We start from the raw sequence: 72,089 nt of genomic DNA on the forward strand, positions 1-72,089 counted from the left end.
GAACCTATGTAACACATGGAGTGAATGTGTCCTCAGAGGAATTGGGTTCAAATTCCACTCTGATGTTTACTATCTGTGATCTTAGACATCACAACTTCTTATGCCTTAGTTTCTCTGTCTGTAAAACAAGAGGGTAGACTTGGAAATCTTGTCCAGCTCTAAAATTATGGTCATAGAGAGTAAGCAGAACAAGGACAACAAAATCAATGACTTTGGCAAACCACTGCAGTATCTTTGCCAAGAAATTCCATGTTTCAGAGTTGGGGACAACCCAGCAACAACAATGGATGACTTTGTCTTTTTGGTCTGGGTCTTTGGCATGGAATACTACTGATGTGGTATATTGCTCTATTCACCAGGGCAGATATGCAATTATTCTACAATTTGAGGTCTTAAAGAAAGCTGCCTGGGGTGCTGGGGTAAGTGACTCAGCTGGGTCCACACAGAAAGCATGAGGCTTAAACCCAGGTCTTTGCCACTGAGAAGCCAACTCAATCCAATATGGCTCCTACCCAAGGGTGACAATATTCAGTCAATGCTAATGAGAGGTGAGGCACCAGGGGACAGAAAGACAAAAATGAAACAAGCCCTGCCCTCAAGGAGTTTATATTCTCATTGGAGATACAGAAGACATACAAAATGACCACCAGGTAGTTTGAGGATGGAAAGGGATGAGAAGAGATTCCATATAGGAGAAAGTGTTTGAGCCGAGTCTTAAAGGAAACCCAGGATTCAAGAGGCAGAGGTGGAATAGCCAGGGCAACGACTTGGAGATGGGAATGAGGCATAGTGTGAGAAGACTAGCAAGTACTATACGTGTTGGGATACAGTGAGAGGAGGGGAGTAAAGGAATAAAGCAAACAAAAAGAATGTTAAAAGGGAGCCAGTTGTTGAGGAATTATAATGACCCATTTGGGTCCTGGAGAAGAGATGAGAAAACGTGCCTTCCTCTTTTCAGTAGAAAAAGCAGGAGGCTGCAGAGGCAGATGTGACCCTGGGCAAGTCACTGAACCTTGAGCCAGAAAAGAACATGGCAGACCACTCCAGTATCTTTGCCAAGAAAACCTCAAACAAGATCACAAGGAACTGGACCCAACTGAAAAACGACTGACCAACCAAAGCAGGTTCAGAATGTTGTATATACACTATCGGAAACAGTAACCACCCAAGGAAGGGTTTGTGTACTAGGTGTGTACGTGTACATGTTGTGATGGGCATAAGAAGGAAAGATGCAGGAAAAAAAAAAGGAAGGATGCAGTGTGGGATATCCAGAAATTGCTCAAGGCAGTACGGGACAGTCCAGTGAGTGCTGGCTTTGGAATGAGAAAGCCCGGGTCAGGGGTAGCACCATTCTATTCCTTCTTACCAATGTGGCATGGACTTCACTTACGCACTCTATAGGGTCCTTCCATCCATTGCCAAGTGAGGCGGTTTGACTCGATGGCCCCCAAATGGCCTTGAACGTCCCTTCCAGATTTAAATTCATGATCCCATGATGTCAAAGCCAAAGCCGCACAGGAAAATCTATTTTTATGAAGAGATAGAATTGGGAAGCAAAACGAAGGCATGGAAATACTGAAAGAAGAGCAAAAGCATCCCGCTTTCGCAAGCTGTGTTGCCCATTAATGGTGCTCTTTTCAGCTGAAAATCTCTCCATGATGGAAATCAGAGCTAATGGCACCCAAACAAATTCAGCCTGGCCAACTCACTCCATTCAAAAATATTTTCTGGGCAGACAAGACTGGCTTCAAAGGAAGCAACACGAGAATGTTTCCCACACAGACAGGGCACGAGCCCTGCATCCAAATGAGGAGGCAACACCACCTTGGGAGCCTCCAATCTGCTCCCTTGCAATGAGCATGCAGGGACAGGCTCCACGCAGGACATTGGGGCATGCAAACAAACCCAGGCTAGCAGCTGAGGGCCAAGAGAAGTCAGCTCTTCTAGAAAGTGTTTTATATGGGAAATGCCTCAAAGATGATTGGCTGCAGCGTTATGCCTTTTAAAGAGTTACACACAGACCTTGTGAAGGCTGGCGTTTATGGTCTCTGCTCAGCACTTATTATAAGCGTTTATAATGTATATGGTGGGAAGGGGCAGTTGATTCTAAAGGGCTTAGTGGATTAAGCTGAGGACCTAGTCAGGAAGAGATGGGTTCAAATCTTGCCATAGACATTAGTTAGGTGACTTTGATCTCTTAACCCTCTTTAAACCCGTTTTTTCTCCCCACCCCACTTCCTTATCTGTTGGGTGGGGTTAGAAATGGAGGGGGCCTTGGGAATTTCAAAGTTTATCCTCTCTTACCACTTATTAAAAAATATATGGCCGTGGATGTCAATCATTTAAAATGTGGCTTTATTGAGGGAAAGACAGAGACAGAGAGAGAGAGAGAGACAGAGAGAGAGAGAGAGAGAGAGACAGACAGAGAGAGAGAGAGACAGAGAGAGAGAGAGACAGAGAGAGAGAGAGAGAGAGAGAGACAGACAGAGAGAGAGAGAGAGAGACAGAGAGAGAGAGAGACAGAGAGAGAGAGAGAGAGAGACAGAGAGAGACAGAGAGAGACAGAGAGAGACAGAGAGAGAGAGACAGACAGAGACAGACAGAGAAAGAGAAAGAGGGAGAGAGAGAGACAGAGACAGAGACAGAGACAGAGACAGAGACAGAGACAGAGACAGAGACAGAGACAGAGACAGAGAAAGAGACAGACAGAGAGACAGAGATATGGGGGGAGGGCGGATAATTGTCTCAGTTGAAGACCCAAGACAGATGCCCCAAGGGATTACAAAGGAAATAATGCGGGGCACTGCCTGAAGCTGTGACCCAAGACAAATGTCTGACTATTCACAGAAAAATCCCCATTTTATAGGAGAAACTTGATGTAATCAAGTCTCCTAGAAGGAAAGACAAAGTGTAGAAGAGGTTTAAGTTGGCTTTACAATGAATGCATTCAAGCTTATTAACATCTTCAAGAAATTGGAGAGTAATTTCACAATAGATACATCAGCAAAGCAATATTTTATAGGGAGTTGGAGACAGATACAAAGGGGGACCTGGGGCTGAGGGAGGATCATTCAAGCCCTTGGGCTGGACCTCCAGTGAGAAGCTTCACTAGTCCAAATACAGGAGTCTCCTAGGACAAAGGATACTCCAGACTGGTGCTTAAGATTTGGTCTGAGGGGGCAGCTGGGTAGCTCAGTGGATGGAGAACCAGGCCTAGAGATGGGAGGTCCTGGGTTCAAATGTGGCCTCAGACACTTCCCAGCTGTGTGACCCTGGGCAAGTCACTTGACCCCATTGCCTAGCCCTTACCACTGACTCCTGCCTGGGGCAATTTTTGTAAGGAGGCCGCCAATCTTTAGACATCGACAACTTTTAATAACTTGAGAATAACACACTAATTTCTCACTTCATACATCTGTAAAATGGGGATGGTGAGCACCTACCGTAGAATTTCTTAAAAGAATCCAGATTTCGGATGCAACCCAGTTCTGAGGTTTGTCATTCATTCTGCAAGTCATTCTCTCAGGTCCCTTCCCTCATTTCCCAGACTGCACTAGACAAACTGCCACTAGAGAGGCCATGGCTCCCGCCCCCTCTGGGTAGTCTGCCCCTGGGTCCTTTAGGGTGGCCAGGACCCGGGCCTCAGGGGTCTACCTAACACCACAGTACACAGGCCTCCTTTCCAGTCTTTCCCCAAAAGAATGTCACCTCCTTGAGAGCAGGGACTGCCTTGTTTGCATTTGTGACCCCAGCACTTAGCATGGTGCCTAGTACATAGAAAGCACTTAATAAGAGCTTTTTTGCTTTTTCAGCTTGTGAAAATAAGGGCATTGGATAAGATGACCTCCAAAATCTCTTCTAGCTCTCAGGCCCATGGATGACCTGGTTTTGAATTAAGATTCTGCCACTTACTACTTTGGACAAACCATTTAATCACTTTGGGACTCAGTTTTCCCATTTGTAAAATGAATGTGCTGAACTAGTTCAGTGGTTTCAAACACAAATAGAAATGGAAGGGGGGAGCTAGGTGGCTCAGTGGACAGAGCCAGACCTAGAGATGGGAGGCCCTGGGTTCAAATCGAAATTCAGACACTTCTTAGCTGTGTGCCCCTGGGCAAGTCACTTAGCCTAGCCTTTAACACTTTTCTGCCTGGAACCAATGCATAGTATTGATTCTAAGACAGAAGGTAAGGGTTGGGTTTGTTTTTTTAAAGAAAAATAGACACTATTAAACCATACAGTCATATCCCTGCTGGTTGTATCCTGACTCAGAACACCACACATGTTTAGATACTCCTTTATTGAGTAATACATCAACACATTAAAATCAGGGAGGAATGATTTTAATCTGGTTCCAGCCACCCTCAGGAATGCTAGAGGCCAGCTGACCAAAACCTCTGGGTTAGATGACTGCCAGGGTCCCAGGACTCGAGCCTAGGAGTTTCCAGAGATAAAATAAATAAATAGCACTTCACACATTGCATTCTTTATCAACCTCGTGTCAAGCAAATCTATTGGCACCATTTTCCAACAGAAGTGCTCCTATCGTGTCTCTGGGTCACCTTTTGATAATTCTCACAATAGACCCACCTTTTTATTATTATATCTGTTATGGTGATCTTTGACTTCAATGTTACTATTGTAATTGTTTTGGGGTGTCCCGAACCATGTCCATACAAGATGGCGGACTTAATCAATAAATGTCATATGTCCCGACTGCTCTACCAACCTGCCCTTCCATCCTCTCTAATCCCTGAGATGCAATATTGAAATGAAGCCCTAACTGTGACCCTGGGCAAGTCACTTCACCCCCATTGCCTGGGAACAAATACACAGTATTGATTCTAAGATGGAAGGGAAGGGTTTAAAAAAAAAAAAGAATCAATGAGCTCAAACCTTTTCTCACTGGATCCTCACAACCAACCCAGGAGGCAGATACTATTATTATTTCCATTTTACAACTGAAGAAACTGAAACAGACAGAAGTTAAGTGACTTGTCCAGGGCCCCACAGCCAGAGTCTGAGGCCAGATTTGAACTTGGGTCTTTCAGACTCTCATCTCAGCCCTCTATCTACTCCAGCATCTAGAAATCTTCAGGTGAATCTAAATTTGCAAAATACCATGAGAATAGATAGCTAGAAGGAACCTTAAAGATCTAATTCAACCCCCTCATTTTGCAGATAAAAAAAAGGAAGACCCAAGTATGCTAAAAGCCTTCCCCATGGCCAGAGGTGGAAGCATCAGAAGCAAGATCTGGACCCAAGTTCCCTCACTCGCGTTGGTACTCTCCCTACAGCATCACATCGCCATATTATTAACCAGTATTAAACGTTTCTTTTGCCCTTCAGTCTCCAAATCATGACCAAAAAAAGGCAGGTGAGGGTCAAATTATTTTTATTAAATTGTGACACAAAACGCCTGTTATAATTTCAAGCCTTTTCTAAAATGAGGACAGAGCACTAAGTGAAAAGAAGCCAGTAATAGCAGTTACATCTTAAGCATCTTTCAGGTTGTATATTAAGCAGTGATCAAAGGAAACCAAATGACCCCTTCCCCGCCCGCCCCCCCAAATTAAAGAACAGTATTAATTTCACAATTCACATTTGGTTGGTTTTAGTCCTAACACCTTTTGTCATCTGTGCAATCCCCAAACACGAGAGATTTCTCAAACGGGGAGTAAGCATGAAGCCCCCAAGTCTCCAGGCAACATTTATGGCAAAACATAGAGGACAAGATACACTTTCCCACTGTTTAGATTGAACTCTTCAGATTGCACTAGAGAAAGAACAAAGGAGCTCACTATGCCGCCACATCAATGGTTCTTTCCAATCCTACCTGGAATCTCACTGAAATTCTGTTCTCCAGCTCAAAAGCATCTCATTGCTAGAGTCAGGGCTTAGACCTAGAAGCAACATCGGGAATGCTTTGGGTTCTGGGGCATACATTCACTGACACCGCTTTTGGGAAAGGGTAAAACTAGGGGCACATGGTACGCTGTCTACCATACTCTGACCTAGTCTGGATAAGGCATTACGAAGCAGATGTAGCAGACACAGATCCAACGGCCACGATGCATCGGGGGGAGGGGTGGTACCCCTCTTTACACAAAGGTAAACATCAGCAAACGCAGAATCATCGTTTCATTCTTGCAAAATGGCACCCTGAGTCACAGAAACAGAGAAGACTCGTGTGTTTTAAAGCAATAAGATGACAAATGACCTCCCAAATTACAATGGGATTTTTATCCTTAGGAGAACCTAAAATAAATAAGGTGTTTCCCATCCAGATTCAGTGAACAACCATAAGCTGGGTTCCAGATGGGATTTGTTCTCAGATGGTACCATCCATCACGATACTTGAGGCTTTGTGATTTTGTTTTCTATAAAAATACATCATATAAAGAATAAATATACACGCAGTGAGATACATTGATTTTCACTAGTGAAGGAGTCACTAACGCACACTTACAGAGAAAGAGGAAGGAAGAGAGTAAGAGGGCTATTTGGAATGCAAAATAAGAACATCTTTGAAAAGGCAACTGTTGACACTATGGCTTCTAGCACTTAGAGAAAGGAGGAATGAATATGGTGGCCAGTGGCTTCTTCCCCTACAGAGGGTTCAAAGTACCTTTTTTTGGTCCAGACCTGTGAAGTCACTAGTATAGCCTAGGATCACACAGCCAGTATGTTTCAGAGATTGACTTGAACCCAGGCTGAGTCTTGGGTTGTGTTATCTATGATAACATGCTGCCTACTGTGGTAAGACTCTGGTTGTTATCTATGATTACATCTTGCCCCTCTGAAGTAACTATATTAATCTTTCAAGGCTTAAAAAAAAGTTTCTAAAAACAATTTTGCAATAAATAATAAAATTCCAATAAGTAAAACACATTTTCTCATCATCTTTTTTTGTGGGCAGTGATCAGTGGCTTTGAAACCGAGTCAAGGAGTACACATTAGGGATTTCTAAGATTGAATTCTGGCTCTGTTTCTCCCTCACTCACTAAGCCCTGGGCCAAATCAGTCAGGCTTTGCCCACCAAGTTGACATAAATAATAAAATACAGGGATGTGCCATGGAACTCATTAATGTCTGAAAAGCCCTAGAGAAATGCTCTATGTATCATTAATAAGACTCATGACTTGGAATACAGCGTGAACAACACTCAATTATCCACCCTAACCTCTGCCAAAGGAGTTTTGACAATGACAGTTCTTGGTCAATCCAAACACTCTACTGAAGTCAATGGTGTCCATCTTCCAACGGCCCAGACTTCAAACAGCTGAAACTTGTTCAACTAAAAGGGTCAGTGTTTCACCTCATCTCTCTATTCTCTTTTGTTCTCAGACAGAAAAAAATTTCAAGGCAGCAAAGCACCCTACAGAAGGGTAACAAATGAGAGAAATAAAAATGGATTGGATGAAGCTCAGAATTGGATAATCAACCCTAAATGGCCAAGAGATGGGCAGGACCCTAAGTTAATTCCCAAAGGTCAGTTTAAAAAAAAATCCGAATAAATGAATTCTTATTTTTTATTTTTAAGTTATAGGAAACCTGACAGCATTCTTAAAATGATCACAACCAAGGAACGTCTTGATTTGGTGGGAATTTGTCTCCCTAAATCCCAGACACAAAGCAAAAGCTTGAAAAATTACAGTGCAAAAGAGGATTCATTAACTTCTTACTCATTGAGGTGACATAGAACCTTTAAAAAAAAATGCTAACACTTTAAAGGTAAAAGTAGGTTCACAATATGGGCTTACACCTTGAAAGTTGACAAATAAGAACCGAAAATGAAATGGCGGGGCAAGGAGCAGCTAGGTGGCTCAGAAGGTAGAACCTGGGCTAGAGATGGGAGGTCCTGGGTTCAAATTTGACCCCAGACACTTCCTAGTTGTGTGATCCTGTCACATAACCCCTACTGCCTAGTCCTACCACTCTTCTGCCATAGAACCAATACAAAATATTGATTATAAGACAGAAATTTTTTTTAAAAAAGGAAGAAATTATCCCTGATCCCAAATTATATTTAAAGATGAATGAAAAACATGTAAGATAAAAGGGGAAAGGGGATGGCTATCATGGTCACTGTGGGAAAACTGGGTTAATTGTCAGGAGTCACTTTGTCTGGTCCATCTGTAGTGAAGACTATTTATTATGGGTCAAACTAAGATCGTGTACAATGGTAATGTTGACATAAAGGATTACACAAACCTACTTAGCTCCAGGTTGTCGATCTCTGAATCAGAACTGAAACCAGCCCAGGACTGGCACAGGCTTCATCAGGTTCTTTCTTGAGGTTTGTGAGCACCTGCTAAAGGCACTTGTAGTCTGGGCTTAAAGCAAGCTTCTTGAACCCACTACTACCACCAAGGGGAGGTGGGGATGGGGGCAAAGGCACACACAGAGTGGTGGTGAGAGACAGAGCCTGGAAGCTGGGAAGGTCAGGGTGCAGAATGCTGCCTCTGACACATTTCTTGGTGACGACTGCTAAAACTACAAAGCTGAAGAGAAGGGTCCACTTCCTTGGCAGGGGGAGTTTCTTCACCTAGATTCTCTATCTCAATGAAATCACCGATTCAACCCACACCCCTAGCCTACATGGCAGAGGGGACTCCTCGATGAGCCTCAAAAATGAGGAGAAAGGGTCCATCTAGGGGCCATTAGCAATAACAGTTAACTCTGCATCTGGGAACTGGAGAAGAAGAAATTCAACATCAAAATGAATAGCCTGTGCCATTTGGAGGAGGGGTTAGGGAATCCCAAACCCTCTGATTTCATCTGTGTATGGAACCTTTGGTGTGGAAACAAACTCTGCTAATTCAGACTGATGATTTGTAATCCTAAAGATTTGTTTAGGCCAAAAAGGCCCCCTAAGTCTTTGGTACAAGGGCACAAAGCCAAAACAAGCAGAAATAGAACTTGAATCAAGGTTCTTTTGACATCAAGGCCAGCCCTCTATTTACCCTACCATGTTGCCTTTCAATGATCACTTTTTAAACAGATATTTTTATTATCTGTAAACTTCAGGAAGAAAGATTAGGCTATTTTTAAAATAATAATTTTAAGCATAAACAAATTTAAGCACTCAGTCATTTTTCAATTTCCATGTGCAAGTTTCCACTAAACTTATGCTAATCAGTATAACAACACTAATTAACCAGTTTATACCCATGAAACCAGTAATATTAATAGAGTTGCACTGTCTTGGCCAAAGTCCTCCAACCTGGCCTCTCAAATGTTACTTTCAGATGTCCAACGTTAAAATCTAAGGAAGTAAATGACTAAAATTCCCCGGCTACTCATCTAAGAATAGGCATAAATCTAGGAAAATAAGGGATACTTTGATGTGCCTTCCAGGAAATAAACTGGCAGCAGTGCTGCCCGCTTTACAGAAGCCTCTTCAGGGCTATGTATCCATGTGTGCAGTCTTCTATGTTCATTTAAGCAGATTTGAAGCCCCCAGGCTTGAATTTAAGCTCGCTGGGGCAGGGATTTTTTTTTCTTTGTATCCCCAGAGTTTAGCACAGTGCCTGGAACTTTAGTAAATGCTTGTTGACTGATCTATGGGAAGGTTCCATGGCATAGAAAGACCTGAAAACGTTAGCTATTTAACTTGCACAGGGTAGAAATGAGTTGCAATACCCATAACTCTTCCCTGTGGCCACTCTCCAAAAATCTTATATAGCTTTATGCTAAAATTAAAAGGAAAAACCAAAAATGAAACTAGTTTTCTTAAGTAAACAATATATATACATACATATATATATATATATATATATTAAAAATACAGGATTAAAAAAAAAACTTTAAACTTGAAGCTTCTGCCTAAGTACCAATTCTAAGTCAGAAGAATGGCAAGGGTGAGGCAATCAGGATTTAGTGACTTGCCCAGAGTCACACAACTAGGTAGAATCTGAGGCCAGACTTGAGCCCAGTCCTCCCAGTTCCAAGCCTAGTGTTCTATCTCCTGTGCTACCTAGCTGCCCCAAACAGCACAGGATTCAGAAAGCTTCCTGGCACCTCACAGACTCCACTGAAACCAGAAAGGACAAGGAAATGAAGCAGCATGGACCTGTGAAAAATGGACGTTACACCTGTTGGATATAGCACATGATAGCTAAAAGAAGGACATACTCAAGTTACTGCCTGTCTTTGTGAGAAAAGACCACATTATATCACAGATGTGATTTTCTTTCTATTTTAAAAACTTCAATGATTGAGCCGTTTAAACAGGCCAGTTCCTTTGACAACTGGAAGATCTTTGCAGCTTAGCAAGAAACAGTAGCAGAGATGCTAAAATATATCTTGAGGCCAATATTTGAACAAGGATTTTTTTTTTTGCTCAAAATGGTTTTCCATTCTTTCAGATGACCCTTGAAATCTACTGACTTCCTTTGAATAAACCAGGGATCTTTAACCTTTTTTGTTGGCATGGACACCTTTGGCTGTCTGGTGAAACCTTTCTAAAACTAATGGTTTTGCTTTAAATGCATAATATAAACTACAAAGGATTACAAGGAAACCAACTGTATGGAAATAGAATTATCAAAATATTTTTGTTCAGAAAACAAGTTCACAGACTCCAGGCTGAGGATAGCTCAAACTAAACATTTCCAGGACTTTAGGCCCACAATGTTTCTTCCAAAGAACACATAAGTGAGCACTGTGCTCACTATACATGCACACATACACACTTCCCACAAATACTAATATGAGTCTGGGGGGCACCAGGACTGAAAGAGGAAGGGAAGGAGGAAGGACGGATGGACTAGCAAACCTCTCATCCCATTGCTCAAAGCACCACCAGGAATCTGTTTGACTTGAGGGAATGTAGTCCCTGGAAAGGAGGGGCACAAGCATGAGAATTTACAACTATTGTGCAGACTTGTATTAATTCCAAGATATGCTACCTAGTAACTTTTGTCGTTCTGCTTTTAGAATATCATGCATGTGTAATTCATTGCAAAAACAGACTCCTAACTGGAATCTGTCTTTGGGATTCTTCCAATGGGCATGGAATGGAACCACTATGAATGATAATGAGCAATGCTTGGCAGAAAGACTCTAGAGTCTGAAAGAGTAAGACTGAATTGTTACAGGCAAGAACATGCCCAAACTACTGGTTCTTCTTTAGTGCACAGAAATTATAGCTGGGAAGAAATTATAGGTAGCAAAAGGTAATGCCTTCATCCAACTCTCTTCTTAAAAGTTTTTTTCAAAACAAGGCAGAAGAGGGACCAATGAACCACATTTCCATGCTCCTAACAGGCATTAATACCACTGGGAATGCACATTCCTTAAACCTTCTAGGCTCACCCTTTCATTTATAGATGAGAAAAACAGGTCCAGAGGGAAGGTTGCTTGCTTAAAGTCACACAAGTAGAAAGAAAACCATAAGTAAATGATAAGTAAGTATATTTCCAGTGTGTAGAGCAGCTGGAAGGTTAGAGGCAAAAAACTTGATTCTATTTTATTTCCAAGTGCTTAACTAAATAAAAGTGCAATCCAACTTCTGTAAAATAAAATCAGCATCCAGCATTTTTTCCCACAGTGCTCTGAAATCAACTAGGCAAGTTCTCTCTGGGAGCTAACATATAAAACTAAATAAACATCCTTACAATAAACGATAGAACTAAGATTCACAGAATTAAATGGCTAGCACAAGAATATTACAGACAGACAGTCAGATAGATCTTTAGCAGCAAAGGAAAAAACTTACTGGTCATTGGGAAAGACCCAAAACAACCCTCAATTTCTCATTTTTGAGACAAATCTATAAAGCTGATTTTTCTTAAAACAAAGGGGCTGAGAGATAGACTTCTAAGAAGTCACAAAATTGATCACCCTCCTGTCTCTAGAAAAAAAACTCTCTCTTGATGCCTCTACCATTTTTCATAGAAAGTAGGCCCATTGGATATCATCTAATTGTCCCCAAGTTCAAGTATAAAAATGAAGAAACTACAGTACTCTGAAATTGATCTCATATTCTACCTGAAGGTAAATGGAGAAGGATGAGACATTTTTTAAGAAAAGCTGAGGGGCATATTTAATCAAATGACCAACAAAAGATGAGAATTAGCAAAATGATGCAATCTAAGCTCAGAGAAATAGTCACTTAAGGGAACTTTTAGCCATGGCCCTTTTTATTTTAAAAGGAGAAAAAGGTTAGAAAAAAAGCAGTAAAGGTACAGTCTTTCTGAGAAATGAAGTAAATGTTTTTATCAACACCAAGAAGCACTACATCAGTTACCCAAGCACCTATAGAAGAGCAGGAGAAGGCGGGAGCAGGGCAGTCAGAGGGGAAAGAGGAGTTGCAAAGAGATACCTAATTCAATGACCTTACATGCATAATATTCTAGAATGATTGTGGTCATTCCAGAGAAAATAAAGTATAAAAAGCCAAATGCTGTGTACTTCAAATGCAGAAATGGTAAAAACTAAAATACATTTTTTTCCTGCTTTATTTACAGAACAAAACATAGCTGGTACCCTTCAGAACACTGAGAAGGTCCAGCATAGCAAATATAGTGGGTAAGCATGAAATCATTCATAACATCCATGAAGCAGTCCAAATCTTATGGCCAGAAACTCCCACATAAGTGCATATTATTACACAACATAATACAATCCTTGGATTGAAAACTGGCCAAGATTTTGCCCATTTTCTGAAATAATCATTCATACACACATACACACTACCATTTTTATAAAAGCTCAGAGGTTAAAGTTGTATAGACTTATGACATTCACAGCATAGCTGAGAACTACATAAAATCAAGCTGATTAAAATTGAAAAGTGTCTATCTATGAAGCAGATGGTAGTGGTAAAGAAATGGAAGGCAGGCAGAGATCAGAAACTAGAAATGAAACTTGGCCAAAAGGAGGGTGTATTCAATATGTTGGGGTTCAATGAAATTCACACAATGGAAGACCGTTGTAATTCTATGAAGAAATCACATTATAATAGGAATTAAAGTGTCAGGAAAGACTCTGAAGCCATTTGTACCAATCATCCTACTCATACGGCACCAAGATGGTAGCCCATATAAAGGCATGGAGAACTGAAACCTATACTTCCCTGCAACTCGTTACTTTCCAAAGCTACTCTCCCATATGGTAAGGCCACATGCCTTCTGCAGATTAGCCAAATAAAACTAACCTGAAAACCCATCATGACCCAAAAAGTTCATTCTTTTTAAATCAGATTTTAATGCCTCTAGGTACCATTAGGTTTACACATATCTACAGAGAAGCAGAGGCATGTTAGAAATGGCCACAAAGCAGGACAGGTTGACAGAAGGCAAAAGAAGCAGGCAAGACAAACTGCTTTATCTGAAAACTACAATCAGAGCAATGAGCATCACTATAAGTATCCCAGATTCTCCATCTCGTTCCTGTACCGCTGCTCGGACACCTTGCTCTTGTGTTGTTTACTTTCTAAATGCTGCCGAAATTCCATCTCTTCACCAGCCCCAGCATTACACATGGAGCAGTAAAACTGGCCACTGGGGGTGACACACATGGCAAGGTCACGGGGAATCCACTGTCGAGATCGGGGATTGAAGTAAGGCCCTGTAGAAGCAGACACAAAGAGATAAAGGGTAACACAAATGAGAGAGTTGGGCAAGGTTTCAGAAGTACACAGTCAATAAATAAAGACACAAGTCATATGTTTCTAAGTTTAACTTTAAACTAGACAAAATGTGTAGCGAATTATAATAGCTATCGTTCATAGAGTGTAAAAAAGGGAGTATGATGCAAAGGAAATACATATTTCCTTTAATCCTCACAACCACCTGCTGAAATTAAGGAAATTTAGATTAGGAGAGGTGAAATGGTTTATCCAGAGTCACACAGCCATTGAAGATCTTGGGCAAGATTTGAATTCAGGTGTCTTCTAGACTCCAAGCCTAGCACTTTATTCCCTACACCACCTAGTTGATAAAAAAAAAAAAGAACTCAGTGATTCCATGCCTCGCTGTTGTATAAAGGTGACCTCAGTCTACTGATGTCAGTGAAGAACAAGTTCCTTTTGGTCCTATGGAGCTACCAACGCTTCAAGTATGGTCCTAGTCAAGTTTCTCCTGCCCAAGGGTCAATCTAGCCTCTGAATGATGAAGTGTCTGGCCATGGTGATCCAGGAAGCAAATATCCTACATTTTAATTGCTCTATAAACATGAGCTCTCTGCCATTTGCAAAGTATATCCTTGACAATAATCCCTGAGTCATGGATTCACAGGAGGTAGTATGAGTATTAATATCCCTTTTTTCCAGCCAACTGAACAAAATTAGAGGTAGGTTATAGTCACACAATTATTCAATCAGAAAAATCAGAACTCAAAACTCAAGTCTCCTGACTCCAAGTCTGGAGCTCACACCATGACACCAAACTTGGTCCTTGCACAGGACAGAAATATTCAACCTCCTTTTTAAAAGGCTACACTTCATCCAGTACCCAAATGTCTAAACTGTTTTGGGACACTAAAAAAAAAAAAAGCATACACAAAAAAGCATAAGATGCCAGGAAAAATACTAGAGAACTAAGCAAGCACCCCTTTCAAGATCCAAGTCACAGAAAGTTCCTTTTAATTCTTGTAAGATCTTCTCCATCTCCCCTGCAAAATAAATGCTTCACATTAATATGAAAAATGCCTAATGACCTGAATTTCTGAACAGATGGGCTCTGGGGGTCATGAATTTCTTCTTCCTGATTAAGCAAACCCATAAGCAAGATCAGGTGATAAACTATACAACACAGAAGATAGAGTCTCTCATCAAAAAAATAGATGGTAGCAAAGAGCCTTCCAGATGGTAAAAATGATTTTGCAATGCAGGGAGCCCAGACTTACAAGAGAGCTGACAGGCACCCCAAAGAAGGGGCAGGTCAAAGAGGGAGATGAGCACAGCTCTTAGCATCACCAGCTGCTTACCATGACTTTCAGAAGCACTTTCCTGTAACAAAAAAACAGCAAGTTGCCAAGTCAAACCAATCACCCGGTTCCTAAGATGGGAGCTACAGCCTACCCAAATATCTGCTCCTCTCTATACTCCCTCAGAGGAATCAAACCTTGAAATGTTAAAGTTCGATTCTACCATCTTAGATTTAACCGGCGGGTCTTATCTTCACAAACCACCAGACCAAGGATTGGCTTATCTCATCTTTTTTCCAAAAAGTCCACACACTATCTTCTTCATCAGAATGAGGATAAGAACTAGATATGCAATTCCATCAATGAGAGTTCCAGAGAAACACTGAGAGTGCAAGGGGCTTGCCCAGGTATTACCTGTCCAGGCCAGGACTTATTGAGTAATTTTATAGATGAAGAAATTGAGACTGGGTTGGGCTTCACGCCTTATGCAGTTACAAAATCCTAAGTATCAGAGGCAAGACTTATAGGTTCATAGATCATAGGATCACAGATTTCGAGCTGAGAGACCTTAAAGGTCCCCAAGTCCAACACTTTCATTTTACAGAGGCTGAGAGATATTAAATGACTTGCCCAGGGTCACACAGCTAATAAATGTCGGAGGCAAGCTTCTAACTCCCATGTCCAACACTAACCACTTTGAACATGGGCCTTCCTGGCTTCCAAACTAGATGTCTATCCATTGCACAACATTGACTCTTTTCCTTCTTCATCCCTTAATTTTTTTTCACCTCCTTCCTAATCACTGTCTTCACTCTTCATAGTCTTTGTAGACACCCTCATTGGAAATCAAGAGCAGTGAGAAATCACTATAAAGCAACGTAACTGAATTCTAAGCCTACCTTAGATTCAAATGTCTTGGTTCAAATCTGACCTCAGACACTTCCTGATCGTCTGCCTTAGAAATAATACTTAGAATTGATTCTAAGACAAAAGGTAAGGGTTTAAAAAAAAAAAAAGTCCCACTTCCCTTCATTTGATAGAAAATTGTTCCTGAGACAAAAAGTGACTGATTCCTCCGCTCATTACCTCTATTTCCTCACTTCCCACTCACTTCTCAAATCAATGCAATCAAAACAGCTCTCTCCTAGGTTCATGATTTCCATAAATATCTAACCTAATTCTATTTTTCCATATCACACAGCCTGGAATTATACCTCTAATTATGCCTCCTACGGTGCAGAAAGAGGAGCTCAGATCATAAAACTAGACTCAAAAAATTAAACCACAACTGAAGAAATGTAAGAACCATCTTTGTTCCAGAGGACCCTAACTGGTTTTTAATGACTCTGTGGTACTAGGAACCACTGATCCTATGTCCCCATCGAGAAGTTCAAGAGGGACTTGCATTCAAGAGGTAAGAATCTGAGAATAAGAAGTAATCCTGAGCAGGTTACAAAATACAGTATACTTCTCCGTTTTCTGTGGGGAGGTGGGAGATAATGGGGAAAGAAGTGGTGCATAGAGGCAGGTTTAGCTCTTCATAAATCAGTTTTGTTTCATTGTTTTTACTTTGTAACAAGAACATATGCTGGTGAGGAGAGAAGAATATATCAGAATATGGTCATAGAGTTTAAGAAGAAAATAAAACCCTAATCCTGAAAGAGGCAAGTTCAACCTATTTGTATAGCTAAACTCAAACCATCTCATTGGCAAATATTAGAGGAAATCGACAAAGAAACTGATAAGGAAACCACAAATGTGAACAGTTAAAATATAATGAAAGGAATCAGAATCCTAAAAAGCAAACCACATTCTACTTCTCACCCAAGCTTGAATCAAAGGTTCCAATTTCCTTCAGGAACTTTTTGGTCCCAAAGTAATTTCATTAGCATAAAAAGCATGAGTAACTTGAGAGCAGGGACTGGGTTTTGAGTAGATAAAAGGAAATATGTGTCAAGTGCTCTATGAACCTTAAATCATATGAATTCTAGCTATTACTATAGATAATAACTTACAATAGTAAATATTATTATTATTTTACTTACTTTTTTATCACTAGTGCATAAGATAGAGCCTGAAACATAGTAGACATTTAATAAATGCTTACTGACTTATAATTTCCAGTCAATATAGCTTAGACAGCTGCCTAGGTTCTGAAAAGTGAACTGAATGGCCAATTTTCTCAATATCACTCTCTATCTCATATGTATGTATATATATATATATATCCCCTTTTTAGACTGGCTTTGTTATTCACAATGAAATCTATTTGTGGAACAAGCTATTTATAGAAAACAATTTATTCAGAAATTATAGCATTTACAATATCTTCCAAAATACAGTCTACTAGAAAGTTATAAAAGAAATGAATACAGTAAGAAATTAATCTTAACTGTCATTAAATATTTACTTTCTCACACACACACACACACACACCTACAAAATGCCACACAATTATTTTGCTTGGCCTTGGAATGTACTATACACACACATATATACATATACATGCTCACATACACAAATATGGCATGGGATGAGGAAAAAATGTTTTCAGATGATTTCTCTACTCTGGCTATAGGCAAAGGAGGAGAAGACTTCTGAAGTACCTGTGTTATTCTGAAGAGCATATGCATTCCTCCTATTCTGCATCATTTTATATTCATTCCCTTCTTTCCGGGTCCTCCGTTGACTCACCTCTGATGAATCCCTGAAGAAGAAAAATGGGGAAAGGGAAGAGAAAGATGGGAGGAGAAGGCCACAAAAAGCAATGCATCGGTTTATAAAGCACAGCCAACACAAGGACAGTCTCAGAGAAAGGAGAATACCTACAAGGACAGGTTGTTTTGGGCCTCCACAAGTCGTGTCCTCTTGGCATGATTCTTCCCTTTATAGTGAGCCTGGGCCACAGCTAGAGAACTAAATGAAGCATCACAGAGCTTACAGTAATCATTCTCTGTGGCCCTGATCACTCTGCTTCCCGGCTTAGAGACATCCACCTGACAACAGAAAAGTCACAGGGAAAATGGCGTTATCTCATATAGATATCTCCCAAGGATGCTGGGTTCTTTGACCCCTCTCTCAAAGGCCCTTCTTAGTGCTAAAAAACAATCCCCATAAATACAACATCATAGATTTAGTGCTGAGAGAAACATTTATTTTACAGATTTATTTTATATAGCTTTTTATTTATTTATATTATTGTATTTATTTTATAATGTTTTATTATAATTTTATATTTATTTATATATTCACATATAAATATATAAGCATATTTATATAATAAATGTAATATTCTAATTTTACATATCTTTATTTTACAGATGATGATTTGGGGGTCAAGAGGGGTAACATGACCTAACGATCACACAGGTGAAGAAGAAACATGGCACAGTAGAAAAAGGGTTATATTTTAGAGGTAGGAAGACCTGGGTTCAAATCCCCACCTCCCTCACACACACCTGTATGACCCTAGGGCAAGCCATTTAATCTCTCTAGACCTCAGCTCCTCATCTCTAAAATGAAGGGTCTAATCTAGATGGTATCTGATGTCCCTTACATTAGTAGATCTATGATCTTAAATCCTAAGTGGCAAAGCCTCTTGATTTGAAACCAGATTCCCCCAAGTGCAAATGTAGCTCCCTTCCCATACTACCTAAGAATAAAGAGTTTTTAAAATCCCTATTTGTCTTCTATGGAGCCATCCAGAATTCTCTATTCCTATCTTGGAAAATTTGGAGAAGCAAGACAGTTTAACATAAGCTACTTTATATAAGACAAAAGGAAGAGGCAGCTAGGTGTCTCAGTGAATAGAATGCTAAGGCCTGAAGAAGGGAGGTCCTGGGCTCAAATCACAGACTTCCTAGCTGTAGGACCCTGGACAAGTCATTTAATTCCAAATGCCAAGCCCTTAACTCTTTTGCTTTGGAACCAATATTTAGTATAGCTTTTAAGACAGAAGGTAAGGTTTAAAAAGAAATAAGAATCTTTTATTCTCACCACTATGAGGTCTTGGCTCTTTAAGGAAAGAAGATAATTTTCACATCATGCTTTTGTGTCACAACAACCCTTCACCTACATTTAAAAAATGTGAATAGTTGGTTACTCTCCTCACTATGGAAATATGAAAAGAGCTGAAATTATGGTGGAGTAAAAATTGAAGTCAGATATCAGCCATAGCTTTGAAAAATTTGAAAATAAGGCTCAAGGAACCTTACCAGGAAAAAAATGAAATAAATTTCCTCCCAGAAATACTTGAGGGTTAGTTAGGAGTAAACAACCATGAAGGTAGAATAAGTGAGATCTTACCCTAAGCTTTCACCACCCATGAAGTGCCAGAGCTGCAGTGCCCTCTACCAATGAGGGTCAGTAACATAACTATAACTCATCATCTTACAAACTTACCTGGGGACACGGAAGGGTGAAATAACTGCTCTAGGGCCACACAGCAATAGGTAATAAAGCCAGGACTTGAAGTCACTCCAAAGATGGCCCCTCTATCCACAACATCATGTTGTCTCTCACAATTAGTGACTCATCAACAAATATTTTCTAAATGCCTACTACATGCAACCCCATAATCCAAACCCCACAGAGGTAATTACTGCCAAAAAGAAAAACCTCATATAGACCAAAATATCATAGCAGAAATATTTGTGGTAGCAAAGAGCTGCAAATAAAGTGGATGCCCAACAACTAGAGGGAAAGCTAAACCAACTGTGGTCCATGAATATCTCCAAATCTTACTGGCTATAAGAAACAACAAAACTGATGAACACAAGGAAGTCTGAAAAAATACATGAACTGATGAAAAGTGAAATAAAGTGGGTAGAGAATGAAGAAAATTTTAAACACACACACATATATACACAACGACTTCAAAAATATAAATGAAAGGAACACCAAAATCATGAGACCATACTGATGGAGCCCCTACAAATGTTATGTAATCTCAGCTGGGTTCTCACTTTGGCAAGTCAATACTTTTTCACTTTCTTGAACAATTCATTATCCCACTCACCATACTGGCTCTTCCAAACATTTTCCTCCCTCCTCAAACCTCCTTTGGTTCTCCCCTGCCCTACCCTCTCATATGAGAACAATGGCTTGAATTTCACTGAAAAGACTGAGGCCAGGCTGACAGCTGCCTCTTCTGCCCTTCCCTCCAGCTCACATCACTGCAATATCTCCTGCCAACTCTCTCCTCCTGTACCCTGCTCACATGAAGAGATCATCCTTCTCTTTTCCAAGGCAAATCCCAATCCATGCATAAGAGATGCCATTGCATGCTGTTTTCTCTTTTAGATTGTCTCCTTTATCACTCCCATTTGTCTCTCATTTGGCATCATCCTCTGTCTATGGGCTGCTTCCAAATTGCCGTCAAAAATGTCCAGGTCTCTCACGCCCTCAAAAAACCCTGGCTGTTATCCTTGTTCTTGCCCCCATTTTAGCTAAACTCTCTAAGAAGGCCATCCATGCCTCCACATCCTTTCTTCTCACTTTTAGCTCATTGGAGGCTGGCTTCTGCTCTCATCCTTCCACTGAAACTGCTCTCTCCAAAATCTTTTATGGTCTTTTAGTTGCCAGTTCCAATGGGTCTTTCACCATCCTCATCCTTCATCTCTGCAACCTCTGACACTGTTGATCTATTGAATTCTCTCTGAATCCTCTCTCTTCTCTAGGTACTTTTGCCACTATCTTTCCTGGTTCCCCTCCTGCCCCTCTGATTCTTCTTTCTCCATCTCCTTTGCTGGTTCTTCATCAAGGTCAGTCCCACTAACCATGGGGGTCCCACAAGGCTCTATCCTGGGCCTGCTTCTCTCCTCCCACTATATTTTTTTAATGGTGATCTCATCAGCTATTTCAACTATCATCTCTATGCATGTGCGTCCTAATTCTATTTATCCACACTATTCTCTCTACCAACCTTTAGTCTCTCATCTCCAACTGTCTACTGGACAACTCAAACTGGCTATCTGATAGATGGTAAATTCTGACAAATCCAAAATTCAACTCATTATCTTCTCTATTCCACCCCTCCCCTCCTCTAACTCTCCTATTACTATGTAGGGTAACATCCTCCTCCCAATCTCCCAGGCTCCAAACTCTTGATTCTAAAGTTATAATACAGTCTAATTTTTTTTAAACCCTTACCTTCTGCCTTAAAACGGACTCACAAGTATCAGTTCCAAGAGTTGGGCAATTGGATTTAAGTGATTTACCCAGGATCACATAGCATGGAGGTAATCTGAGGCCCAATTTGAACCCAGAACCTCCCATCTCCAGGCCTGGCTCTATATCCTCTGAGCCATCTAGCTGTCCCAGACAGTCTAATACTTTAGTTAATAAATGGAAGGCTCCTTATTCAAAAGACCTGGGTTCAATTCTCAGCTTTTCCAGTGATGTCAGTGATATGTATATATGCATACATCTCTTATTCCTCTGGGCCTCCATTTCCTCATCTGTAAAATGAGGAAGTTGGACAAGATGGCCCAGAGGATCTCTTTCAGCTCCAAATCCATTATTATGAATGAGTAGAAAAATAAATGAGCCAGTCAGATAATAAGAATGAAAATCCACCAATGTCCATCCTGAATGTCTCCTCAAGGAGAATATGGTTGGGGGAAGAAGACAATCTCCAGACACGGACAAGAAATCCACAGGATTCAAAGGGGCAGGGGGCAGGGAAGTTACATTGTTGAGTGGAGTACCCAAATCAATGTCATGTGGATTCATCATGATAGCATCTAATAGGAAGGACTGGAGAGAAAGGGAGGGGAATTTAGATGAGGAGACAGATGAGATGGCTGTAGTATGCACAGAGCAAATTAGCCATGGCAGTCAGGAGAGTTACCCCAGTCCTGCTTTTCCACTTGGAGCTATAGGATATTGGCCAAGTGACTTGAACATTTCAGCCTAAATTTCCTCCAATAAAATGGAAATACCCATTAAACAGACCTCAAGGTGGGGTACCCATCTCTATACTGTATTTAGGAAGCACTTAACTATTTCTCTCATTCGTCCAGAGGCTGGGTGTAGCAGTGAGGATACAAAAGGGGTTATTGATACATTTCTGGAAAACTGATGAGCCTCGGAACTGACTGCCAATGGGAGACATCAAATATGGCCCTGAGGTTTCAAACCTAGGTGACTTGGAGAATGACATTACAATTAACCTAAAGTCAGGAAGAATAGTTTGGGCTTGGGAGGGAGGTAGAGGGCAGTAAGGATGATAGAACCGATTAGAAGAATCTTAAACTCTACCGAGACTCTTCTGTACCATAATTATATCATTTTTCCATTTGAGAAGAACTATCCAAAGTCATAAGCAACTCCATTCATACCTATCCAACGTTCTTCAACCGTGTTTGATGAATGTCAACTAATGGTCACTTAGTATAAAGACATGTTCTCACACAATCTGAGAGTTAAAGGGATCCTCAGCTGCCTCTAGTCCAATCCCAAAGAGATATCAACTAGACCAAGTGGCAAGTGGTCAAGTCTCTATCCTGTGTAAGCTGAGCAACATGCAAATGTTCTAACATTCTGGATGAAGCCACAGCATACCTGGGTAATCCCTAAAGAAGAAATCACACAACTCAACCAGCCAACCTCTAAAAGGTTCTCTCTTGACTCATGATTCTGCATTGTATTTCCCATATTTCCTATGAAACTTAGCCTTTTTTTTTTCCACAAAAACTCATGAGGCTATTTGGTTTGGGGGGTACTATTTCTTTTAGGGAGCCAAGGAAAGGAAAACATTGTAGGTGGCTAGTATTATTACTACTCTATGGCCTACAAACTGAAATGGAAACAAATAGAGTTTACCACCCCCTCACCCCCCAAAAAAAGAACAGGAAGCTCCATGGATGCAGGAGCTATTTCACTCAGTCTTATACCCTAGATCATGATGTAGTTCCTGGCACAAAGGAAGCATTTAATAAAAGCCTGCTGATCAATTGACTGATGGATATTTTATCCAACAGTCTAAATGATGAGTAAGGCAGATGAAGGAACAGATTCCTTCTGTCTTGTTCAAGTTTCAAATTTATAACCTAAAGATATCTAAATTTTGGGGCAGAAGTGAAATTGGATTTTGGTTCAAGTTTTTCACTTTGATACTGGAGTCCATAAAGAGCTTAAATTAGACTTCCTACTAGGTAGCCCAGAAGAGGGACTATTTGTGATGGAATGAAGTCCTCTGATTGCACATTCAGCAACAGCCTAAAAACCACTCCTTCCTCTCAGTTGGGCAGACTAGATTCATTTAGCCTAGGAAGTAGAAGTGCAGAGAGAAAAAGACTCCATTAACTATGTTTTTATCACATCTAGGCCACACTCAATGTAAAATCACTATTACTAAGGCTAATAGAATTTCATGTCCATCAAAGTCTGACCCCTAAATGACTAGGGAGTGACAGGACCACATTTCAGGAACATTAGGCCACCAGTCTGGGAAAGTCTGGACAGCTCTTATTCCTGAATATTCATTTGTCTTCTAGTTCCCATTTGCCATGAAGCGTCTGACAGGACTGTCCTCATTGACTAAGACAAGAAGATTTTGTTTCTAAGAAAAGTGAGAACTTTCTGACCAACATCTCTTCCCACCTTACCTGGGGGGGAGCTGGCACAACAGGAGGGGGTACAGGCTCCACTATATTGCTCATTCTGGTAGAGGCTGGACAGGTACTCGCCGCATAGTAATTCCGGAGTTTCTTACTATGATTTTTACCCTAGAAATAAAGTGTCAAAAGTCATTGTCACCAGGAAAGTTTTCAATCATGTGAGTTTTTTCTTTTTTTAACCTTTACCCTCTGTCCTAGAATCAATACTGTGCATTGGCTCTAAGGCAGAAGAACAGTAAGGGTTAGGGAATGGACTAGTCACAGTTAGAAAGTATATGAGGCTGGATTTGAACCTAGAACCTCTATCCAGTCCCTAGGACCAGCTCTCAATCCACTCAGCCACCTAGCTGCTCCCATGAGTCTATTTCAAAAAACAAACACTTTTCAATCTACTAAGGAGACATAATTTATATGAACATAAGATAACAAGATAAGTAACAAGTATAAAATATATCTACAAAAATATACCAAGTAATTTCATTCAGGAAAGATAAGAGTATTATATAACAAGAGGAAGGAACTTGAGAAATCTCATTCTATATTTTATTTATATTTTTAAATGAACTTTTTTTCCTCACATCACTATGATTTCCTCCAGGATCTTTCCACTCCTCTCCCAGAGAACTATCCCATATCACAAAATTTTTTTTTTCCAAGAAAATAAAAGGGGAAGAGAATCAACATAATTGAGTAATACATGGGGAAAGACTGAAAATATATGCAATGTACAAGACTTATGCAGAGGAATGGTTGGAAAAAAATCTTCCCATATCTGTTCCTTTGCACCATGTTTGTTCTTTTAAATTTTGAGACAGTGACTTTTGTATTTTTTGTCGTTGTTCATTTCTAAGTATTTTATGTATTTAAAACCACTGTTCTGAAATGGGGCCACCAGGCTGATTGCCAAAAGGGGCCTCTGACATGTTTTTTTTGGTTACTTCCAAGTCATGTCTCACTCTGTGACCCCATTTGGGGATTTTCTTGGCAGAGATATCAGAACTATTAGCCATTTCTTTTTCCAGCTCATTTTACAAATGAGGAAACTGAGAGAAGCATGGGTAAGTAACTTGCCCAGGGTCACACGGCTACTGTCAGAGGCCATCTAATCTAACCTCCCTTCTCATTTTACAGATGAGGAAATTGAAGCCCAGCAATGTTAAATAATTTGCCCAAGAACACACAAGAGGTGGGATTTGTTCCTAGGTCTTCATATTCCAGACTGACTGCTCCTGACCCCATGCCATGCTATTATCAGGCCAGAAAATCAAAAGTAATTTTTATTTGGCCAGAGTGTAAAGGCATCCAACTTCTTGACTGTGTTTTGCTTATGCTACTACCCAAATGTGTCAGTGCTCCTCTAATAATGCACCAATGTTAACTAAGGCAAGGATACAAAGAAATGTTGAGTAGGAGGGAGAAATCAGAGATTGCCTTTGTTTTTTCATGTTTCAGAAGTGACAAAACAAGGGAAGCACAGGGTTCCCCCCAACGTGCATATTTAAATTACTGAAATCTAAGAATGACTAAGAGGTTTCGTTTCAAGAGTTCACACTGGATTGAAAATCTGGATAGCAAGATGAAGGAGTCCACTATTATCAGGACTTAAGCAGTACTATATGTCCTTTTATACTTGAGGATATATTTCAATGAGCTATTTCATATTTTTAATTCTTAAATTATTTTAAATGTAATAGTTAATAATACCTATAAAATTTTATTCCTCTCAAGTAGTGTACATAATGAAGATGCTAGATTTGAGAGTTAGGAGAGACCTAAGTTCAAATCCCACCATGACATTTCATTTATCCATTCCACAAGCATTTATTAAATTCTTACTGTGTACCAGGCACTCTGTTACATGCTAGAGAGACAAAAAACAAAAGAAAAAGTCCCAACCCTCAAGGAATTGATTTGCTCTAAGACTTAACCAGCTGTGTGACCCTGAGCAAATTGCTTAACATCTCTAAGCCTGCTTCCTCATCAGTAAAACAGGAGTGATGATGCCTGGAATTATCTACTCCACTCCCCATAAGAGGCAGTATAGGGACAGAGGGCTGGCCTTGGAGTCAGGAAGACTCTCTCACACTCACTGATTGTGTATGTGCCTTCCACAAGTCCCAGCAAGTATCCCTTTAAGACTAAGTTAGAGATTCATCATAGATTAGCTCTGACAAGGGTTTATACACCAGGAGCTCCCTCCTAACAATGAAATCAGAAGGAGAGATTTTTTTCCCCATGCCTCACAGCAATGTTATCAAGCCTTCAAGCTATTAGCAACAGGAGCAAGAGAGCTTACACAACATTTCTGAGTTCTTGACTTAGCCAGCAAATCTCTGGACTCCAAGAATGTGTCCTCCTCACTGTACAATGATCTTATATCAGCTCACATTTCTAGTGTCTTAAGGTTTCCAAAGCACTTCTACAACCACCTAGTAAAGGATGGAACCTCAGAATTTCTCTCCTTCTCCACCACCCTTCCCCTTTCTCACCCAAACCAATCTATCAGCAAGCATGAACACACCTACACCAAGCATTACTGTGTTAGACTCTGGGAATACAAAGACAGAGAAAATAGTCCTTGCCCTCAAAGAGCTTCCATTCTTTTGAATTGGGAACCAGACAGGGAGCTGCTCTGAATAGCCAAAGGTCACATAGTGGGTGCTAGAGGTGGAATTCAAACTCAAGTTCTCTGAAAGACCAATAGGAGCATTCAGTGATCCAAACTTTGATTTTAGTCATTCAATAACTTAGATTGTAATTAGCTTATAATATTAGATATTCCTTCAAAAGTTGCCTATTTTTCTCCCTGAATATTCACTTTCCTTTTCATCCTTCCCTTGAATATCAGATAACAGAAATGGTAAATTCTTACCTAATTACCAAACATCATAAATACTCATCTAGATATTCTAGAACCAGATGTGAAATAGAAATTGAAGGAATCCATTGATCACCTCCTGAAATAGATCCAAAAAGGAGAATTCCCAGAAATATTATAGCCAAATTCCAGAACTCCCAGGTCAAGGAGAAAACATTGCATCAGTCAAAAAGAAACAATTCAAATGTCATGGAGCTCCAGTGAGGATAACACAAGATTTAAGCAGCTTCTACATTAAAGGATAAGAAGGCCTGGAATATGATATTCCAGAGGACAAAAAAAAGCTAGGACTTCAAAGAAGAATCACTTACCCAGTGAAACTGAGCATAATCCTTCAGGGGAAAAAACTGGTATTCAATGAAAGAGAGGACTTTCAAACATTCCTGATGAAAAGACCAGAGCTACATGGAAAATCTGACTCTCAAATATAAGACTCAAGAGAGCCTAAAAAGGTAAACAGGAAAGAGAAATCAAGACACTCAATGAAGTTAAACTGTATGTACTTCCCTATATGGGGAAATGATTCTTCTGACTTCAAAGAACTTTACTGTTATTAGAGCAGCTAGAAGGAGTATTCATAGGCAGAGAACAAGGGTATAAGTTGAATATGATGGAACAATATTTTAAAAAATGAAATTTAAGGCATGAGAAAGAGGAATGCTTGGAGAGGACATAAAAGTTGGCATGAAAAAGATTTTACAATGGAGGGGATGAGGGGAGGAAATGGGGAGAGGAGGGTGTGAACCTTACTCTCATCTGAATTGGTTCAAGGAAGGAAAATCAATTGGGAATAGAAAGTTATCTTACCTTAAAGGATAGAAGGCTGGGAAGGGGATAAAGAGAATAGGGGTGGTGCTGATAGAAAAGAGAGTGAATTGGGGGAGGTGGTGGTCAAAACTAATCAAGGAGAAACAGGAGAGTAATGCATAGCTAGCATAATGGTGCAAAATTTTTTACAGCTCTCTCTAATAAAGGCCTCATTTCTCAAATACATGGAGAAATGAGCCAAATATATAAGAATACAAGTCATTCGCCAATTGATATGAACAGGCAGTTCTCACACAAAATAATTAAAGTTCTCTAGAGTCATGCAAAAAAAAATGCTCTAAATCACTTAGAGAAATGCAAATTAAAATAATTCTGAGGTATCATTTCACACCTATCAGAATGGCTATGACAGAAAAGGAAAATGACCAAACCATTGGGGAAGTTGTGAAAGAATTCAACCATTCTGGAAAGAATTGAACCTCTGCCCAAAGAGCTAAAAAGCAATACAGATCCTTTGACCCAGCACTACCATAACTCAGTTTGTAGCCCAAAGAGGTAAAAAACAAAAAGAAGAAAGACCTATGTGGGCAAAAATATTTAAGCAGCTCTTTTTGTGGAGGGGTAAAGGACTGGAAAGTGAGAGGATACCCATCAACTGGGGAATGGCTGAGTAAATTATAGTATATGATTGTAATGGAATACTATTGTGTTGAAGGAAATGACAAGCTGGAGGAGGTCAGAAAAATCGGGAAAGATTTACAGGAACTGAAGTCAAGTGAAATAAGCAGAACCAGGAGAACACTGTACACAGTGACTGGAATACCATACAATGAACAACTGTGAATAACTTGGGTATTCTCAATAATACAATGATCCAAGGCTTTCCCAAAGGACTCATAATTAAAAAAAAAAAGTCATCTGCTTCCAGAGAAAAAAAATTGATAGAATCTAAGTCCAAATGAAAGAACACTTTTTTCACTTTCATTTTAATTTTTTCTATTTGAGTTGCCTTCCACAAAAGGATTAATATGGGAAAATGTTTTATGGGATTGCACATGTAAAATCTATATGACATTGCTTACTATCTCCATGGGGGAGGGGAACAGGGGAGAGAATTGGAGACTCAGTGGATTGAGAGCCAGGCCTAGAGACGGGAGGTCCTAGGTTTGAATCTGGCCTCAGACACTTCCCAGCTGTGTGACCCTGGGCAAGTCACTTGACCCCCATTGCCTAGCCCTTACTGCTCTTCTGCCTTGGAATCAATACACAGTATTGACTCCAAGACAGAAGGTGAGGGTTTACAAAAAAAAAAAGAAAGAAAAGAAATGTTGGAAACTTTTTACAGGTAATTGGGCAAAAATAAACTAAAATTTAGAAATGAAAATAAATACTAATCCATTTCTAAGAAAGCAAAGGAAGAACTTTTTATAGGGATCAAGTCCTCTCCAACTTGAGATGAAAAAGAGCATAATGTCATTACCTCAATTTGCTCTCAACAGTCACAAATAAGACGAGAGCACTGACTTTGGAGTCATAAGACATGGATTCAAATCCTACCACTTAGTAGTTGTGCAACTTTGAACAAATCATTCCATCTTTTTTTGGACCGGTTTCATCATCTATAAAATTAGGAGATAGGACTCAGTGATCCCTGATGACCTTTATAATTCTAAATCTATGATCAGGTATAATCACTATGGCATGGTACTTAGACCTGGGTTCAAGTCCTGCCCAACACTTGGTTGCTGTGTAATAACAATACCACTTAACAACTCTGGGCATTTGGTTTTATTATCTGTTTAAAAAAAAAAGAGAGAGTTTACCTAAGCTTGTTGAAGCCATTCCAAATCTAAATCTATAATCCAATATCAGAAATGTGAGATTCTCAACAAAACAGCCCCATACTTCTTGAGGTTTTCCTCAATTTGGGTTCAAAAATTCCTTTCTCAAACCATCTCCTCTCTGGACATTTTTGCTGATGAGACCATGTGGCTGTACTGCACACTAGACTTGCCCCTCAGGGGCCAACAGCCTGCAGATAGATGCTAATAAAAATGAAAGCATGGTTTGTCTCCAGTGGTTTGATTTTTAAATTAAGTTACAACTAGCCATGATTTTGAGGCTATAAATATAAATGACCTCATTAAAAAATAAAACAGCCTGGAAGCATTTAGGGGCTGGTTGACCACTATAAGAATCCCTAGAACAAGGCAAAAGCTGCTCTTAACTCTGCAAACTCCAGAGCAATCCCAAATATGGCCCGTTCCAGACATGTTTATAAAATGCCCCAGACTGTAGAAATTGGATATGTTAAGATACTAGCAAGATACAGTTCCAACTGGACAAAGAGCTGCTACACAGCAACAAGCATTTCAATTAATCAATAAACATTCATTGCCTGCTAATGTGCATTTATTAAACACCGATGGCTTGTGGTTTCCACATTGGAATTAATGAAATAGGGGGAAGCTAGGTGGCTCAAGAGACAGGATGGAGAAAGAGGTCCTGGATTAAAATCTGACTCCAAACACGTCCTAACAGCGTGACCCTGGGCAAGTCATTTAACCCTCATTGCCTAGCCTTTCCTCTCTTCTGCCTGGGAACCAATACACAGTATTGATTCTAAGATGGAAGGTGAGGGTTTAAAAAAAGAATCAATGTGCTAAGATTGCTGAGGGAAAGCTCATTATCCTGGGAAATACATGCATAGCGTGAAAGAACATACATTGTGCTAACATGGCACGGTATGGCAGCTGGAGAACCAGCCTTGAAAGTGAGAAAGAACTGGGGTCAAGGATTCTCCGATACATCTTGGTTGGGCAACCCTAGGAAAGTCACCCAATTTCTCTGTAGCCCATACAATTCTCTCAGGCCTTGATTTCCTCCTTCGTAAAATTAAAGAACTGCGCCCAGTAGCCTCGAGGGTCCCTTCCAGCAAAGATCTAGGATCCTCAAATGACAAGTTACAGAAAAGCTGTTGATCTCCAGGGAGAGAGGGAGCTTTCTGTCCTAGAGAGATCACCATTCTATGCCCTCTCAACAAGTCCCAGAAAGTCAGCTCTTGTGCCCCATTGGAAAAAAAGGTAAAGGCCAAATTTTTAATAGTATCCCATTTTAAAAAAGTGTTGGACTTGGAGTCGGGACAACTGGAACTCAGACTATCCCCTAAGTCTTCGCTCTTAGGTCACAAAGGGGCTGCCATCCAAAATAGTGGGAGAAATTCCCACCATGGAAGATCGCTGGAGCCAATAACCGCCCCCCCCCAGTCATTTCACCCGGCATGCCATCTCCTGTCCTGAAGAACAGTTTTTAAAAATTCTGAAAGACCTCTGCTCTCTAAAGAATGGGAGGCAGCAGGCAATGACCTGGAATCAAGAAGACCCAAGTTCAAATCTAGAATCCAGATACTTGTCTGTGCAAATGACTAAATACTCTCTGCCTCCATTTTCTCAAATCTATAAAACAGCACCCACTTCACAGAGCTGCTGAGGATCCAATAAGACAACAGAAAAGGACTTTTCAAAACTCAAAGAACTCCATCAATGTGAGCTCTTATCTCTTCCAGTAGCTCCAGATAGGCCTTGGGCTTTGGCTCTCTTTTATTAGTGTCTAGCCCAGTTACCCTTCACATTTCTCACCCTGGTCACTCCAGCCCAGTCCTATCCTTTCCTCATCCCTCTCACCATCCTCCCCGCAGCTCTGTGGTCAGCAGGCCTTGAACCCTAGCCTGTTGTGGATGTTTACTGCTTATGAGGCCACAGCAAAGCCTTTATCTCCCTGACCCTGTTTCTTCATCTGTAAAATCAAGATAACACCTGTATTACTTACCCTGCAGTGCTCTCCTGAGGATCAAATACAGCAATATATGTAGAGTATTTGGTGAAGCTTAAGGCTCTGGGTCAGGTTCTAACCATGTTTTTGGGTCATGGACCCCTTTGGCAATTTGGTGCATTCCAAGGATCCCTTCTTCAGAGAAATGTTTTGTTGCCTACATTCCTAATTGAAGCAAATGCTAAATTTCAGCTAGAGGTTAATGTAAATAAAGATCTTTTTTTTTTTTACCATCCAAGCCCAGAGACCTCCTGAAATCTATCCACTGACCCCTTAGAAGTCCATTAACTCCAGGTTAAGAACTCCAATTCTATAGATATTTATTAATATTGTATAGTCTCCCTATGCCTATAACTCTACAAATAAAGGTAATATTATAGAGCTAGAGCTGAAAGGGACCTTGGAGATCATCTGATCTAACCCTTATGTTAGATCAGATTATGTTAACCTTTATGTTACAGATGAGGCAACTGAGACACCTAGAGGTTAAATGACTCACCCAAGGTCACACAGATACTGAGTGAAAGGTCTGGGAACTGAACCCAGGTACTAGGACTAGAAATCTAGGGCTCTGTCCATGGTACCACTCTTTCCACTCCCTCCATAGAACATGCTGCCCTACTCCTGTCACTCTCTAATTTAGAAATACTAAAGAACATCCTGATTATTGAGACATTTACCCAATAATTTGCTTCCTGTTTGTTTTTCCCCCCTCTAAATTTAATTAACTAATTATATCAGACTTGAAATAGCTAGGGACCAGTGCTATCATTAATCTGATCACCAGCCAATTTTAATACTCATTGAACAGAAGACACACAATCAAAATCCTAGGGCATAATAAATCAAAGGGGAAAACTGAAATAGAGCCCATTTTCATTGCTGTCTATTTGGGGCTTACAGCTCAACATAATAGTGCATAAAGCACATTGAAGTTCCCCATGCATGACCAGCAACTTCCATAATTGTCTGTCCAAATATTAAAGAAAATATAAATCTATCGCTACATAAGAGCATGTTGGCAAGTAAAGAGAGTGGGGGGAAAAACTGGGGACTTGGATTCAGAGACACCAAGGTCTGAATTCTACCTCTGACATTTAACGGTGACTCAAGGCAAATCACTTGATCTCTGAGTCTCAGTTTTCTCATTGGTAAAAGGAGGGTGATGCTATCTAGAGTAGCCATCTATATCGTGAGCCTCAAAGGAGATAATAGATGTAAAATGCTTGGCTACTCTTAAATTACTTTGAGTTGTTCAGTCATTTTTCAATTGTGGCCAACTCTTTGTGACCCCATTTGGGGTTTTCTTGGCAAAGATAATGGAATGATTTGCTATTTCATTTTCTGACTCATTTTATAAAGGAGGAATTAAGGCAATAAGAGTTAAGTGACTTGCCCAAGGTCACATAGATAGTAAATGTCTAAGGGCAGATATGGAGTCTTTCTGGCTCTTGGCCCAGCACTCTGTCCACTTCACCACCTCGCTAGCTACCTCACTCTGGGAGATACCAATTGTTATCACTATGAATACATAAAGAAAACAAAAAACAACTGAGGTCTTTCCCTATGAAAGTAAATGACTTCAAAATTTCCTTTAAAAGGAAGACAAAGAATTTTAGAGTCAGAAAAGCCCTCAGTGGCCATCTAGTCCAACTCATACAAAGTAAAGGAAGTCCAATGATGTAACCAACTGGTCATCCAGCCTCTGGGGAAAGTTGTACATACCACATGTGCATGCCAATGTTTCTGCCTTCCTTTTGACTTTTAAGAGACCAGAGACTCCCAATAACGCCATGCCCATTTAGGCCCTTCTCAGCTCTCATCTGGACTATTTCCATGGCTGCCTACCTGGCCATCTTCCCATTTGGTCATTTCAACCCCAAACTACACTATTCTTCAATTATATGAGTCTTCTTGTTGCAGAGAGAATGTAAACTCCTTGAAAGCAGGGGCTGTTTGTCTTGGTTTTGTATCCCCCGCACCTATTACACTGACTGATATATAATAGGTGCCTTATCAATAATTTTTGACCAACTGAGAAGAATGATTCATAGCTTTCCCCTACCCAAAACTATCAATGGCTCCCCATTGCCAAAGAGATTCAGCCTCTCCTCCTTGACCTGACCTCCTGCTCTCTTTCATATACTCTACACCAAAAGTGTCACACACATGTCCTGTGAGCCTTATGTGGTGAAGGACACTCCCAAGGATAGTCTGAACCAGAATAAAACATGAGAACTATTAAACTAATCAATAAAACGAAGATAAGAAGGTGTTGTACTCTGAGTTAACAGACAGTTCTCAGGGATCCTTGTGCATAATTTGAAGACCTCATTTCTATTTAAAGGTGGTGTAAGACACCAATGACTGACACTACAGCCAAGAGGCAGAATGATGGAGGAGATAAAGGGCCAGCCTGAGAGATGGTCAGTCAGGTTCAAATCCTGCCTCTGATACCACTGTAAAAACACAGGCAATTCAGTGGGTAACTCTATTAAATTATAAATTAGACACACTGCAGCACTGCATCCATGGAGGTCACTGCCTGCTGTGGGTCACAGAAGTAGAAGCTGGAATTCAAATTCAGGTCTCAAGGGGTCAACATCAGTGCTCTGTGCTCCTGGCCACCTTTTGTATATCCAGGAGTGAACGCCTTCCTACCCAGGATCCTGGTCCTCGAGGACCAACTCTGATTTTATCCATTCAGCAACTTGGTTACAAAGCACATATGCTATAATAATGTAGTCGACAGGCTTCTAATTTCTCCCTATTCCACTGGAAGTTTTGCAAAAAACAAGGATTGATACATGGAAAGTGGCCATTTAGTATTTAAGTTCAGATTTTTTTCAAAAAAAGTCTAAATGTTCAGACTTAAAACTTCCCCCAACAATTGGCCTATTTTCTCTACACCTAGAAAATCACATCTCAACCACCACTGCCCCCAAAAAACCCACAAGACAGACTTGCCTCCCCCATTTCTAGACATGGTCCTCAGTTTCCCTCTCCTATTCTTTTCGTTGTAACATTCTTTATACCCTTTGCTAGCCAGCTCATTATCTGAAGCCAAACCTGGCTCAAAATATCTTTTCCGGGTTTTAATTATTTCAAGGCAGTCGCTAAGAGCTATGAGGAAGGCAATGAGGGATGATGCCACTCCTTCACTTGGCTCCTGTGGACTCCCAATGGAGGAAGCCTTGTCTTTAACATGTGTCATCTGAGCATGCTGAGCTGGAATGGTGAGCCACGCAGTGACATACCACTGTTCCCCCCATCCTCCACCTAAAGATGCCGCTAGAAGTCCTCTGATGGGCAACCAGTAAGAGACATTTGGTCTGGCTTCTGAATGTTTTTAAAAATCATTCCCATCTTTCCTGAGCACCTCTTCTGTACTAAACACTAGATTCCACACTAAGTGGAGGCCCTGGCCTTCAAGAGCTTTGCAGCTCATGTAAACAGTAAAGCCAATCAAACCCTGGAGATGTTAAAATGACATGTCCAAAGTCACACCAGTAGCAAATGTCAGAGCCAGGATTTCAACCCAGAAACACAGGTTCCAAATCAAATCTGCTTCCTAGTATGCCCCACTGCCTCCAAGCTTTCAGGTGATATGACCCACATGTATAGACTTAGAGTCCTCAGCAGCATAAAAATCAAAGGACCAGAGAATCAGGAAGCTAAAGCTAGAAAGGACTTTGGAGGTCATCAAATCCAGCCTTTCGTTTTCATAAAGGGGAAACTGAGGCTCAGAGAGGGGAGATAATTGGCCAAGTCCATTGAAACTCAGTTCTTTGGTCTCCAAAGGCAGTGTATTTTCATTTCTTTTTTCTTAAATCCTCACCTTCCCTCACAGAATCACTACTATGTATTGGTTCCAAGGCAGAAGAGTGGTAAGGGCTAGGCAATGGGGGCTAAGTGACTTGCCCAGGGTCACACAGCTAGGAAGTGTCTGAGGCCAGATTTGAACCCAGGACCTCCCATCTCTAGGCCTAGCTGTCAATCCAGTGAGCACCCAACTGCTCTGAGGCAATGTATCTTCCAAGATACAAAAATACTTCCATGAGGAAAGTACAAATATTATGCTATGAGAATCCAGAGAAATGAGAGATCATTTCAACTTCAGGCAGGAAGGTCAAGGAATAGACACAATGAGAAAGGCTACCTGGAGGTGGTCTTAATCGAGCTAACTTTGGAAGAATGGATAAGATTTCAATGGGGAGAGATGGAGGGAAGGGAGGCATCCTAGCTGTAAATTCCATTCATCCAACATTTATTAAGCCATCTATGGGCAAGGCACCAGGAAAGCAAAGACAAAAATAGTTCCTGCTCTGACCACAAAAAGTTCTCATTCTACTGGAGAAAACACCTACACAGGGAGGTAAATATAAACTAATTTTAGGAAGACTAGCAGTATTAACAGCTGGAGAAATCAAAAGACTTCTTGGAGGAAGTAGCATTTGAGCCACCCCTTGAAGGGGTCTAAGAACTCCAAGGGAAGGAAGGAGAAGGGTTGAAATTCTAAGGAGGTGGAGACAGCCTGTGGAAGGGCACAGAAGTGAGGGATAAAACTGTAATGGTCCAGGGGTCAAGGAACAGCAAGTGGGCTGGTACAACAGCAACAAACAGTGCATGAGGGTTTGTTATGTGTGATCCACATGGAAAGACAGATTAAAGCCCACCCAGATGGTAAAGAACTTTAACTGCCCAATAGTTTATATTTTATCCTAAAGAAATGGGGAAATCACCGAAGCTTCTTGGGCAAAGAAGTAATATGCTCAGAACTGTGCTTTAGAAATATCAATTTTGCAGTTATGGATTTGGAAAATTTGAGAGGAAGCCTGGGCATAAAGAAACAATTAGAAGGTTATCACAATAGTCTAGATAAGAAGTGAAGAGGGCATCATTTAGGGTGGCTATGGTGTTCCCGGAGAGAAGAAAATAGGTGCTAGGGAAGTGGATCTCATTGGATAGGAAGCTAGCAGAATAAAATAAAATATGATGATAGGTTAGATATATATCATGGAAAGTTTTGAATGGTAGGAAAAGGGCTTAGTGTGCTTAGGGGGGCAGTGCATACCCACTAACAGTGGAGATGGGGTAGTAACATGACTGCAGTAGCTAAGGGCCAAGAAGCTTAATCTGGTTGGTGTGGAAGCCAGCCTTCGGAGGTAAGATGGAAGCAGAGTTGGACAGATGTTGATATGGTCCCAATGAGAAGCCACAAGTATGATCATGGGGAGTGACAAATAGAGGACAGATCTGGCAGACTTTCCAGAAGTTGAAAAGCTACAGGACTTGGCAGTGAACACTTATAAAGAACAAAGATAAAGGAGTAGCAGAAGCAAAGGACCCCAAGGTTTTGAGACTGGGAAAAGGGGTTAACAGAATCAGGCAAATCAAGAGGAATGGATTTTGTACGGAGACAGCAAGCTTGAAGTGCTGGTGGCACATCTTGGTGAAGATGTCTATCAGCAGAACAAGAATACAAACCAAGGATTTAGAACTGGAGATACATATCTAAGATTCATGCATCAAAAGCAGAAGGAACCTGAGAGGCCAAGAAATACATGTGATAAAGTTGGACTTGGATTCAGGATATCCTGTGCTCAAACTGTTCCTCAAACTACTTATATGAGACCCAAGGTAAGTGTAAAAATGGAGATTTGAACCCCAGACTTCAATTCCCAGAAGTCCTTGGTAGCTCCCAGAGTTCCCCATAATCAATCTATAAATCTCTCTCTTTCTGCTTCTAGGGACAGCTGGCTCTCTACCTAGCCGGCAAAATGTAGGTTGTGTGTGCTTTCTTATTTTATATTTTCTTTATTTCTTAATCTTTAATAAACCTCTAAAAATATAATACTTTTAGCAGAGAAACTAAATTTTAATCTTAACAGTATGGCAACCACAAAGGGATAGACATAAGTCATTTAGGTAATTCATAAACATGATCCCCATACATGAGTTTGCTCATCTGAGCAATGACAGAATCATACTCAATGATCTCCAAAGGCTCCTTCCAATTCTCAATCCATGATCCATCTAATCCGACCTACCTCTGACCGAGAATCTCAACTACATTTCTGAGAAGCCATCCTTCAGCCCTTTAAGATCTCCATGGACCAGGAACCCACTGCCTCCCAAGGCAGCCCATTCCACTGGTAGGAAGTGTTTTCCTTAAATCAAAATTCAAATTTGAACCTTTAACCACAACTTCAATGTCTGTCCCCAAAAGTACAACAGGTCTAATTCGCATATTATGTGACAGGACTGGAGGTATAGCACAAAGGGGGTCATTTAAGATATGGAAGGAGAGGAAATTGTCAAGAAAAGTGTGCAGAAATGAAGGTCAAAGGCAGCAATTTAATCTTTTGGTTGGTGAAACGCTTGGCTGAAGACACTCTTGTGGGTTGGTGGAATTTGCACTTGTGGTCTAGAAGCACTCAAATCCGGAATTAGGGTATTTAGGTAGGTAATATTTTCTACCTCCTTCCTACATGTCCCTCTCTCTACTATTACTACTTTTCTGTAATAAAGCTACTAATAGTCTCGTGACTTAAGTGTTAATTTTTATAAATGGTGACCACAACTTGTTGTAACTCTTAATTTGACTAAAACCATTTTAAACTCTTACAATCAGCTGTTGGGGGGCGGCCAGGGTTTTGTATAAGTGACATATGTCTTCTTGAAGAATGTGATGAACATGGAAATATATTTCGAATGATATAGCACATGCACTTCCTCTATCAAATTACCTACTGTCTCAGGGAGAGAGGAGAGGGAAGAAGGGAGAGAATATGATTCACCAAATGTCAGAAAACAATTATTAAAATTGTAGCTACATGTAATGTGGAAAGGAAAGTTATCATTTAAAATTTTTAATAAAAAAAGAATAGGGGGAAATTGATTCCATTTGAAGGACCGGATGTAGGGGCCAGCAGAGTCAAAGAGATAGAAAATGTATCACAGGGGAAGAAGGGTTGGAATTTGAATCCTGACTTTATTATTTATTACCTGTGTGGCCTTAACCTAGACATTCCACTTCCTCCCCCTTAAAATTAGAAAGGATAGATTAGATGACCTTGAAGATCCCTTCAAACTCTAAATAGAAGATATGAAAATTAAAGATACAAGGGGGTAATTGTAAAGACAAAAGAATAGGAAGAATTGGGCTTATGATTTCACCAAGTAAACTTTTAATATAAGCTGGCATCTTCTCTGCAATTTCTAGTCACAGAAAGTTGCCTAGAGCACTGAGATGTGAAATGACTGACCCAGAGTCATAAGAGACAGGCTTGAACCTAAGTCTTCTTGGTTTCAATGTTAGCTCTCCATCTACATGTCTACTTCAGGTAAATATAAATGGGTTTTCAGAGGCCTTTGCTATCTGCTATCTAAAGAATGGGAGGTAACAGGGAAGAGTAGATATTTGGAATCACAAAGAAGTGAATCCAAATTATGTCTCAGACACTTATTAGATATGGAATCCTAATCCAGTCAATTTCTGAGCCTCAGTATCTTCATCTGTAAAATAAGGGCCTTGGTCTAGAAAATCTAAATCTATGATCTTATGGTTTTCATTTTTCCTCAATTAGGAGAGTGATATGGTCAGCAGCACGGTCCCAAGTTATTTGAGGTCTGCCTTGGTCCAAGTCCAGTATTCAACCCACTCTCCCACACTGCCGCTCCAATATCCCCACCCTACGCACCTCAAAAACTGCCCTTTCTACCAGCGACTCTAAATAGAAAAGATTAGAGATAGCTTGTACATACAGAGTTGCTTGCATGTTGTCTCCTCCATTAGAATGAGACTTCCTTGGGGATGATGGGGGATTTTTTTGCCTTTGTATCCCCAGTATAGAGCACAGTGCGTGGCACAAAGCAAGTTTCCTTTCTGAAAAATCAGGAGTGGTTGATGCCCAGTGTGAGAAAAGAAATGAAATTAGGACAAGTCTAAGGGAAGTCAGTGGTGGAGCTGATGTTTTCAGGGCTCTCTCTTCTCTCCCTTTTAGTTCATAAATATTATTTGGGGCTTGCCAAATTTGTGTCAATTGCCATCAACATTTATCTTAACTCCTGCATTATTCCAACCCTATTCCCTTCACTAGATAAAGACAACACCTATATGTCCCTGCAACTTCCCCTTTTTAAAAAAAAAAGCTCCTGGTTTGGAAAGCTGCCAGACCAGGTCAAGCTCTGTACATCAAGCATCAGACATCTGCCCTACTGGAACCACAGATTCAAATCCCCACAGAGGTGGTTCAGAGTCACCTACAACAAATAGATGTTCCTATCCACAGGCAGGGGAATGTGGGATGGAAAGATTCCTATAAAACAGGTATAGGGTATCTCTTCAGAACACAACAGAAATTTCAACCCTAGAGCCTCACTGTTCACCATATTCAGAATGATTATAGTTCTTGTTGTTCTTGGACACAAGGTAAGCTTTCTTATGTCAGGGACCCCCTTTAGTCTAGTGAAGCCCGAGGAAGGAGCCCTTCTCAGAATTATGTTTTGAAATACATAAAATACAGAATTTTACTGAAATAGTTATCAAATAATTTTTTAAACAAGAAAATGAACCCCAGCCTTGGGCTAGATGCTGCCTGGTGAGAAGCCCAAATCTCTTCAGATGTCTTTGCCTCCAATACAGCCTCTGCCCTAAAAGAGTTATTAATGAACCATGTCTCGAGGTTTCTGTGCCATACTTACCTGATAATGAGCTTGAGCTTGCTGGGCCGAGTTCAAGGTGACATTACAGAGTTTACAGTACAGGGGCCTACATAGCTCCTCCAGGGTAAAATCTGGCTCCACGGCCCCAGCTCGAGTGAGCTCCTGCGCCCTGGTCAGGGGCAAAGTGGCCTCCAGCCCCAGAGGTCTCTGCGAGGACAGCAAAAAGGTGGTTCTTGACCTGGTGGCCACTGACATAGGAGGAGGGGGTGAAAGCTGCTCAGGGGAAGGAAGTCCGGTGTGCTGCAAGAGGATCATTGGGCAGGAGGGTGGGCATGCTCCGGGGGCCAGGAGAGGGCCTGATCTTCAAATCTGAATCAAGGAGAAAGAGAGAGGACAGCAGCATTAACAACAGAGAAGGCACTTAAATGCTTGGGCATATGTGCTAGGAACTTAAAACAAATACTTTATAGATACATAAACAAGAACAAAACAGCCCCAGCCCTCAAAGAGTCTCCATTCTACTGGAGGAAATTAGCCACACATAAATAAATACAGGATCCAAGCCACACAAAAAATTCCAGTGAAAGGAATTAAGAGTCTTTTAAAGGAAGTGATCTTTGAGCTGAGCACTGCAGGGAACCAGGAAACAGAGCAAAAGGAAGAGCATTCCAGATCTTGAGGTCTGAAAAATGACTAAAGAAAAGTCTGCCTGGTATTGTAGAAAAGCTACCAACTCTGCAGTCGAAGACTGTTCAGTCCTTGTTCGGTTGCATCCAACTTTTCATGATCTATTTGGGCTTTTCCTGGCAATAATATTGGAATGGTTTGCCATTTCCTTCTCCAAGTCACTTGAAAGATGAGGAAACTGAGTCACAGAATTAAATGATTCACCCAGGGTCACAGTTTTTAAGTGTCTGAGGCCAGATTTGAACTCAGGTCTTCTGACTCCAGACCCAACACTGTTCGCTACACTACCTAGCTGCCCCTTGAGGCAGAGGACCAAGGTTCAAGTCCCACCTTTGTCACTTATCACTTCCATTTCCTCAGCTGTAAAATGAGGGGCTTGAACTAATGACCCTTCCAGCTCTAGAGCTGTGCACTTATTACACCAGCTTGTGACTCTGGGAAGATTATTTGATGTCTCTGGGCCTCAAGTTTCCTTATTTGTAAAAGAGATGGAACTAGATATCCTCTGAGGTCCTTTCCAGCTCTCCATTATGACCCTGTGATGCCATATGACAACCCAGCATTTCTGTATTGTTATTTCTTTCTGAATTAACAAACCAGTATCTTGGGCTAGATTCTTCCTCTTTCATATGTAAGGAAAAATTTTCATTCCTTCCTAATAAAAATCCTTGAGATTCAGCTCTTTGTGGAACTTTCCACTTTACTGGGGTATGATTGCCCTCCTACGTTTAACCCACTTGAGCATTAAATAAGGTTTGATTTCAGTTCACCAGTTCTATCAGCTGTCCTACTGGCCCACCAACATATTAATGGTGCTTCGCCCATGGCTAATTAAATCTACAAATCACAGAGCTGAAAGGGCCAATAGAGGTCACTTCAACTAGACCTCCTTCCCCCAGGCACCACAAAACCCCAAAACCATTCTAATCATCACTCTAATGACCATAAAGGCAATTATGAATCCCTATCAGATGACCTTGGCAAAATGGTTAGAATTAACTCATCAAGAAAGCTAATATGGAAAGCAAAGAGATGGTGCCTCTCATGACCTCCATAGTGGGGCCCTTCCAAGTTGGGTGGTCAGTATCTCTTTCCTAGAGGCCACATAAGGGGGAATAAAAGACCTTGCTTAGAGTTAGCCTGTGGTAAGACAAAATTAAATTTATTCCCTTTACTAAACCAATGGTTCCTAAGCAATACAATCACTAACACCTTCTGGTTTAAGAATATATTCCATAAGGGGCAACCAGGTGACTTAGTGGATAAAAAGCCAGGACTAGAGAAAGGGAAGTTCTGGGTTCAAATATGACATCAGATTACTTCCTAGCTGTGTGACCCAGGGCAACTCCTATTGCCTAGCCCTTACTGATCTTCTGCCCTAGAACCAATCCACACTATTGATTCTAAGACAAAAGGTAAGGTTGTTTTTTTTAAATAATATATTCTATAGACTCTTTTTCCCTTGCAGGATTTTTTCCCCCTTCCTCCAGGGGTCACAACCGAGAAAATTTCACAGTTGTATAGAATTTAAGAGTTAAAGACTTTGAGGCCAACAGTTAGTCAGTCAAAGCAGTATCAATCAGGAATATGCTAAGCTCTAGGGTTACACAGAATGACAGAAAACAGTCCTTGATCTCAAGTCGTTCAGTCTAATGGAGGAGACGACATGCAAGCAAACACATGTAAGCAGACATATACAGAATAAATTGAAGACAGTAAACAGAGGGAAAGCACTTAAGTTAAGGGAGATCAGGAAGGGCTTCTTATATCATATTTGGATATGGGGGAATTAGGAAGGGCTTCCCATATAAAGTCAAATGAAGGAAGCTAGGGAAACTCAGGGGCAAAGCAAGGAGGATGAAAATTTCAGTAATGCAGGAGTCATTAAAAATGCTTGAAGTTCAGAGACAAGGCATTTTGTGCAAGGAACCAGCATCACTGGATGGCAGAATACATGGAAGTAAGGTAAAAGAATGGAAAGCTTGTGAGGGGAATCAGGTTAAGAAAGGATTTCAACCTGGAGGTAACAAAGAGCCTCTTGAGTTTAAGAAGATGGGGAGGAGAGGAACACTTATGGAAGATCCCTTTAACAGATGAATGCAAGATCTTCTGGGATGGAGAAGAAACTTGAAGCAGAGACCATCCAGATGACTAACTGCAATAATCCAGGCATGAGGTGATAAGGGCTTGTATTGGACAGATGGCAGTGTTAGAGGCAAGAAGGGGACATAGAAGAGAGACGTTACAAAGGTAAAGTGAACAAGAACTGGGAAGACTGGATATTAGGGATGAGAAAGACTGGGAAGTCCTGGATGATGTCTAGGTTTCAAGCCAGAGTGACTGAGTACATTCAACAATAATAGGGAAATTAGAAAAATGAAGGATTTCAGAGGAAAGGTAATGAGTTCAGTTTTAGACTCATTGCATTTAAGAGATCTAGTAGGCAGTTTAAGATGTCTAAAAGAGGATGGGAAACGATAGATCATGTTAAAATCAGATAAGTAGATTTGGAACAATTTCCAACTAGTACCTGAACAAGAAACCTCTCTATTTGATGATAACAAAAATAATTAAGAATCCCATTTAAATACCACTTTTTGGTTTACAAAACATTTTACATATATTACTCTCAGTTGAATTTTACTACAGCCTTGTGAGTAGGTGTTATTACTATCCCCATTTACAGCTGAGGATACTGAATTTAAGAGAGGTTTCTTTCCCCCCATCATGTGGCCCTAAGATTCTTTAAAGAAGCAACACTTGGAATGCCTCTGTGCTCAATTGCCTCATCTGCAAAATGAGGAGAATATTTGGACCGGGGGTCAGTCAAATGGCTCAAGGGATTGAGAGATGGGAGGCCCTAGGTTCAAATCTGACCTCAGACACTTCCTAGCTGGGTGACCCTGGGCAAGTCACTTAACCCCCATTGCCTAGCCTTTACTGATTGAATACATAGTATTGATTCTAAGACGGAAGGTAAGGTTTAAAAAAAATGGCTGCCTGTCTCATGAGATTGTTTTGGGGATCAAATAAGATAATGTACATAGAGTGTTTTGAAAATCTTCAAGTGGTATATAAATGTCACCTATACCCTCACTTCTAGCCCAATCATTCTTATCTCTACCACAATCACTCCTATAAGTCTAGAATGAACCATTGATTACCTTTTAGAACCTTTTAGAGTTTCCTCAAATCACAATCTTAGGACCCTCTGTTTACTCCACTCCTTAACCATCCTTAAAACCTCCTTCCTTGGGTCATCAAAGTATGGCTATTTTAAGCATCTGAAACACAAATTTGAAATTTCCATCTGTCTTGCAAATGTGGGCATGTTTCAATTCAGACAGACTTCATAAACAAAGATATAATTCTGAAAAATCAAAAGCTCACCACCTCATTTGATTAGAAGCTATTCAAGATTAAAAGATTCTCAAAGCCAACATGAACTTGGGCAAGTCCCCTAACTTCTGTGGCCCTTCCTGTCCTCACCTGTGAAACAAAGGGGTCAGACTAGATGACCTGTGAGAGTCCTTCCAGATCTAAATTTATGATTCTCAAAAAAATGTCAATAGGAGGAAAAATATTAATGAAATGGCCAATCTTAGAAATGAGGAAGGGGGGAAAAAATGATAGTGCCAAGCTGGTAAATTAACATTATTACATTAGCTGCAATAATTTTCATTAGTTACGAACTCCAGGTCTATTGCTTACTAACCTTTGTGACTCTGTATTTGTCTCTTGAGTCTCACTTTCTACACCTTCAAAATGAGAGCATTGGCCTATATGGTCTCTTAAGATCTCTTCTGGTTCTCAATCCTACTATTTTTTTTAAACCCTTACCTTCTCACATATGCAGAGTGTTTTATATATATTATCTCCAGTAGAATATAAGCAACTTGAAGGCAGGGACTGTCTCTCCCTTTTTATGTGTTTCCTCACAATTTCTGCCACAATGCTTGGTAAATAGTAAGCATTTAATAAATTCTGGTGAATGATTTCATTTGAAAAAATAAATAAAAAACAAACTCTTGCACCTTCTGTCTCAGAATCAATACTGTGTATTGGTTCTAAGGCAGAAGAGCAGTAAGGGCTACACAATGGGGGTTTAAGAGGCATTCCCAATAAAAAAATGTGGGGAAAAAAAAAGACTTTCCCAGGTTAACACAGCTAGGAAGTGTCTGAGGCATATTTAAACCAGGACATCCTATCTCTACACCTGGCTCTCAATCCACTGAGCTACCCAGCTGCCCCCTCAATTCTACTATTTATAACAAGACTTGTTCTTATGGCAAGAGGTATGTGTGTCTAATACAGGCACATAAATATATATTACATGTCCATTAGTTTATATATGTCTTTTTATATGCACTAAAGACACACAGGTCAGGTGATTCCCTACTTCCCCCCCCCCATCAGGTTAATCCCCTCAATTAAATCAGGAAGAAAGGTAATTGAGCAGATGGAGAGCCATCACCCTGGAAAGTAGAAGCAGAGGAGGCCTTTTTTTTCCTCAATGGACATCAGAACAAAAAAGATTGGTTAAGGAAAGAAAGAAAGTTTAACAATCCAGTAACAGTGAACCAGTGCCAACACATATTAAGAAAACAAGTTGCCAGTGAATGCCCAAATATTATGTCATCAAGAAAGCTGTCTCGATGGCTAGTCAGCAACAACTATAATACAAAGCCAGGCTATACTAAGAGAGGTCAAACCAAAGGCAGGGTCTGTGGGAAATTTCCAAAAAAGAAACAAACTGAATTGCTAAAGAGAAAGTTTGGCACAAGCCTTCATTTTTATTTTTCAACTCATTCCTGTTTAGGAGAACAAGGGCAAATTCTAGGATGTGTGGTCAAAGAGGGGTTTTTCAAAGGGAGTTCCTCTTGAGCATCAGAGGTAAAACAGTGCCTTAGGAAGAGGCAGTCACCCTAATCCAAAGCTGCTCTGCCAGAATAAGGATTTGCCCAATGCCAGATTTATTTTTAACATTTGCTGTATAGCTGGATTTTAAAAAGAAAAAAAAAAGGATTTCATCTGGCACATTGGCATCACTTCTAAAAATATACACACAGGGAACGACTACCTCCAAGGTTGGAGAATTTTAACAACGTCGAATAAGGTTAAAACAGAAAATATCTGAAAAGGATGCATGAGGAAATGAAAAACAGAGGAGGGCATTCAACACATACTATTCCGGTACAAATAGTGTATTGGGGGCCAAGGAGCCAGGCATGGTAACTTGGGTAAGTTTTCATCAGCTCTATAAACGACGGAAGCGGATGACCGAGAGAGAAAGATGTACAGATTTAGACCTGGAAAAGAAACTTGGAATTCAGCTATCTCAAACCTCCCTTTTTCCACTCCCACCCCCTATTTTACTGAGATGCAAGAACTGAGGCCCGGAGGACTTCAGTCCAGGGGGAAATCGCCGCTGCCCAAGGTAAATGGAAGTGCCCACGGTCACCCTCCAGGCTTCCAAAACTGGCCTCAGCGCCCTTGGCGTGATTCTATTTTGGCCTGAGGCCAGGGGCTTCCTCCCCCACCCACCCCTTCAATCCAGAGGGATTCCCAGAAGGTGGGTTAAAGAAAATGCTGGTCCCTCCCCCAAGGAGAGCAGGTCGGAAGGATGCCTCGAGATAAAAAGGGAGGAAGGGGGCGTTACTCAGAGGTCACCAGAGGCATCCGAAAGTAGCCTCAGCAGCTCGGATCAAAGCCCAAAACCCATCGGAGGAACGGGGAAGCCGGCCCCAGGAGAGGGGCCGGGGTCCTCCCAAGGACAACTCTTTGGGAAAGCTCCGGCGGCTCTGACCCACAAGCGGCGGAGGAACAGCTGACTTCTTCCACCCTGGCTGTGTCAAAGGCGAACACGGCTCCGAGTGGGATGGCGGTTTAAATCTCCAGGCTGTCCTAGGGGCTGCCCAAACACACACCTGAATCGGATGAGGCAGCCACCCAGCTGCCTGGGAGGGGGAAGCTCAGCACCACAGCCTCACCTGGGGGGAATAGCTGGTCAGGAGCACGCGCCAGCCGCCCGAGACCAAACAAAAGTCACGTGGAGCGCCCAAGAGAAGCCCCAGCCCCCAGGCGGCGGCGGCGGCCCAAGCGTCCACCCCCACGGTCCGGCTCATCCATAGAGCGGTGCCGGGCGCCCAGCCCCGAGCCCAATGAGTCCCGACTGCATCGCACTTACTGGGGCCCTGGCACCGCGGCGGAGCTGGGAATCTCCGTGCGCCCCGAGCCGGTCCGCCCCGCACATCCCGGACCAGGCGAGGAGATGCACTCGGGCCGCCTCCGCGCCCTCCCCCGGACGCCCGAGGCTCCCGGCTCGGGATCCGGCAGCGCTCGGGAAGTCAGCGCCACCGGACACGGATGGAAACAGCTGCAGGAAGTGACTGCGGAGGAGCCGGGTAGGAGGAGACGGAGGAGGAGACTCAGACCGGCTGACTGGGGAGGGGGCGAGCAGCAGCGCAGAGGCGCACAGCACGGGGGAGGGAGAGAGCGAGAGAGAGCGAAGGCTGGGCTGAAGCGTCTGAGGCGAGGGGGAAGGGGCGGGGGAGGGGAGGAAAACTAGAAAGAAGGAAGGCAAAGGGGGAAATGGAGGAGGAAGAGGAAGGGGAGGGGGGAAAGAAGGAGGAGCCGGAGCCTCACAAACCCCAGAAAGGAGGGTAAGGCCTCTCTGCTGGCCTAGACAGTGACGGCGACCGAGACCCCAGTCCTGATTCCAGAACTGAGCGGTCTGGGGCCAGCTTTGCGGCTATTTTGAGACCACGCAGCGTAAGCTCCTTGAGGGCAAGAGCCATTTCCTTTTTCAGCTTCGCCCAGGGTCCAGCACCGTGCCTGCCATAGGATGGGCACTGCCTGTTGTTGGTGGATTTCATTTACAGGGAAAAAACCGCACCCTAGATGCTAGGATGGGGAGTAAAAAATAACGACCAGCTTTCAAAGTTTGCAAATCACTTTACAAATATTTATTTTGTCATTTTATCCTCACAACCACCCTGGCAAGTAGGTGTTCTTAATATCCTCATTTTCTAAGTAGGGGAAAGGAGACTGACAGGTTAAATGACAGGATCACACAACTAGTAAGAGCCTTGAGGTTGGATTTGAACTCGAGTCCTTCCGACTCCAGGTCCAGTACTGTAAAAATAAAATGTAAAAGACCCTCCAACAAAAACCCTTATAATTAGACATTTCTATAACTTTTTGGAAGTTTGAAAAAACTTTCTGTGAACAATTCCATGTTCAACTCAGGACAATCCTGTGATTGCATCTGAAGTTATGGACCTCTCTAGCCTTTCCCCAGCACCATGTCTGGCACATATTTTAGATTTGTGACAGATTATGTCAGAGACTCCTGCTGTGGAAAATCCCTCTACCAAAGAAGACTGGCAACTACTCTGCAGTAATTCCCTTTTTGTTATCCCCATTTTACAGGCAAGAAAACTGAGGCTACTCAAAGAGGTGAAATGATTTATCCATAGTCATACAACTAGTATGAGTTAACTGGACTAAAGCCCAGTTTTTTTCTGACTCCAGATCTAACAGTTTCAGCTTTTCTTATGTGCCTAACATGTCCTATACTTTGAAGGTGTTCAACATGTGTACCTTTATGGTAACTCAGTTTGGGATGGGCTTTTTTTTTTTTACAATGATAAAGGGTGAAGAGCATCTTTGCTGGCATTTTTCTTACAAAGAATCATGAGTACTTAACCTTAGAGCTAGAAAGAAATTAAGATATTTAACATGTCATGGTGTAGCACATACACATTGCTGTTTTCTAGGAAATTTTTAATGGATTTGCTATCTTCACAACAACTTTCAATTCCATTCAACAAAGATATATATGGCAAAAATGAGCTAGTCCCTTTCTTGGAGGACCTTACACTCTGCTTCTAAATTATAAAGAATAGTCAGTGTTGTTTGGCTGGTTCAAATAGAAAATGGTTTATGTGTCTAGTAAGAAAGGAGATGGATGCAATAGTCAAACCAAGTTTTTATAAGCTGAGATAGTCAATCAGTTCATAATATTGATTAAGGTACAATTGATTCATTACTAAAAGTCCCATTGGACAAATAAAAATTATGTCCTTGATACTTTGAGGCATCCACGATCTCACTAATGTGGCTACTTCTGCCAGTGCTACTAATCACAAACCATTTCTGCTTGCCCATGGGTTCCTAATGCTCAAGAACTTATTCTCCCATTTTCCTTTACTTTCTCCCAAGTGGTAGGAAGACGTTGAAGACATATTTGGGTCAAAGGAAATATAGGGAAATCCCTCATACTTAATGGAATTTGATCTTTAGGACCCTGGTGCCCCACCCTGAGTTTATTAAATAAACTGGAGAAATCTCTTTTCCCATAAACTTTCTCTCCTCTCACTTTCTCAAACTCCCCAATCTCATAAATTTAAATAACCATCAATGTTATTGGTTATAAAATAGAATAGTGTAACAAATAATACTAAAACATTTAATTATTTCAACAACGTATCACATTGCAAAAAATCACAACCAGATTCACCTTTAAGCATCAACTTTAACTGCTGACTTCTACCCACCTCTGGAAACCCAATCCCACCCATCAGTTATGAGGATAGTAGTCAGTCTTTCAACAATTCCTCAGAAAGTTCTCTAACCTTCTCTGCAGCAGGAAGTAAACCGAGTTCTATCAAGAAATGTCTCTTCAGTTTTTCTCAAAGACAACAGTTAACTCCCTCATTCTCTCAAGGAGGTCTTCTCTATGGCTTAGTCTCTTGAACTACTTCGCTAACATGTCAAAGACAGGACTGGATCAAATATTCTTGTTTCCAAGGCCAAACTTCTACAACCACATTGTTTCTCAAATCTTACTCTTACTAGACTTATTTCCAAAGCCTTTCACTAATTTTAGTTGTTTTCCCCTAGGTCCTATCCAAGTTAGAATTCTTCACTATCAGGTTTCTTTTCTTAATTTTTTCCCCATGTTTACATGATTCATATTGTCTCCCTCCACTCTTCCTTCCCCTAGCCCAGAATTGACAAGCAATTCCACTGAGTTATATGTATATTATCACTCAAATCCTATTTCTATATTATTCATTTTGTAATAGAGTAATCTTTTAAAAACTAAAACCCCAACTCACCCATATAAACAAGAGATAAATAATTTCTTCCGCATTTCTACTCCCACAATTCTTTCTCTAGATGTGGATAGCATTCTTTTTCATAAATCCCTCAGAATCGTCCTGGATCATTGCATTGCTCCTAGTAGCAAAGTCTATTACATTTGATCATCCCACAATGTTTGTTATGGTGTAGAATGCTCTCCTGGTTCTACTTATTTCACTCATCAGTTCACGGAGATCTTTATAGTTCTTATAGAAATCAAGCAGTTCATCATTCCTTATAGCACAATAGTATTCCATCACCATCATATAGCACAATTTGTTCAGCCCCAATCGAGGGGCATCCCTTCATTTTCCAATTTTTTGCCACTACAAAAAAACACATCTATAAGTATTTTTGTACAAACAGATCTATCCTAATTTTTTTAAATCTCTTTGGGATACAAATCTAATAGTAGTATTGCTGGATCAAAGGGTATGCACTCTTTAAAAACCCTTGAGGCATAATTCCAAATTGCCTTCCAAAATGGTTTGGATCAATTCACAACTCCACCAGCAATGCATTTTCACTGTCATTTTTGACACACAAAGTAAGTGCAATATTTCAGGGTTTTACTCTAGTGTTTGAAACTTCTTTTTGCCTAGGCCTTCAGTTCCTAAGAACTCCATCTATTGTTTATTCAGTATATTCCCAAGTGTCTTCTTTTCATCATCCTGATTCATTTTGTAAGAGGGAGTTTTATTTTCTATTTAGATATTAAAACTCTTTTAATTTTTGTTAATGGGCATATCACCCAGCACCATCTAATTCTGTGCTGTGAGCATCTTAGGCTTTCAGAACAACTGATTCCCTTAGCTCTGGCCCCTTACTGGGTGGGACTGATGTTTGGATGTTAGTCTGAGGTTTGTATCTATGTTATCTCATCAAATGTCAAACACACAAACTCCACATTCTGCTCTTGAGTGCACTTGGGTCCAATTGGTCAATAGTTGTAATACATATAGACATGTATCTGTGACTTGGTACTATTGGTGTTCATACATCATGTTGCTATAAATTCTATTCCCAAGAATCTTTCAAAAAGAAGTTCTGCCCATTATCCTACTTTTCAGGAACCATGATACAATGGAAAAAGCCCTGACTTTGGAGGCCCTAAGTTCAAATCTTGTCCCTGTTAATTACTACAGATATGACTTTGGACAATTAATCTAACCTCTGGGCCTCTCTAGGTCTCAGCTTCCTCTTCTATAAAATGAAGGTATTAGATTAGATGACTTCTTTCCCTTACAGTTCTAAATCTGTGATCCTTTGTACATGAGCATCAGCCTTCAAGTCTGTGAATCCAAGGGAGAAGAGGATGTCCTCAACTTGCTTTCCTAGTCCATTCTTAAGATGTTTAAGAAGGCATTTTTTCTTCTCTCTCAGCCTGCTCTCTATATGATGAAATTCTTCCTGAAATAACTTTACTGACTTCAGAAACTTATCATATCTCATCTTAAATTTCCTTCTCTCAAGTCCAATCAGGTACATTTGTAGCTTCCCTGACATCTGGCAACTCAGAATAACAACAAAAGTAATAATGATAATAATAATGGTTCATTCAGCATGTATATAACTTCAAGGTTTGCAAAGCACTTTGCATGGATAATCTCATTGGATCCTTATAACAATCCTGGGAAGCAAGTACTATTATTATCCCCACTTTCTAGATGAAAAAGCTAAAAATGAAAAATATTGAATGATTTCCTCAAGGTCACATAGCTAGTAAATGTCAGGCAGAATTTGAACTCAGGTCTTATTGACTCCAAGTCTAGAGGTGCCATCTAACAGCTCTTACTCAAGACAGCCTAAGAGAATCTAGTTCTTCTGGCTTCATTGCTCCCTCTACCCCTAACCTCTGCAATAGTCTGAACTTCGTGACAGAAGGTAGAGAGAAACTGAATATAATAAGGTCACTGTAAACTCTATGCTGCCACATTGCTTCCCTAACCTATAAGTATTCTGACCCTTTGACATCAGGGTCTTCTGATTTGGGACCACAACCGAAAGATTTTCCAGTAGGACCAATTCTCCACATCACTGGTATGCCCTTGATGTTATATTTTTTTAGTGGCAAGTCATATCTAGGGCTTGAATATTTCCTTTCTAAATGGGGCTGGCATCTCTCCTGAGAAGTTTTGTAACTTGACTTCTGGTTTGTGTCCAATCTTCTCTCCCTAGTTATCAAATCACCTTCCCCACCCCACATATAGGCATTTCATAACATCTTCAGACAAGTCATTCCTCTTCAGGAGAGTTGTGAGCTTGATTTCTAGATCTTTCTTGTCTGTAGGAAGTCTAGTGACCAATTTCTTGGTATTTTCCCTAACTTCTGCCTCTCCACAGATGGTAAAATACTGTTTCATCTAAATTACAAACCAGAGACATGACTTTGTCTTTCCTTATTGGGTTCATTAAGTATGTTGCATCTCCCCAAATACTGTGTTACACCATGAATTACCCTCGAGGTTCTTGTTCTCAGTACCAGGTGGCATTCTTAGTATCAAAAATCCCATATGGTGATTCAGTTCTAGTGCTTCAAAAATTTAACAGAGAACCCTGGGGAAAGAGAGGGCTTGGAAGGGAGCAGTTTTATGTTTGGTTAGTTAAAGTAACGATGGACACAACCAAGCAACAGATAGCAGTATTTGGCTTAAAACTATAGAGAATGATGCAAAACAATGCAGTATTAGCATAAAAATAAATGTACAATGAAAAAAATTGGGTCTGACCAGAAGGGAATCCCAGCAGGAATGAAAAAAATAATCCCCCAAAATCCTTAAGATAAAATCCCAACCAAAGAAAATATCTCAAGATAAGAAATATCTCTAAAAAGAATATCCACAAAAAAATTTCCCTGGGAAGTCCTAAGTGCAGTGCACACTTTCCAGCAGCAGAGGGAGCCCTCACACATCAGCCACACTCCTTGTGCTTCTCTCAGGTTCATCTCACAGGTGGTATCATGCCAGTTTAGGGATTGTAAGGACATCATCATCCAATCAGAGCCCAGTTTGAACCCCAATTCCACTAACTCCTTCAATTTGTCCCTTACCTGCTGAGTTTCACTGAAGATTGTTGACAAAAAACATGGTGGAAAAGAACTTGAATCAGAATAGTAGAAATAAATTAAATTAGGTTCAAAGCATTCCACCCCCAAGATGAATTAGCAGCCTGTAGGCCTTTCAGTTTCTCTGTTACCAACCTGAAAAGAGACAGGCAGGAGAAGTCTCTTAGTTCTTCCTGGTCACTCAGATTCAGAGGTGGGCCAGGTTTTACTCAGAACTTTTCTCTCACACTCACACCCCACACACAGTAATCATCTTCTATCAGTGCAATGTAGGAACTCAGGACCACTTTGTCCGTTCCTTCCCAGGTGGAATCAGATATTGAGCCAGCTGTAGTTTCCCTTTCAGGGACTTGGGGTTCTCCTCCCCCAACTCCAGCTCTCTTTCTCCATGATCAGGTTTAAGCGTTAAATCTCTATCCTGTTAATGAACAGTTTTGGGGATACTGGTGGCCCAAGCCAGTCAGCCACACTACCAGGGAGATTGAAGCTGGTGGATCTCTCAGATTAGGGAATTCAAGCTAGCAGTGAGCTAGGCTGTTCAGGTGGGGATCTGAACCATCTGGCCCCAATAGAGTGAACCCCTCCCAATCCATACCTCCCCATCTTCCTGGGAAAGGAAGAACAAGTCTCTAAAAAAAACACAAAAATCAGACAAGCCTGAGGCAGTTTCCAGAAAGGATGTAAAAGCTGTTTGGGCATCATTGTCCCAGGAAAGCAGATGAAGAAGAGGCACGCACAAGCTGTCAGGAAGAGGGCATCACTTCCCTAAACTTGATCATTATGTTCAAAATCAAACTCTTAAAAAAAAAGTCCTCTCAGCCCCAGTTCATCTCTGCTACTCACACATGCTTCCAAGCCATCATACTCATGCCTGGAGCTCTGTGGCAGGGGTAACAGATAGCACATACAAATTTTAAGGGACTACATAAATGTTGTTATTGTTTCATTCATAGACTATCAGCTGTGCACATCATTATCCTGAGATCATTGCCCTCGAAGGTTAAACTAAAACTCATTGATGAATACCTTTGATAACCATTATTACTTTGGGCACAGAAAGATGTATAAAACTGAAATGACCACAGGGGGCCTTGCCAGAGCTGATTTTAATGAATTTCTCTTATTCCTCCCCCAACAAAACATTACCTTGGTGTACATATCTGTGTGTGTTATATGGACATATAATATAAACATGTTTATCTCTCTATATATACACATATATCTTGCCCTCCCAAAAAGTAGCTTATGTATATTTTGTATAGGCATAAATGCACACACATAAACACATAAAGAAGTGTGCCTCATAAATGAAGGAACAAGAACTTAATGACTAAAGCTAGCCAAAAGGAGACTGGGCTCTCTGGGTTAAAAAGCAGATTCTCCTCCAGTAGAGGTCTTCAAGTAGAAGATGGATGACTACTTGTGAGAATATCAGAAAGGATATTGCATGTTTCAGATATGGTTTGGATCAGGTATATCTGGTGACCCCTCTAGCCATGAGACACTACAATTGTATAACCTTGTCTTACCTTGTAGGGTTTCTGGTGGCCACAAGCAGTGACAGTTTTCTTTTTCCCTTTTATTAATGCAATTTCTTATTCGCCTTCTAAAATAAATTTCTTTTTTGACTATCATAGGAATTTGGTTAGTCAGTTTATTCTCATCTATAGGCTGTGACTATAAAGTAACTAGACTGGTTTCAATAAGCCACATTTAAAAATCTTCCATCATCTAATAATAACCAGTGCTGGTTTTCCCCAGCCAATGCAAGTGAGCCCTTCCAGCTGGTCAGCAGTCCAACTCAGCAGAGACAAAGTAGAACATTCTTTATCCATTATGATTTCACATTTCTATGGCGCTTCAAACTTTACAAAGTGCTTTCCTAATAATGCCAGTATTATCTCCATTGTGCAGAGGAAGCAGGAGGGATTCCCTACAGATAGCAAGGACATTTAGATGCCACGGATTATAGATGGCACTGTGTTAATTGCATCAAGCCCTAATAGCATTGGTGAACCTTTTCTGAGTTTGAGTGCCCAGAGGGCAAATTCAAGTAGTCTGTGAGCCCCCATAATACCAGAGAGCTGGGTGAGAAAGTGCTTGCTCTGGACAGCTGGACAGAGGAGTGGAGCTTGCAAAAAATGTCCTCAGGTGCTTGAAAGAGGGGAACAGAGCAGCTCCCCAAGTGCCAACTGCACACATGCCACCTCTTCGCCAATGCTGTCCTAGGATATAGCAGAGCCTCCTAAAGGAGATCAAAATCACTATAAAAGTGGGGTTCAACCAGCAACCATGAACTAAAGTTTTAAAACCCAGCGGATAAAGAATAATGATTCTCTGGACTTTGATAGGAAACAATGCATATTTTATAATGTTTGCCCATCAATATGTATGCCATGCATTTAGGTGTCCATGCATGCATTTATGACAGTCAATAAAAATGTATTAAGTGCCTACTATGTAGTAGGGCCTGGCTAGGTGCTGGGGGATAAAAAGAGAGGTAAAAGTCAGTCCAAACTCTCAAGAAACTAATGATTTCAAAATGGGGGAGACAACATGCAAATTACTATGTACAAACAAGCTACAGACAGGAACAATTAGAAATAATCAGCAGAGGGAAGCTATTAGAATTAAAGGAGTTTTAATTAAATGAAAAACCAATCAGTGTATATCTAGTATAAATCTTCGTGTACACATACATGTATGTGGATATGGATACGTGTGTGTACATATATATGTGGATCCATATATCACAGACACAGCAAATGAATAATGTGGTGAACCAAGAGTCTGTCAGGATAAAGAGTCAGGATTAACTTTATAAAATTTTGAAGAGTTTCTAATGGCCCCAATCTTCTTGAAGCAAAGATCCATCTTTTTTTTATATCAATATACTTTTGAAAATATTTAATTCTCATGAATCTTGGAGTACTACAGCCCCCAAAGAATTGAAATCGAGTCTTGCTCACTCAAAAGACAATGGAAAACAAGTATGGTGGCCTTCAGCAGGCTATAAGAATTATGAAATGAAAAAGGATGTCATAAGAAAATATAAGTGCAAGTGAAGCTATAAATACCAGTGAAAAAGAAGATGTATTGGTCAAGTGGCAAGAATGCCAGATAATTGCTGGACTGCCCTAGAACTCCACTGGTACTCTGATATAATAAGGAAAAACAAAGAAGGCCTTTGGGATAGGGATTTATGGATAGTGATGGTCAACCAAAGGATAGGTGGTCTACTAGGTCTGTATCCTAAAGAGATTAAAAAATTGCACAAAAATTTTATAGCTGCATTTTTTTGTGTGGTGGCAAAGAATTGGCAATTAAAGGGATATCCCTCAATTGGGGGGTTGGCTAAACAAATTGTGGCATACAATGGTGATGGAATACTATTGTGTATAAGGAATGACTAACAGGATGATTTCAGAAAGAACTGGAAAGGCCTACATGAACTGATGCAGAATGAAATAAACAGAACCAGGAAAACACTATACAGGGTACCTGAAATGTTGTGGGACAATCAAATGTGATAGACTTTGCTACAAACAGCAATATAATGATCCAGGACAGTTCTGAGGGATTTATGAAAAAGAATGCTATCCACCTCCAGAGAAAGAATTGTGGAAGTACAAATGGAAATGAAAACATATGATTTATCACTTGTTAATATGGGGCAGGATTGAGGGTTTTCATTTTATAAGATTATTGACTTACAAAAATGAATAATGTGGAAGTATGTTTTGAGTGATAATATATGTATAACCCAGTTGAATTGCTTGTCAGCTCCAGGAGGTGGGAAGGAAGAAGAGAGGGAGACAACATAAGTCATGGAACTTTGGAAAACTTATGTGTAAATTTGTTACTGAAACAAAATAAAGATAAAACTAAAATAATAAACTTTATTTTAAAAAAAGAAAGGAAGAAAGAAAGAAAAGATAGGTGGGTAAGCCAGGATGGACTGCCAGCTGTCTTTGGCAGAAATGCCCACATCAATTTTCATTTGAGAATTTGCATATTTTCAGATGAAGACATTGGGGTTTAGACAGGTTAAACAATTTGCCTATGGTCACATAAGTGTAGAGGTAGAATATGAACTCCAGACTCTCTAGGCACTCTTTGGATATCACTCAGCCTCAGCAGCTGGGGGCAGGGAGAGGGGAAGGAAGAATAGTTTGTACTTTCATGAATCCATGTCGATTAATCTTTAGATTCCATAAGGTTGAAGTAGGTATTGTGAACTTTAGGGATAATCCTTCTCTTTAGATGTAGGCATCACATCCATTTAACTTGGCATAGTATCTAAAATGCTGGACCAGGAAAAAGTAAAATCCAGGTTCAGATTCTGACACTGGCTGTGTGACCACAGGGAAGTTAACTCCTCTGAGCTTCACATCTCCTCATCTGTAAAAATGGAGGGGACAATGCTAGGAGTACATACCCCACAGTGATAGTGAGTCTCGAATGAAGCCACTCACAGTAATATATTTTGCAAACTTTAAAGGAATATATAACATCAGCCGTTATCTTTCCTCACAAAAATACACATTCAAGTTTAGCTCTAATCTATATTTGACTGGAAGGAAGATGAGATAGCAGGTCAGAAACTCTCCAGTTACTTTTTGCCCAAAAGGACAATGCTCCTACATAAATCATGCTACTCCCTTATTTCCCCAAATGAAATTATATAATTGCCATCCCATTTCCTTTTTTTATTCCATTTCAAGCAATGACTTTTCCCTCTCTGATGTGGGGGAAGAAATGACCTTCAACAAAGCAATCACTGATATCCTTCAGTAAAGAACTGTATGTCAGGACTAGAGGCTTAGCATGGAGGGGGAAATCACAAGAATGAACTTTGTATTGGAGCTGAAGCATGGCCTCTGTCAGAGGAAGCTCTGAGGGGCCTCAAGCCTTGGATGGGCAGGAAGCCCTTCTTCCTGAGTCTCTTCCGCCACAGTGAGTTCTAGCTTTAAAAACAACTGACTCTTAAATTTGTCTTGAAAGGCTCAGAATGAGGTCAGAACTGCCCTACCCAGCTAGCATTTCCTTCAGTACCAATCTAAGGATTCTAAAAGTACCCTGAAAGGCAGCTCTATGGTGTCATATTCCCAGAAGAAGCAAGACACAGGGTCTTAGATTTAAAGCTAGACATGACCGTAGAGGTCACCTAATCTAGCCCCTTTATTTTATACAAAGGCCCAGAGAAGGTTTATAGGATCCTGGATAGAAGTGACTTGCCCCAGGACACACAGGTAGCAAGTGGCCTAGATAGAATTCAAACCCAGATGTTCTGGTTCTAAATCCAGTGTTCCTTCTCTTCCATGGAGCTATCATTATTTCATTCTAAATGATATTGGTTATGTTTCCCTGCTATATCATCTGCCCCATATTACATCGGTTTCTTCCACAAACACATGGGTCCTCATTGAATGCCACATTGAAATAATCACCTTCTATTACTCATCATAGAATGGCATCATCCACATAGTGTTCTCCCGGTTTTGACTAAGGTTTTTACTATTTATTCTAATTATCCAGCTGCCTAATAAAGATTCCAGAGGCAGTATGGCATGGGAGATAGTCAGCTTTGTTAGGTTTAAACCTTCAGCTGCTGTTCCGTGACTGTAACCTTGGTAAGTCATTTTAGCATTTTAGTACCCACAAAGAAATTCTCTAAGAAGATAAATTACAGAACAGGTGCCAATCAGCACTGGTAGAAAGGATTCCCGACTGAGAGTTCCCAACGCCAATAAAATCATAGGTCTAGTTAAAAAAAAAATTTACTATACCAAAAATCTACTTATTAAAGTAAATGTCACATAGTATTAGCAGAATTGTACTGGATGGCAGCAAGCCATTAAAAGAATAAAATAAATGGAAATCCTTGGGACCAGGGGAGTTTCTTGGTCATAACTGAGAATTTTATATACTCACAAAGGGAACAAAAAGCAAAAAAAAGCAGAAGACACTGCTCATATCTTGCTGCAAGTTATTTGTGAGTTTAATTTATGGATTATCTAATTCAGTGTACTTAAAGATGCAAACAGCTCTGCTGTGAGGAGTCTCACTACAAAGTCCAATGATCCCCTCCCTATTCTGTACATATCCATGTGTTTTGGACTGATTTCAGTCCTAGGGATCCTGTCTTCTAATGAGGATTATCACACCTTTCTGTTCATCAAATCCCAACTCCATGGCGGGGGAGGGGGGAGGAAGATTATTTAAATCAATGTGATTCAGGCATGAAACAGGTATTTATTCCTTGGCACTCTATTTAGAAATGCTCACCATATTTGCATGATAATACATGCATGGCCCAGATCAAATTGCTTACCATCTCCAAGTGGGAGGAGGGAAGAGAAGGAAGAAGACAGTTTGGATCTTATTTTGAAAAATGTATGTTGAAAATTATTATTATGTGTAATTGGGAAAATAAAATATCTCTGAGTTAAAAACTAAAATAAAGAAATATCAAGCATAAAAGTCTTACAGCAAGCATTAATAATGCTTAAGAATGACTTAAAAATGGATTTGGTAACATAACTACTGCTAGAATACATTAGAGACTAAAACAAGCATCATCAGGCACTTGAAGGATCAATTAAGCTTGTTGCATTTCACCTTGACTCTGCACTGTCCAAACAACATCTAACTTGTGTCTGCAGGTAGATAGTAACCCCAATTAGAAGGCTACTGCAATAATGTAGAAAAGAGGTGATGAGTGTCTTGAACTAAAGTGGTAGTTATAGAGGTGGAGAGAAGGGCTAGATGCAAGAAATGTTGAAAAGGTAGAAAGGAAAAGATTGAGCAACTGATTATATGTTTGGGGTAAGGAAGAGTAAGAATAAGGAGGAAAAGGATAATGGTGCTTTCAACAGAAATAGGAAAGTTTGGAAGAGGGAAGGTTTTCTAGTGAGAGATAGTTGTTTGGCTTTGGACAAGTTAATCTCTTTGAACTTCCCTTTTTCATTTACAAAATGAAAGTAATAACTTCACAAGTACATCATAAATTAGTTGTGATACTTAAGGGAGGACATATGTAAAGCATTTTGCAAAGTTTAAATAACTATTAAATACAAGCAGTTATAATAATAATGATGATAACTGCTAAGATTTATATAAAGCTTTAAGAATGGAAGATTGGCAAAGCACTTAGTAAACATTTTCTTATTTCTTCCCCAAGAAAATCCTTTTGAGGTAGGGCTCACAAGTATTACTATTCCATTTTATAGATTAGGATACTGAGGTTCAAAGAGATCAAGTTATTTGTCTATAGTCACTTAACTATTAAATCCCACTAGTAGGATCAGAACCCAAATCAAAATTATGTCCACTATATAATGGGCCATACTGCCTCTTGTGGTACATTGCTCAACAGTGTTGAGTCAGAGCATATCTTCAGTGTCAGTCTACTGGCAGGGTTCTAGAATTGCCATTGTGATGTACTATCATTGGTTACTGAAAATGACATGTAGACTAGGCTTGTGAAAGTGGGGGTAAAGTCTGATACTAGAATCAATCATGGTGAGTTGGTAAGACCCAGGCCAGGAGTGTGCCAATAAATGTTTGACGCCACCTTGGGGGAAGAGCAGAAGTGCCTAGAGACAGATTTTCAAATTTGTTAACATTTTTTCCCATCACTTTGTCAAGATAATCCAGCAAAACAACATTTGCCAATTTCTGAAGTGTAAGGGCTCACTAACAACTAACTCCATGAGATGGCTCCAGTTACACCCCTTGAAGAACTCACTACATCTAGTCTGCCCCAGCCCCAGAATCCACAATTTTCCTATCAAGCTACAGGGCATATACCCCTCCTCCTCCCTTCCTGTTCCTTTCTACCTCCAGTTTCATGAACCACTTCAACCCAATAGGTTACTTCTGGAAAGGACAAACAAATGATTGCCCTTGGGTTCTACTCCTTTTCTTGGCTACCATTCCCTTTTATGTTTTCCTACCCCACTACTATAATGTAAGCTGTATCTCTTCTTCACTTGGTTCCCCACAATGCTTAGTACAATGCCCAACACTTTAAGCTCTGAATAACTGCTTCTTCATTCATCCATTCATTGTATAAGGGCAGTCTGTAGAGTGCTGGGCAAAGAAGTCAGGAAGACCCAAGTTCAAATCCAGCCTCAAAGATCCTGAGCAAGTCACTTAGCCTTTGTTGGCCTCAGTTTTCTCGTCTATTAAATGGGGATAATAGCACCTATCTCCCAGAGTTGTGAGGATAAAACGAGATATTTGTAATGTGCCTAGCACATAGTAAACTCTACATTATTATTGTATACATAAAGCTGTAAGAGACTTCAGAGATAATTTAGTGTGACTACTTTTAGTCATCTGTGGCAGCTGTGAGACTTGGCCTCGTGGACAGCTATCTTGCCACCATTTGCCTTGGTAATGTGCTTTTCCTCTGTTGATCATCTCTATCTCCTGGATGGAGCATTTCCCTACATGGTTGTTTGCATTTTGTCTTCCCCGTTAGACTATGAACTCCTTAAAGGCTGAGACTGCCTTTTGCCTTTCTTTGCATCACCTTTAGCATAGTGCCTGGCATTGTAGGTGCTTAATAAGTACTGACTGTGCTAAGTGGTGGAGATATAAGTGCACAGAAGGAAAGGATACTTGTTCTCAGGGAGCTTACACTTATACTCAAGTGGGAGAAGTGACAAAACAAATGTCTCCATGACATCAGATCATCTCCCAATGTGGCATTTGAAAAAAATGATGGTTTGAGGTAGAAGAGAATAAGATGGAATGGCATTCCAGTAGGATTTGAGAAGATTGTTTCATTAATTTCATCCTAATTTGAATGGTTGAAGTCCCCTCTAGGCCATATTCTATAAGCAGTGTGGTTTATTGGATAGAGGATAGGACCTAGAGTCAAGAAGACATCAGTTCAAATCCCACCTGAGACACTTACTTAGTTGTGTAGCTTGGGGTAAATCACTCAGCCTCTCTGAATCTTAGTTTCTTCATTTGCAATATGAAGTAGTTGGATTAGATGGCCTCTCAAGACCCTTCCAACTCTAAATCTCTAATCCATTTTTTCCTCTTCTCCTTACCCTACAATTCTCACACAATGACTTGGTACACACAATCCTAAATTTCTTTGGCCTTAGCATCCTACCACGTGCCATAAATGCCATTTAGCTTCATCTATATGTCAAATATATTCACACATATAAGCACATGCATATTCCCCCTACCCCATCTATTTCACTAGCAAGAGCTCTAGAAACTTGAATCTTTTTTTTTTATCAAAACAGTACTGAAGTCAAGGTCTGTAAAAAATAGACTCGAATACAGGACTACAATCCCCACAAGCCTTTGCTCCACTTCCCCAGAATGCCTTGTAATCTCACCTGGGCCGAGATTGAGAAGGTATTTAAGCTGATTCAAAGGCTTTTGAGGGTCTCTCTCTTGGCTCTTTTTGGACTTCCGTTTTGGAGCAGGAGGTCTCTTGCATGATGTGAGGTTATTTTGTCTAGGCCTCTGGCCTAGGCACATGTTTCTTATTTGTATATTCTTTAATCTTTATCCTTTAATAAGCCTTTAAAAAAATATAATACTCCTTGCAGAGAGAAACTAATTTCTACCTGCCTCAATCTCCCCATATTCCCTAAAATTTAATCTTTACAGGTCTTATAGCCTGTAATTGTATAGTTATCCTAATGATAATACTTGATATTTATGCAAATTAAGGTGTGCAAAATGTTTCACATATTTTATTTCAAAAATGGAATCTCAGAATTTCAGTTATCTGATTTTTCATTTGGGGAAATAAGGTCTCCCATCCTGAAGTCTTACCCAGAAATTCCTTACTGATGGTTTTATTTTAAAGGAACTTCCTGTAAAACCATATAACCAGAAATAAGACATTTATAATCATAACAAGAACTACTATAGGGGTCATGTAATGCCCATCTAGTGCCTAGGAATGAAATGTTTTCAGATAGTAGTCAGGGTAGCATACTCGTCATTTTTCTTTCCTGTCCTATTCCCTCTCGGCTCCATACTTCGGTTTATGATGTCCTCTGTTATAACTGTTGAACTCTTCCTGTATTTCCAGACCCAGTTCAGATGCCACCTCCTGAATGGAGCCTTCTATGGTACTCACAGATAAAAAAGTTTTCTCCCTCCTTAAATTTCCCATATCATGTTATCTGGGTCTCTCCTCTGTTCTCACATTCTGCCTTATGTTGTAGCTTTTTATGTATGTGTCCTTTCTGTTTATTAGCCTAGAAACTACATGAAGTGTAGGAATATACATATATATGTACCATATACACATACTCACACATGCACACATGTGTGTACATATGTGTTATTTCTATTTTTAGTGCCCAAGAACCTTACAAATTATTAAATAATCATTGGATTGAATTATATTTTTGAACAGCGAAATAAATGGTATGCCAATATTTCCATCTTAGGGAGTTTCTTTCTTTGTTTATATCTTCCTTTCATTTAAAAGGCCAAAGCTTTTGTGTGTGATTATGAGCTAGTGCTTAGCACATTTACTGACTAGGAAGACACTGCCACTATGTAGTCTTCTAATTTAAAAATTCAACCCCTTTTTCAGAGGCTGTCACATAACAAGAAAGATTTGGATATACTTTGAGGACTCTCATGCTCCTCAGGGTTTGTGACTCCACCCAGAATATCTGGGATACTCCCTATGTGATACTACCGTGTGTGTTGTCACTGAAACTCCCTTTCAAAGCGTTCAGTTCACAAATCTCAAGGTAGAAAACATTTATGTGTATCCCTGGGGCCCCATCTCAACTGTGACCCTTCATCATCTACCCCCTAGGTGCTTGATTTAGGAGCAGCCATTTATAAACCCACTAGTCATGAGCCCCCCAAACCAGATGCCTGCCAATTCAAAGCAAAGGCATTTAATGAAACTGAATAGTAACATGGAATTAGATCAGATTTTAAAGCCTTCTGGCAGTCTTCATTGCCAAATGTCCCATCCTCACACACCTATCTTCAGAAGAGTACTAATCTCACTTTCAATTAACACCTTAGTGTCTCCAACACAGTGGGAACACATTAGTTATTCACAGCTGGTGCAATAGGCTTTTTGCAGCTCTGAATCCTCACCACTTACCTGTTTGCTGACTCCATGCCCCTCCTGTCTCTGTCTCTTTCTCTCTGTGTCTGTGTGTGTGTGTGTGTCTCTCTGTCTCTGTCTCTCTCTCTGTCTCTCTCTCAAGTTATTTTGTTCTTGGATAGTCATTCACTCCTTGACCACTATTCCTGTAGCCTTGGCCACCAGCTGCTTTCCTCTGGACAGCAACTGTCATGAGTCTCCCTACTCCTTCTCTGGCTAAATTTCCATCATCCTTTTTAATTGAGCACATCTAAAACTGTTTTGTTGTGTAAAGGCTTCTGGTGGACATAATTGTGAGAAGTAAACATGTTGTTGCATTCCCTGGCTTTATGCCCTTATATATAGGTTCATAAAAACAAAATTCACTGAAAAGTTCATGGAAGGTGACAAAAATCAACAATAAGCAATCCTTCCTCAGAGGATATGACTCTTTTTGCAGTTCATCATGATCCCCAGCAGGAAGCATATACCCTGCTAACTCTTTCCCAAAGAAACTCCTTCTGCCGTGGGACTTATCCATATCAACAAAGGGAATATTCCAGAGTTTTCATATCCTGACAGGACTCCTATATCTTCTACCTCAACCATAGTAGAAGGGGGGTGGGGGGGGGTGCTTTCATTTGGAAATCTCATCTTGCATTACAGTTCTCACCAACCTCTGGCTTCCTACAAATTTACCCTAAAAATTGGTCATCCAGCCCAGGAGTTTACTGATTGTAAATAACAGTTTTCCAAAAAAGAAAAGAAAAGAAAAAATGTAGGCAAGACACTGAGTTTAATATGAATTACTAACATTTTCTCTATTACTTTCTTAAGACTAGACAATCAACAAAGGAGGTTCTGATTTAGAGCCTTTGCCAGTTTCTGAGATGTAAATGTTCACACCAAAAATTTAACAATCAGCTTTTGGCAGCCAGTTTGAACTGCTACAGCACATATCTCTGATCTAGCTTATACTTGAAAATTTTTAATGAAGGGGAATAAGCTCATTATTCATGATATAATCCATTTCGTCCTTTAAACAGCTCTGTTTGTTGGGAATTTTTTCCTTCTTTCAAGTCTAAATATTTGTCTGCAACTTTTACCATTTTTTCATAATTCTGTCCACTGGGGTCAAACGGTAAAAGTCTTTTTTTTTTTAAACCCTTACCTTCTGTCTTGGAGTCAATACTGTATATTGGCTCCAAGGCAGAAGAGTGGTAAGGGGTAGGCAATGGCAGTTAAGTGACTTGCCCAGGGTCACACAGCTGGGAAGTGTTTGAGCCAGATTTGAACCTAGGACCTCCCGTCTCTAGGCCTGGCTCTCAATACATTGAGCTACCCAGCTGCCCCTGGTAAAAGTCTTAATACTTCTTAATATTGCATGGTAGTGTAGAAATAAGATTGGGTTTGAAGACCAAGATCCTAGGTTCAAACCTGCCCCTTTGTGACTTATATGATCTTGGACTTAACCTCTCTGAGTCTCAGTTTCTTTATAAAAGAAAGGGATTGAGCTGGATGGCCTGTAAGATGTTTCAGATGAGCCCTCCAAATACTTGAAAAGTGATCAAGGCAGATGGAGTAGGAGGCAGCTGGGTAGTTCAGTGGATCAAGAGCCAGCCTAGAGATGGGAGGTCCTAGGTTCTAATGTGACCTCAGATACATCCCAGTTGTGTGACCCTGGGCAAGTCACTTAACCCCCATTGCCTAGCCCTTACTGCTCTTCTGCCTTAGAATCAATACCATGTATTACAATACAATACACATTATTGATGCTAAGGTGGAAGTTAAGGAAAGAAAGAAAGAAAGAAAGAAAGAAAGAAAGAAAGAAAGAAAGAAAGAAAGAAAGAAAGAAAGAAAGAAAGAAAGAAAGAAAGAAAGAAAGAAAGAAAGAAAGAAAGAAATCATATTTCCAGTCTATTTTTTTAATCCTTATAAATCATCATTTCCTATTCTTCACTCATTCTATCCCCTTTTTTCCCTCTGAATTTATTTTTTTTAATTATTTGTTGTTTACATTAAAGTTCCCAGATATCTCTCCCTCCTTCCTCCCCTCTTTGTACTAGAGAGTAAAACTGGTCCCCTTCTTTTTTAAACCCTTACCTTCTGTCTTATAATCAATTTTATAATAAGGGCTAGGCAACTGGGGTTGTGATTTGCCCAAGATCACACAATTAAGAAGTGACTAAGGCTATATTTCAACCCAGGATCTCCTGGGTCACCTTCTTCTTGATCTGTTCCAGTTTATAAGTGTCTTTCCCAAAATGAACTCAAAACAACAATCCAGACTTGCTCTGACCAGAGCAGAGTACAACAGATTAAGTCAAAAAATAAAAAAGTATTTATTAAGTACTGGTTATGTGCCAGGCACTGTGCTGAGTGCTGAAGATACCAAGTCTTGTTTTCTTGGAAAAAACACTCTTTAATCAAGGGAAAGAGGTTCAGTGTGATAATAGGCCTCTACACAGAGCTGCTAGCCACACACCTTGCAGAGTCAAGGATTAAACTCTGGTCGCTCTAGACACTGACCCCTGGGAAAGTCAACCACACTAGAATGGACAATTCTAAAGAACAGAAGAATTTGGGGAACATATATACCATTTGGGGGAAATCCAGGGGCAGGGAAGGATGATTGATATTGTTATAGCTACAAAGAAAATGGGAGGTTCAAACTATGCTGACAACATACAATCAAGCCTGGGAAAAGAATCATAGCTAGAGGCAAGGGTCTAAGGGAAGGGACTGCTTTACAATGGATACTAAAGGATGGTCCCTGCCCAGGTGTGAATCTTCTTGGGAAAAGGTCTCTGATGCAATAGGGTCTATTATTCAGTCTGAAACTGCTAACCTGAAATTCCCTTCAGGATGGATTCTCACAGGAACAGGGAACATGTACAAACTTTGGGGTCTCCAACTTACAAACTAGTCCTAAAACTTGGGGTTCATCAGATCTTACTAGGCTACAATTTAGGGGTTTCTAGATTCCATGTTGACAGTCTCTGCCCTCAAGTAACTCATAATCTAATGAATTATTTATTTTCTCCCTCCTTCTGGACACTTTGCCTCTTGAATTAGCAGAGTATTGCTTACTTGGGAAGTTTTTGTGCTGTAACATTAACTCTCATATTTGCCTGGCTATTCACTAAATCCTCAGATCTTTTTCAGATGAACTGTTATATAGCTATGAACTATGTGAAATTAATTTCTTAATTCAACTGGAAACATTTTATAATTGTCTCTATTCAATTACATCATACTTGATGTGGCTTATCAATAAAATTTTGGAAACCTTATTCTGTCATTCAACATGTCTGTTGTTCCTTACAGTTTGAGGGCATCTGCAAAATTTCTTTGTTTCAGTCACATGATGCAATACTTTCTTCTCTAGCTCCCTCCTCAGATTGGGAATGCATTGCCAAAGAGGACTTTTTCAGGTACCAAGTTCTTGTCAAACATCATTGCTGCATTTTCAGAAACAAAGCGATCACAGTCTTTGGTGCAGTTTCATTGAATGTGCCACATTCAGATAATTGATTCAGTCTTTCCAGGAATAGTGATGTAGCCCCATTTTGCTCTCAACATACTTTAAGTCAACAACATATTCAACTGAATTCAACAAACATTTTAAAAATATCTATTCTCTGGCCAAGCACTGTGCTAATCCCTGGCAATAATAATAGCTTTATATAATACCTCAAGGTTGGCAAATCACTTTACATATTATCTCATTTGATCCTTGTTAACAATTTGCCAGATAAGTATGGCATGGGCATTGTACCCCCCAGAAACTCAGGTAAACTATTATCAGGGAAATTCCTCTACTCCCTTAGGCCCTCCTGACTCCCAACCCAAAACACCTGACCTTGGAGATCACCCTCCTTTGGTTGCCCCATTGAATTGAGATGGACAAAGAGACACACCTCATTCATTCATCCTCCAAATCATGAGAACCACCCTCATGCCCTCTAACTTCCCCCCTCCCCAAACCAGTTGCTCCAAAGTCATGTCCTCACTGCTGTAGAAGAATATAAAAACCCCAGCATGCAGGCATTCTGGGAGCAACCTCCCAGGTTGTTCCACTCATGCCATCTTGCTGGCCAAAAAATTTAACATTAGTAATAAATCTCTCTCATTACTTTTAAGCTAAGTTTTGGAGTCTTGCATTCTTGCAAAAGGTATCCTTCCCAAACCCCAGGGGTACACCTCTACACCCCACAACATCTGGTGCCCAACGTTTTTGGCTACCCCAGATCATCCACAAGTACATAGCTTCTCAGGTAGGAAGGAACCTTTCTTGGACTCCTGAAACCTCCATCTTTTGGGTAACATCTTTGTGGGACTTCTTTCATGCTCTTTCTCCCATGGGCCCCAGAAGTCAGTTTAGTCTGGCCACTGGATCTGGGGTCTATCTGCTCCCCTTTTTCATACTAGAAGATGTTCTGGTGAAGGGGAGATCTTGCCTCACTAATGTGAGTGCTATAGGTTGGGTAACCTCTGTGGACGCACAGTTGTTGACCCTTGGTGTGGAACTGGCCATTCCACATCAAAATGGGACAGAGACAGAGGTTACCCTGAGATTCCCCTTTGGGGTATATACTTGAAAATTGGGGAAAAAATGGATCCATACTACTTGAAAAAAGGGAAATTAATTAAATTACACAAGAGGCATGGCCTATTCATGGCACCTTAAATTATAATACCATCCAACAATTGGACTTGTTTTGCATGAGGAAAGGGAAAAAGACAGCACAACCCTATATTTCAGCATTTATTAAACTCAGTCTGAATCCTTAGCTTTGGAGGGCTTGTTATATGTACCTTATTGCACCCTTGCTGACCCCTACTGGGAGAAGCCCTCAAGAGGACATTTTGGATGATTCAACACTCAATGGCAAATTTGCCTCCCAGAGGAGGGGGAAATATAACAGCTCTCCCACCAGCTGAGGTTCGACCACAGCCTCCCTCTCCCCCAACCTCCTCAGAACTAATATTCACTTCAGGTTCAACTGTTTCCTCTTCTCAACCCTCTGCTCCAAAATCCCCACCTTACTCTCCAGGCTCAGAGCCTGAGACAACTCCTATCTCCCAAACCACTCCCAACCATGATATCCCATTGTACCCACCAGGGTCTGATAATGTTACCTCCACCATCTCCCAACCAAACCTGCTCCACACCTGGAGCAGACTGAGTTATGGTGACAGGGTCCACCTCCTTCCTGTGAGAGAGGGGCCCAAGCCAGATGGGCTGGCTCTGGTACATGCCTCCTTTTATATGACAGATTTAGCCCAAATTAAGAAGAAATTAGGCCTCAACTCAGAGAATCACTCCAAATTCATTGATGGTTTTAAATCCCTTACCCTGCAGTTTGACCTGTCCTGGACAGATTTGCACATTATTATCTTCACCTGTTGCACTTCAGATGAGAAAAAGAGGATCTGAGATTTGGCTATAGAAATAGGAGATGAGAGGGCCCTAGGCAGCACATGGGTAGGAGTCCCTGGTGCTACCACTGTCCCAGGGTAAGATCCCAGAAGGGACAACATGAATGAAAGACATAGGGGCATAGAGATCACATGATTGACTGTCTCCTTGAGGCCATGCAGAAAGGGATTAGGAAGCAAGTAAATTATAACATGCTTAAAGAGGTTACTCAAGGAAAAGAGGAGAATCCAGTTCTTTTCTTGTCCAGATTAATAGAGGCCATGAAACAGTATACAAATGTCCACCCAGAGAGTGATGAGGGTGCAGTTATCTCATGCCTCCATTTTATAGGTCAGCTTCAGACATCAGGCAAAAACTGCAAAAGCTGGATATGGGACCCCAAATTCCAATAAACGAATTAGTAAATGTTGCCTTTAAGGTTTTTCACAACAGGGATCAGGTGAAAATGGAAGGACAATCCCCTGAGAAACTGCTCACAGCAGCCCTCAACTCCCTGACCCATGGACAGAGGCCAAGGGGCTCTTGCTACACCTGCAGATAGAATGGGCATTGGTAGCAGGATTGTCCTTCAAAAGGAAGACCTCCCTCGACTCCATGCCCAGCCTGTGGGCAATGAAGACACTTGTAATACCAGTGCCCCTCCACACAGAGACCCCAGCAACCCAAGAGGCATCCCCCTATCCTCCAGTCTCCAGAAGACACAGAAGAGAGGTGCCCTGGGGCCAGTGTGCTCCCGATTTCATGGCCGAACCCAAGGTTAATGTTGAGGTAGAAGGAGACCCCATCCTCCATGACTGTGAGGAGTTGATAGACCACACCTTTTCAAGCAGACCAGACCTCAAAGATTCTCTTCTCCCTGAGGCAGAGATGGACTGGTTTACAAATGGCTCCTCCTTTATGAAAAATGGGATGAGGAAAGCAGGTTACTCAGTAGTATCAGAGCCAGCCATAAATCACTGTCAAGGGCACCAAGGTCTAGATTCCAATATAGTCTGAGGGAACCACAGGGCAGACCTAGCAACCAAGAGAGTTGCACGAGCCACTTCCTTGACTGTTCTGACACTAACTCCACTAAACCCCACAGTACCAATGGACATTTCCCCCTCATATACTAAGAAGGAAACTGAACAGGCAGAACTTCAGGGATTTACCCTTGAAGACACTGGGTGGTGGTATTCTCCCTCTGGACCACTGCTCTTCCCAAAGAACTTAACATGGAAATTGGTTATGAGGTTACAACTCCACACATTTGGACAGAGAAGCATTAACTGTTTTGATAAAGCCACTTTTCACAGGCAAAGGCATCTCTAAAACCATCTGGGAGGTCTACAGATCCTGTGCCGTCTGTGTGCCCAAACTAACAGCACTGGAGCTCTTAAACCCTCTCCTTTCCTTAAACCCATTCAAAGGAGAGAGGAATCACCAGGTGAGGATTGGAAGATAGATTTCACTCACCTGCCACCTTGTAAAAGGTAGAAGATCCTTTTAGTCTGTCAACACCTCTACAGGTTGCCCTGAAGCTTTCCCCTCAAGATCAGAAGAAGCACAAGATGTCACAAAGACCTTACTTAATTAAGTCATTTCCAAATTTGCCTTCCAAAAAACACTCCAGAGCGAAAATAATCCCACCTTTATTTCACAAATCACACAGATGGATTCCAAGGCACTGGGCATTACTTATCATTTACTCACTCATCATTACTCACTCAGCCTGGCATCCCCTATCTTAATGGAAAATAGAACATATGAATCAGACCCTAAAAAGAGCTCTTACCGGACTTCTGGGTAATCATGGCTGCAGAGTAGAGGCGGCTTGCTTCCTCTCCTCAGACCCAACGACACAGACGATCACAAAAGACCCTCCCAAAATAAAAAACAACCATCATAAGAACAGAAAGACCCCACAACAAGGCAAAGCTCTGAAGGTAGGTGGGATTCCGGCACCTCCACAATATAAGGGAAAGAAAATTGATCCACCCTCCTTTCCCCCACAAAACAGCCGAAGCCAGAGTTAAAGTCAGCACTGGCCGGAATCAACAAGTGAGGGAGGGGCACCCCAGGACTGAACAATGGGCAGCCCCAGGTCTGGGGACCTGAATAAGATAAGGTCCTTCTCCTGAGAGTACTAACACCCAAAACCCCGGCAGGCGGGCTAGGGGAGCACAGATCTCAGGCTCCCAGAACTAGCATGCTGTAATCACCAAGTGCGCGAAGGGATCCCCTGACATGAGCAAGGGGCACCTACAGGTCTTGTGAATTAGCTAAGACCACCAAAGACTTTCACCTGAGAGCACTAACTCCCAAAACGCCAGGAGGCAGGGGAGGGCAGTCCTTGGGCCTCCCCAGGAAGACAGCACAGCTACAGAGAACCTAGAATTAGCCTGAGATTAAGCCTTGACCATTAGACACATATACTGAGGGCAAGTACTACTCATTCAGATTTCTGACTGGAAGGGGAGGAAGGAGGATAAAAACAAACAAAACACAGAGATGGCAAACTGTACCCAAGAACCCCAACACCCCAACACCAAGAAAAGCAAGAAGAAGGGGGTTACTTTGGATACATTTTATGGAGGGAAAACACAAAAAACAGAGGAAATAGCAGAAGAGAAAGCACAAACAAATGCTCCAAAACCTTCCAAAAGAAATGGAAATTGTCCACAAGCTCTTGAAGAATTTAAATTGGAAGTTATCAAAAAGATGGAAGCCTTCTGGCAGGAAAAATGGAAAATAATGCAAAAGGAACTCAGCAATCAGAAGCATGAAAAAACACAACTACAGAAACAGCTCGAAGCCTCAAATAGCAGGATAGAACAAACTGGAAAGGAAAACCAGGCTTTAAAGGTCAGAATCAGGCAACTGGAAGACAATGATCTTGCAAAAGAGCAAGAATTAATAAAGCAAAGCAAAAAGACAAAGAAATTAGAAGATAACATAAAATATCTCACTGACAAGGTGACAGACCTGGAAAATGGAGGAACGAGAGACAATCTGAGAATAATTGGCCT

The 72,089-nt window shown here is 40.8% G+C and overlaps 1 protein-coding gene across 8 annotated transcripts; it reads right to left on the reverse strand.

Annotated features, from left to right (window-relative positions):
* Positions 1–5,378: 5,378 nt before the first annotated feature.
* On the reverse strand, positions 5,379–54,328 carry ZMAT3 (zinc finger matrin-type 3). 8 transcript variants are annotated; one of them, XM_056807717.1, is made up of 7 exons: positions 54,067–54,328; positions 52,523–52,672; positions 39,679–40,008; positions 23,484–23,603; positions 17,704–17,870; positions 17,481–17,581; positions 5,379–13,575 (listed from the first exon to the last, which is right to left on the reverse strand). In XM_056807717.1, exons 3-7 carry the CDS (start codon positions 39,952–39,954, stop codon positions 13,367–13,369), a joined length of 873 nt encoding a protein of 290 aa, XP_056663695.1. In that variant the 5' UTR covers positions 39,955–40,008; positions 52,523–52,672; positions 54,067–54,328; the 3' UTR covers positions 5,379–13,366. The 8 variants fall into 8 exon arrangements, with proteins under 8 accessions (XP_056663695.1, XP_007502018.1, XP_001362388.1 ...); XM_007501956.3 differs by lacking the exon at positions 52,523–52,672; XM_001362351.5 differs by lacking the exons at positions 52,523–52,672; positions 54,067–54,328 and adding an exon at positions 46,514–46,652.
* Between the last annotated feature and the right edge of the window lie 17,761 nt (positions 54,329–72,089).

This window comes from Monodelphis domestica, chromosome 8, assembly GCF_027887165.1.
Source record: "Monodelphis domestica isolate mMonDom1 chromosome 8, mMonDom1.pri, whole genome shotgun sequence".
Lineage (NCBI taxonomy): Eukaryota > Metazoa > Chordata > Mammalia > Didelphimorphia > Didelphidae > Monodelphis > Monodelphis domestica.

Excerpts from the sequence above, each read along its gene's own strand:
- ZMAT3 (XM_007501956.3), bottom strand. The coding sequence starts at position 39,954 with ATGATCCTCTTGCAGCACACCGGACTTCCTTCCCCTGAGCAGCTTTCA. Across the intron at positions 17,871-23,483 it reads TTGTGCCAGCTCCCCCCCAG|GTGGATGTCTCTAAGCCGGG; the intron begins GTAAGGTGGGAA and ends TTCTGTTGTCAG. Across the intron at positions 17,582-17,703 it reads GCCCAAAACAACCTGTCCTT|GGATTCATCAGAGGTGAGTC; the intron begins GTAGGTATTCTC and ends TTTCTTCTTCAG.